The 72,089-nt window shown below is 47.2% G+C and overlaps 1 long non-coding RNA gene across 1 annotated transcript; it reads left to right on the top strand.

Annotated features, from left to right (window-relative positions):
* The first annotated feature begins 23,397 nt into the window (after positions 1-23,397).
* On the top strand, positions 23,398-37,294 carry LOC142470643 (uncharacterized). The gene is made up of 3 exons (XR_012789289.1): positions 23,398-23,545; positions 23,963-24,024; positions 36,877-37,294. It is a non-coding gene; the product is annotated as an uncharacterized LOC142470643 (long non-coding RNA).
* Positions 37,295-72,089: the final 34,795 nt, after the last annotated feature.

Here is a 72,089-nt window from a genome sequence, read left to right as displayed (position 1 = left end):
GACAGAGAGGAGGGACAGTGACAGAGAGGAGGGTCAGTGACAGGGAGGAGGGACAGAGACAGAGAGGAGGGACAGAGACAGAGAGGAGGGACAGTGACAGAGAGGAGGGACAGAGACAGAGAGGAGGGGCAGAGACAGAGAGGGACAGAGACAGAGAGGAGGGACAGAGACAGAGAGGAGGGACAGTGACAGAGAGGAGGGACAGTGAGAGAGAGGAGGGGTTGAGACAGAGACCAGGGACAGAGACAGAGAGGAGGGACTGTGACAGAGAGGAGGGACAGAGACAGGGAGGAGGGACAGTGACAGAGAGGAGGGACAGTGACAGAGAGGAGGGACAGAGACAGAGAGTAGGGACAGTGACAGAGAGGAGGGACAGAGACAGAGAGGAGGGACAGAGACAGAAAGGAGGGACAGAAACAGAGAGGAGGGACAGTGACAGAGAGGAGGGACAGAGACAGAGAGGAGGGACAGAGACAGAGAGGAGGGACAGTGACAGAGAGGAGGGACAGAGACAGAGAGGAGGGACAGAGACAGAGAGGAGGGACAGAGACAGAGAGGAGGGACAGTGACAGAGAGGAGGGACAGAGACAGAAAGTAGGGCCAGTGACAGAGAGGAGGGACAGAGACAGAGAGGAGGGACAGAGACAGAAAGGAGGGACAGAAACAGAGAGGAGGGACAGTGACAGAGAGGAGGGACAGAGACAGAGAGGAGGGACAGTGACAGCGAGGAGGGACAGAGACAGAGAGGAGGGACAGAGACAGAGAGGGACAGAGACAGAGAGGAGGGACAGAGACAGAGAGGAGGGACAGAGACAGAGAGGGGGGACAGAGACAGAGAGGAGGGACAGTGACAGAGAGGGACAGAGACAGAGAGTTGGAACAGAGACAGAGAGGAGGGACAGAGACAAAGAGGGACAGAGACAGAGAGGAGGTACAGAGAGGAGGGACAGTGACGAGAGGAGGGACATTGACAGAGAGGAGGGACAGTGACAGAGAGGAGGGTCAGTGACAGGGAGGAGGGACAGAGACAGAGAGGAGGGACAGAGACAGAGAGGAGGGACAGTGACAGAGAGGAGGGACAGAGACAGAGAAGAGGAACAGTGACATATAAGAGGGACAGTGACAGAGAGGAGGGACATTGACAGAGAGGAGGGACAGTGACAGAGAGGAGGGTTAGTGACAGGGAGGAGGGACAGAGACAGAGAGGAGGGGCAGAGACAGGGAGTTGGGGCAGAGACAGAGAGGAGGGACAGTGACAGAGAGGAGGGACAGTGACAGAGAGGAGGGACAGTGAGAGAGAGGAGGGGTTGAGACAGAGACCAGGGACAGAGACAGAGAGGAGGGACCGTGACAGAGAGGAGGGACAGAGACAGGGAGGAGGGACAGAGACAGGGAGGTGGGACAGTGACAGAGAGGAGGGACAGAGACAGAGAGGAGGGACAGAGACAGAGAGGAGGGACAGTGACAGAGAGGAGGGACAGAGACAGAGAGTAGGGACAGTGACAGAGAGGAGGGACAGTGACAGAGAGGAGGGACAGAGACAGAGAGGAGGGACAGAGACAGAGAGGATGGACAGAGACAGAGAGGATGGACAGAGACAGAGTGGAGGGACAGTGACAGAGAGGAGGGACAGTGAGAGAGAGGAGGGAGGGAGACAGAGACCATGGACAGAGACAGAGAGAGACAGTAACAGAGAGGAGGGACAGAGACAGAGAGGAGGGACAGTGACAGAGAGGAGGGACAGAGAGGAGGGACAGAGACAGAGAGGAAGGACAGTGACAGAGAGGAGGGACAGAGACAGAGAGGAGGGACAGAGAAAGAGAAGAGGGACAGACAGAGAGGGACAGAGACAGAGAGGAGGGACAGAGACAGAGAGGAGGGACAGAGACAGAGAGGAGGGACAGTGACAGAGAGGAGGGACAGAGACAGAGAGGAGGGACAGAGACAGAGGGTAGGGACAGTGACAGAGAGGAGGGACAGAGACAGAGAGGAGGGACAGAGACAGAGAGGAGGGACAGAGAGGAGGGACAGTGACAGAGAGGAGGGACAGACAGAGAGGGACAAAGACAGAGAGGAGGGACAGAGACAGAGAGGAGGGACAGTTACAGAGTGGAGGGACAGAGACAGAGAGGAGGGACAGTGACAGAGAAAAGGGACAGAGACAAAGAGGAGGGACAGAGACAGAGAGGAGGGACCGAGACAGAGAGGAGGGACAGAGACAGAGAGAAGGGACAGAGACAGAGAGAAGGGACAGAGACAGAGAGGAGGGACAGAGACAGAAAGGAGGGAAAGAAACAGAGAGGAGGGACAGAGACAGAGAGGAGGGACAGTGACAGAGAAAAGGGACAGAGACAAAGAGGAGGGACAGAGACAGAGAGGAGGGACCGAGACAGAGAGGAGGGACAGAGACAGAGAGAAGGGACAGAGACAGAGAGAAGGGACAGAGACAGAGAGGAGGGACAGAGACAGAAAGGAGGGAAAGAAACAGAGAGGAGGGACAGTGACAGAGAGGAGGGACAGTGACAGAGAGGAGGGACAGTGACAGCGAGGAGGGACAGAGACAGAGAGGAGGGACAGAGACAGAGAGGAGGGACAGTGACAGAGAGGAGGGTCAGTGACAGGGAGGAGGGACAGAGACAGAGAGGAGGGACAGAGACAGAGAGGAGGGACAGAGACAGAGAGTAGGGACAGTGACAGAGAGGAGGGACAGTGACAGAGAGGAGGGACAGAGACAGAGAGGAGGGACAGAGACAGAGAGGATGGACAGAGAAAGAGAGGATGGACAGAGACAGAGTGGAGGGACAGTGACAGAGAGGAGGGACAGAGACAGAGAGGAGGGACAGTGACAGAGAGGAGAGACAGAGAGGAGGGACAGAGACAGAGAGGAGGGACAGTGACAGAGAGGAGGGACAGAGACAGAGAGGAGGGACAGAGACAGAGGGTAGGGACAGTGACAGAGAGGAGGGACAGAGACAGAGAGGAGGGACAGAGACAGAGAGGAGGGACAGAGAGGAGGGACAGTGACAGAGAGGAGGGACAGACAGAGAGGGACAAAGACAGAGAGGAGGGACAGAGACAGAGAGGAGGGACAGTTACAGAGTGGAGGGACAGAGACAGAGAGTAGGGACAGAGACAGAGAGGAGGGACAGTGACAGAGAAAAGGGACAGAGACAAAGAGGAGGGACAGAGACAGAGAGGAGGGACCGAGACAGAGAGGAGGGACAGAGACAGAGAGAAGGGACAGAGACAGAGAGAAGGGACAGAGACAGAGAGGAGGGACAGAGACAGAAAGGAGGGAAAGAAACAGAGAGGAGGGACAGTGACAGAGAGGAGGGACAGTGACAGAGAGGAGGGACAGTGACAGCGAGGAGGGACAGAGACAGAGAGGAGGGACAGAGACAGAGAGGAGGGACAGTGACAGAGAGGAGGGTCAGTGACAGGGAGGAGGGACAGAGACAGAGAGGAGGGACAGAGACAGAGAGGAGGGACAGTGACAGAGAGGAGGGACAGAGACAGAGAGGAGGGGCAGAGACAGAGAGGGACAGAGACAGAGAGGAGGGACAGAGACAGAGAGGAGGGACAGTGACAGAGAGGAGGGACAGTGAGAGAGAGGAGGGGTTGAGACAGAGACCAGGGACAGAGACAGAGAGGAGGGACTGTGACAGAGAGGAGGGACAGAGACAGGGAGGAGGGACAGAGACAGGGAGGTGGGACAGTGACAGAGAGGAGGGACAGAGACAGAGAGGAGGGACAGTGACAGAGAGGAGGGACAGAGACAGAGAGTAGGGACAGTGACAGAGAGTAGGGACAGTGACAGAGAGGAGGGACAGAGACAGAGAGGAGGGACAGAGAGGAGGGACAGAGACAGAGAGGAGGGACAGAGACAGAGAGGAGGGACAGTGACAGAGAGGAGGGACAGAGACAGAGAGGAGGGGCAGAGACAGGGAGGTGGGGCAGAGACAGAGAGGAGGGACAGAGACAGAGAGGAGGGACAGAGACAGAGAGGAGGGACAGAGACAGAGAGGAGGGACAGAGAAAGAGAAGAGGGACAGACAGAGAGGGACAGAGACAGAGAGGAAGGACAGTGACAGAGAGGAGGGACAGAACAGAGAGGAGGGACAGAGAAAGAGAAGAGGGACAGACAGAGAGGGACAGAGACAGAGAGGGGGGACAGTGACAGAGAGGGGGGACAGTGACAGAGAGGAAGGACAGTGACAGAGAGGAGGGACAGAGACAGAGAGGAGGGACAGACAGAGAGGGACAGAGACAGAGAGGAGGGACAGAGACAGAGAGGAGGGACAGTGACAGAAAGGAGGGACAGAGACAGAGAGGAGGGACAGAGACAGAGAGGAGGGACAGAGACAGAGAGTAGGGACAGAGACAGAGAGGAGGGACAGTGACAGAGAGGAGGGACAGAGACAGAGAGGAGGGACCGAGACAGAGAGGAGGGACAGAGACAGAGAGAAGGGACAGAGACAGAGAGTAGGGACAGAGACAGAGAGGAGGGACCGAGACAGAGAGGAGGGACAGAGACAGAGAGTAGGGACAGAGACAGAGAGTAGGGACAGTGACAGAGAGGAGGGACCGAGACAGAGAGGAGGGACCGAGACAGAGAGGAGGGACAGAGACAGAGAGAAGGGACAGAGACAGAGAGGAGGGACAGAGACAGAGAGGAGGGACAGAGAAAGAGAAGAGGGACAGACAGAGAGGGACAGAGACAGAGAGGAAGGACAGTGACAGAGAGGAGGGACAGAACAGAGAGGAGGGACAGAGAAAGAGAAGAGGGACAGACAGAGAGGGACAGAGACAGAGAGGGGGGACAGTGACAGAGAGGGGGGACAGTGACAGAGAGGAAGGACAGTGACAGAGAGGAGGGACAGAGACAGAGAGGAGGGACAGACAGAGAGGGACAGAGACAGAGAGGAGGGACAGAGACAGAGAGGAGGGACAGTGACAGAGAGGAGGGACAGAGACAGAGAGGAGGGACAGAGACAGAGAGGAGGGACAGAGACAGAGAGTAGGGACAGAGACAGAGAGGAGGGACAGTGACAGAGAGGAGGGACAGAGACAGAGAGGAGGGACCGAGACAGAGAGGAGGGACAGAGACAGAGAGAAGGGACAGAGACAGAGAGTAGGGACAGAGACAGAGAGGAGGGACCGAGACAGAGAGGAGGGACAGAGACAGAGAGTAGGGACAGAGACAGAGAGTAGGGACAGTGACAGAGAGGAGGGACCGAGACAGAGAGGAGGGACCGAGACAGAGAGGAGGGACAGAGACAGAGAGAAGGGACAGAGACAGAGAGGAGGGACAGAGACAGAGAGGAGGGACAGAGAAAGAGAAGAGGGACAGACAGAGAGGGACAGAGACAGAGAGGAAGGACAGTGACAGAGAGGAGGGACAGTGACAGAGAGGAGGGACAGTGACAGAGAGGAGGGACAGAGACAGAGAGGGGGGACAGAGACAGAGAGGAGGGACAGAGACAAAGAGGGACAGAGACAGAGAGGAGGGACAGAGAGGAGGGACAGAGACAGAGAGGAGGGACAGAGACAGAGAGGAGGGACAGTGACAGAGAGGAGGGACAGTGACAGAGAGGAGGGACAGTGACAGAGAGGAGGGGCAGAGACAGGGAGGTGGGGCAGAGACAGAGAGGAGGGACAGAGACAGAGAGGAGGGACAGAGACAGAGAGGAGGGACAGAGACAGAGAGGAGGGACAGACAGAGAGGGACAGAGACAGAGAGGGGGGACAGTGACAGAGAGGGGGGACAGTGACAGAGAGGAAGGACAGTGACAGAGAGGAGGGACAGAGACAGAGAGGAGGGACAGACAGAGAGGGACAGAGACAGAGAGGAGGGACAGAGACAGAGAGGAGGGACAGTGACAGAGAGGAGGGACAGAGACAGAGAGGAGGGACAGAGACAGAGAGGAGGGACAGAGACAGAGAGTAGGGACAGAGACAGAGAGGAGGGACAGTGACAGAGAGGAGGGACAGAGACAGAGAGGAGGGACCGAGACAGAGAGGAGGGACAGAGACAGAGAGAAGGGACAGAGACAGAGAGTAGGGACAGAGACAGAGAGGAGGGACCGAGACAGAGAGGAGGGACAGAGACAGAGAGTAGGGACAGAGACAGAGAGTAGGGACAGTGACAGAGAGGAGGGACCGAGACAGAGAGGAGGGACCGAGACAGAGAGGAGGGACAGAGACAGAGAGAAGGGACAGAGACAGAGAGGAGGGACAGAGACAGAGAGGAGGGACAGAGAAAGAGAAGAGGGACAGACAGAGAGGGACAGAGACAGAGAGGAAGGACAGTGACAGAGAGGAGGGACAGTGACAGAGAGGAGGGACAGAGACAGAGAGGAGGGACAGAGACAGAGAGGAGGGACAGAGACAGAGAGGAGGGACAGTGACAGAGAGGAGGGACAGTGACAGAGAGGAGGGACAGTGACAGAGAGGAGGGGCAGAGACAGGGAGGTGGGGCAGAGACAGAGAGGAGGGACAGAGACAGAGAGGAGGGACAGAGACAGAGAGGAGGGACAGAGACAGAGAGGAGGGACAGAGAAAGAGAAGAGGGAAAGACAGAGAGGGACAGAGACAGAGAGGAAGGACAGTGACAGAGAGGAGGGACAGTGAGAGAGAGGAGGGAGGGAGACAGAGACCATGGACAGAGACAGAGAGAGACAGTAACAGAGAGGAGGGACAGAGACAGAGAGGAGGGACAGTGACAGAGAGGAGGGACAGAGAGGAGGGACAGAGACAGAGAGGAAGGACAGTGACAGAGAGGAGGGACAGAGACAGAGAGGAGGGACAGAGAAAGAGAAGAGGGACAGACAGAGAGGGACAGAGACAGAGAGGGGGGACAGTGACAGAGAGGAAGGACAGAGACAGAGAGGAGGGACAGACAGAGAGGGACAGAGACAGAGAGGAGGGACAGAGACAGAGAGGAGGGACAGAGACAGAGAGGAGGGACAGTGACAGAGAGGAGGGACAGAGACAGAGAGGAGGGACAGAGACAGAGGGTAGGGACAGTGACAGAGAGGAGGGACAGAGACAGAGAGGAGGGACAGAGACAGAGAGGAGGGACAGAGAGGAGGGACAGTGACAGAGAGGAGGGACAGACAGAGAGGGACAAAGACAGAGAGGAGGGACAGAGACAGAGAGGAGGGACAGTTACAGAGTGGAGGGACAGAGACAGAGAGTAGGGACAGAGACAGAGAGGAGGGACAGTGACAGAGAAAAGGGACAGAGACAAAGAGGAGGGACAGAGACAGAGAGGAGGGACCGAGACAGAGAGGAGGGACAGAGACAGAGAGAAGGGACAGAGACAGAGAGAAGGGACAGAGACAGAGAGGAGGGACAGAGACAGAAAGGAGGGAAAGAAACAGAGAGGAGGGACAGTGACAGAGAGGAGGGACAGTGACAGAGAGGAGGGACAGTGACAGCGAGGAGGGACAGAGACAGAGAGGAGGGACAGAGACAGAGAGGAGGGACAGTGACAGAGAGGAGGGTCAGTGACAGGGAGGAGGGACAGAGACAGAGAGGAGGGACAGAGACAGAGAGGAGGGACAGAGACAGAGAGTAGGGACAGTGACAGAGAGGAGGGACAGTGACAGAGAGGAGGGACAGAGACAGAGAGGAGGGACAGAGACAGAGAGGATGGACAGAGACAGAGAGGATGGACAGAGACAGAGTGGAGGGACAGTGACAGAGAGGAGGGACAGTGAGAGAGAGGAGGGAGGGAGACAGAGACCATGGACAGAGACAGAGAGAGACAGTAACAGAGAGGAGGGACAGTGACCGAGAGGAGGGACAGAGACAGAGAGGAGGGACAGTGACAGAGAGGAGGGAGGGAGACAGAGACCATGGACAGAGACAGAGAGAGACAGTAACAGAGAGGAGGGACAGAGACAGAGAGGAGGGACAGTGACAGAGAGGAGGGACAGAGAGGAGGGACAGAGACAGAGAGGAAGGACAGTGACAGAGAGGAGGGACAGAGACAGAGAGGAGGGACAGAGAAAGAGAAGAGGGACAGACAGAGAGGGACAGAGACAGAGAGGGGGGACAGTGACAGAGAGGAAGGACAGAGACAGAGAGGAGGGACAGACAGAGAGGGACAGAGACAGAGAGGAGGGACAGAGACAGAGAGGAGGGACAGAGACAGAGAGGAGGGACAGTGACAGAGAGGAGGGACAGAGACAGAGAGGAGGGACAGAGACAGAGGGTAGGGACAGTGACAGAGAGGAGGGACAGAGACAGAGAGGAGGGACAGAGACAGAGAGGAGGGACAGAGAGGAGGGACAGTGACAGAGAGGAGGGACAGACAGAGAGGGACAAAGACAGAGAGGAGGGACAGAGACAGAGAGGAGGGACAGTTACAGAGTGGAGGGACAGAGACAGAGAGTAGGGACAGAGACAGAGAGGAGGGACAGTGACAGAGAAAAGGGACAGAGACAAAGAGGAGGGACAGAGACAGAGAGGAGGGACCGAGACAGAGAGGAGGGACAGAGACAGAGAGAAGGGACAGAGACAGAGAGAAGGGACAGAGACAGAGAGGAGGGACAGAGACAGAAAGGAGGGAAAGAAACAGAGAGGAGGGACAGTGACAGAGAGGAGGGACAGTGACAGAGAGGAGGGACAGTGACAGCGAGGAGGGACAGAGACAGAGAGGAGGGACAGAGACAGAGAGGAGGGACAGTGACAGAGAGGAGGGTCAGTGACAGGGAGGAGGGACAGAGACAGAGAGGAGGGACAGAGACAGAGAGGAGGGACAGAGACAGAGAGTAGGGACAGTGACAGAGAGGAGGGACAGTGACAGAGAGGAGGGACAGAGACAGAGAGGAGGGACAGAGACAGAGAGGATGGACAGAGACAGAGAGGATGGACAGAGACAGAGTGGAGGGACAGTGACAGAGAGGAGGGACAGTGAGAGAGAGGAGGGAGGGAGACAGAGACCATGGACAGAGACAGAGAGAGACAGTAACAGAGAGGAGGGACAGTGACCGAGAGGAGGGACAGAGACAGAGAGGAGGGACAGTGACAGAGAGGAGGGACAGAGAGGAGGGACAGAGACAGAGAGGAAGGACAGTGACAGAGAGGAGGGACAGAGACAGAGAGGAGGGACAGAGAAAGAGAAGAGGGACAGACAGAGAGGGACAGAGACAGAGAGGGGGGACAGTGTCAGAGAGGAAGGACAGAGACAGAGAGGAGGGACAGACAGAGAGGGACAGAGACAGAGAGGAGGGACAGAGACAGAGGGTAGGGACAGTGACAGAGAGGAGGGACAGTGACAGAGAGGAGGGACAGAGACAGAGAGGAGGGACAGAGACAGAGAGGAGGGACAGAGAGGAGGGACAGTGACAGAGAGGAGGGACAGACAGAGAGGGACAAAGACAGAGAGGAGGGACAGAGACAGAGAGGAGGGACAGTTACAGAGTGGAGGGACAGAGACAGAGAGTAGGGACAGAGACAGAGAGGAGGGACAGTGACAGAGAAAAGGGACAGAGACAAAGAGGAGGGACAGAGACAGAGAGGAGGGACCGAGACAGAGAGGAGGGACAGAGACAGAGAGAAGGGACAGAGACAGAGAGAAGGGACAGAGACAGAGAGGAGGGACAGAGACAGAAAGGAGGGAAAGAAACAGAGAGGAGGGACAGTGACAGAGAGGAGGGACAGTGACAGAGAGGAGGGACAGTGACAGCGAGGAGGGACAGAGACAGAGAGGAGGGACAGAGACAGAGAGGAGGGACAGTGACAGAGAGGAGGGTCAGTGACAGGGAGGAGGGACAGAGACAGAGAGGAGGGACAGAGACAGAGAGGAGGGACAGTGACAGAGAGGAGGGACAGAGACAGAGAGGAGGGGCAGAGACAGAGAGGGACAGAGACAGAGAGGAGGGACAGAGACAGAGAGGAGGGACAGTGACAGAGAGGAGGGACAGTGAGAGAGAGGAGGGGTTGAGACAGAGACCAGGGACAGAGACAGAGAGGAGGGACTGTGACAGAGAGGAGGGACAGTGACAGAGAGGAGGGACAGAGACAGGGAGGAGGGACAGAGACAGGGAGGTGGGACAGTGACAGAGAGGAGGGACAGAGACAGAGAGGAGGGACAGTGACAGAGAGGAGGGACAGAGACAGAGAGTAGGGACAGTGACAGAGAGTAGGGACAGTGACAGAGAGGAGGGACAGTGACAGAGAGGAGGGACAGAGACAGAGAGGGGGGACAGAGACAGAGAGGAGGGACAGAGACAAAGAGGGACAGAGACAGAGAGGAGGGACAGAGAGGAGGGACAGAGACAGAGAGGAGGGACAGAGACAGAGAGGAGGGACAGTGACAGAGAGGAGGGACAGAGACAGAGAGGAGGGGCAGAGACAGGGAGGTGGGGCAGAGACAGAGAGGAGGGACAGAGACAGAGAGGAGGGACAGAGACAGAGAGGAGGGACAGAGACAGAGAGGAGGGACAGAGAAAGAGAAGAGGGACAGACAGAGAGGGACAGAGACAGAGAGGAAGGACAGTGACAGAGAGGAGGGACAGAACAGAGAGGAGGGACAGAGAAAGAGAAGAGGGACAGACAGAGAGGGACAGAGACAGAGAGGGGGGACAGTGACAGAGAGGGGGGACAGTGACAGAGAGGAAGGACAGTGACAGAGAGGAGGGACAGAGACAGAGAGGAGGGACAGACAGAGAGGGACAGAGACAGAGAGGAGGGACAGAGACAGAGAGGAGGGACAGAGACAGAGAGGAGGGACAGTGACAGAGAGGAGGGACAGAGACAGAGAGGAGGGACAGAGACAGAGAGGAGGGACAGAGACAGAGAGTAGGGACAGAGACAGAGAGGAGGGACAGTGACAGAGAGGAGGGACAGAGACAGAGAGGAGGGACCGAGACAGAGAGGAGGGACAGAGACAGAGAGAAGGGACAGAGACAGAGAGTAGGGACAGAGACAGAGAGGAGGGACCGAGACAGAGAGGAGGGACAGAGACAGAGAGTAGGGACAGAGACAGAGAGTAGGGACAGTGACAGAGAGGAGGGACCGAGACAGAGAGGAGGGACCGAGACAGAGAGGAGGGACAGAGACAGAGAGAAGGGACAGAGACAGAGAGGAGGGACAGAGACAGAGAGGAGGGACAGAGAAAGAGAAGAGGGACAGAGACAGAGAGGGGGGACAGAGACAGAGAGGAGTGACAGAGACAAAGAGGGACAGAGACAGAGAGGAGGGACAGAGAGGAGGGACAGAGACAGAGAGGAGGGACAGAGACAGAGAGGAGGGACAGTGACAGAGAGGAGGGACAGTGACAGAGAGGAGGGACAGTGACAGAGAGGAGGGGCAGAGACAGGGAGGTGGGGCAGAGACAGAGAGGAGGGACAGAGACAGAGAGGAGGGACAGAGACAGAGAGGAGGGACAGAGACAGAGAGGAGGGACAGACAGAGAGGGACAGAGACAGAGAGGGGGGACAGTGACAGAGAGGGGGGACAGTGACAGAGAGGAAGGACAGTGACAGAGAGGAGGGACAGAGACAGAGAGGAGGGACAGACAGAGAGGGACAGAGACAGAGAGGAGGGACAGAGACAGAGAGGAGTGACAGTGACAGAGAGGAGGGACAGAGACAGAGAGGAGGGACAGAGACAGAGAGGAGGGACAGAGACAGAGAGTAGGGACAGAGACAGAGAGGAGGGACAGTGACAGAGAGGAGGGACAGAGACAGAGAGGAGGGACCGAGACAGAGAGGAGGGACAGAGACAGAGAGAAGGGACAGAGACAGAGAGTAGGGACAGAGACAGAGAGGAGGGACCGAGACAGAGAGGAGGGACAGAGACAGAGAGTAGGGACAGAGACAGAGAGTAGGGACAGTGACAGAGAGGAGGGACCGAGACAGAGAGGAGGGACCGAGACAGAGAGGAGGGACAGAGACAGAGAGAAGGGACAGAGACAGAGAGGAGGGACAGAGACAGAGAGGAGGGACAGAGAAAGAGAAGAGGGACAGACAGAGAGGGACAGAGACAGAGAGGAAGGACAGTGACAGAGAGGAGGGACAGAGACAGAGAGGAAGGACAGTGACAGAGAGGAGGGACAGTGACAGAGAGGAGGGACAGAGACAGAGAGGAGGGACAGTGACAGAGAGGAGGGACAGAGACAGAGAGGAAGGACAGTGACAGAGAGGAGGGACAGTGACAGAGAGGAGGGACAGAGACAGAGAGGAGGGACAGAGACAGAGAGGAGGGACAGAGACAGAGAGGAGGGACAGTGACAGAGAGGAGGGACAGTGACAGAGAGGAGGGACAGTGACAGAGAGGAGGGGCAGAGACAGGGAGGTGGGGCAGAGACAGAGAGGAGGGACAGAGACAGAGAGGAGGGACAGAGACAGAGAGGAGGGACAGAGACAGAGAGGAGGGACAGAGAAAGAGAAGAGGGACAGACAGAGAGGGACAGAGACAGAGAGGAAGGACAGTGACAGAGAGGAGGGACAGAGACAGAGAGGAGGGACAGAGATAGAGAAGAGGGACAGACAGAGAGGGACAGAGACAGAGAGGGGGGACAGTGACAGAGAGGGGGGACAGTGACAGAGAGGAAGGACAGTGACAGAGAGGAGGGACAGAGACAGAGAGGAGGGACAGACAGAGAGGGACAGAGACAGAGAGGAGGGACAGAGACAGAGAGGAGGGACAGTGACAGAGAGGAGGGACAGAGACAGAGAGGAGGGACAGTGACAGAGAGGAGGGACAGAGACAGAGAGGAGGGACAGAGACAGAGAGGAGGAACAGTGACAGAGAGGAGGGACAGAGACAGAGAGGAGGGACCGAGACAGAGAGGAGGGACAGAGACAGAGAGAAGGGACAGAGACAGAGAGAAGGGACAGAGACAGAGAGGAGGGACATGCGCTGTATTTTATTACTCCATTTACACACTCATAAGCAACACTACTATATTTTTACTGTCTACAGTATTCACTAACAATTAACATATATATTTGTGTGTGTGTGTGTTTGTGTGTGTGTGTGAGTGTGTGTGTGTGTGCGTGTGTGTGTGTGTGTGTGTGTGTGTGTGTCTTGATCTGTCAGTCTGTGTATGTATGTCTATGTGTGTGTTTCTGTTTCTGTCAGTCAGTGTGTGTATGTGAGTGTCTGTGTGTCTGTTTCTTTCAGTACTGTATATGTGTCTGTCAGTGTATGTATGTGTGTGTCTGTGTATGTGTCAGTGTGTGTCTTTGTATATGTTGTCAGTATATGTGTCTGTCAGTGTATGTCTGTGTATGTGTGTATGTATATGTTAGTGTATGTGTGTGTCAGTGTATGTGTGTGTCTGTGTATCTATCTGTATATCTATTTTTAACAAACAGAAAATAAAACTTACATTGGGAACTGTCCCCTCACCATATGTCCTATCCCCTCTTATTATATATACCCAGACAGAAATATATATTACCTTTAGTTATTGGGATCAGCAGGTTCTCTGATGCAGCAGGAAAGGTGAGAGGTTTGCTGTGTCTGTAGGAACACAGGAGTATTTAAGGGAGAGAGGGAGGGAGAGAGAGGTGGGACAGTGACAGAGAGGTGGGACAGTGACAGAGTAATTTATTGCTTATCACACACTGAATGATTACACAGGAAAGTCATCAAGAGACTCTTCAAGGGGAGGTCCCAATAAGGCTTTATATACACATTTCTCATTTTCATAGTCTAACATTGTTTACCAAGCAGATTATAATGACGTGACGCGTACATTCGGTTAGCGCGTGGTCTAGTCCCTATACTAAGTTGATAATTTTAAAGGTCACTAAAATTAGTAAAAACTGCTATTAAAACCGCTACATACAACAACAAGTTACGTCAGGGTACATCTTATCAATACAATTCTGTACAACAACAGAATACATCTTATCACTATACTTCTGTACAACAACAGAATACATCTTATCACTATACTTCTGTACAACAACAGAATACATCTTATCACTGTACTTCTGGGCATTGAGCCAGAGGCACAGCCTTGAAAATCTACTGTCAGCGAAACTCATCCTTACAAACACATTCTCGCACCAAGAAATCAGTTTCAAGTGATTCCTCCCGCTGCCGCGCACGCCTGCGCGGTCTCTGGGCGCGATCAATGCCTTAAGGCAATGTGATCACGGCGCGCGCGGACGCCTCCGTGCGGGCTGCGGCAGCATGGACTTAGCCTAATGAGAGCAGCTGTAATTGAGGAAGGGAATATGCTGTTGAGAGAGCCATTGAGTGGTAGAAATATTGATGCATTACACATGCATAGGAGATCCCTTCATGTTTAAGGGCTGGCAGTGTTCGCAGCATCTGCATCGCCAAACCCACAGTCAGGCAGCTTAACCCTCCAGTTCCACTTCTGAATGTGCAACACAATTTGGTTGTAGTCCACATCAGTTATCATTGGTCCCTCATGGCACAGCATGAAGGTGCAGTAGATGTACATGGTGTAAGATATACTGTATATACCGCATTTCCTCGATTGTAAGATGCACCATCGATTTGGCCCTTACAATCGAGGAAAATTAAATTTTCAGTTACCATGAAGCGGGCGGCGGCAGGAGAGGTCCCACATCTGCAAATGGTTGAAGATGGACAGCGGGTGGGTGTGCGGCAGCAGGACAGGTCCAAAATCTGCAGGTGAATGAAGATATGAAGACAGCGGGCGTGCGGTGGGGTGCGGCTGCAGGAGATCCTAATTGTAGGAGAGCTGAGCAGGAGCAGAGCGGTATAGGGGAACGGCTTCGGAGGTGCACACTGTAACCGGAAGTCAGACACCGGTCAACTTCCGGTGTTACAGTGTGCACCTCCCAAGCCATTCCCCTACGCCGCTCTGCTCCTGCTATTATGATCTATTAGCCGCCTCTGCCACCGCACGCACGCTGTCTTCTTATCTTCATTCACCTGCAGACTTGTGACTTGTCCTGCTGCCGCCACCGCACTCCCGCCCATTGTCCATCTTCAACCATCTGCAGACGTGGGACCTCTCCTGCCGCCGCCGCCGCACACTTCGTCCTCCGCTGACATGGGACCTCTCCTGAAACATGTTAAGTGAAAAGAAGGGGTTAGTACTGTAGATATTCTTTTTAATACATCGATTCTAAGACGCACCCTGATTTCAGACATGTGAAAATCGAAAAAAAGGTGCGTCTTAGAATTGAGGAAATAGGGTATAAATATATATAAATATATATATATATATATATATATATATATATATATATATATATATATATATATATATCCTATTTCCTCAATTCTAAGACGCACATTTTTTTCCATTTTCACACACACATATATATATATATATATATATATATATATATATATATATATATATGACAAAAAGAAGAAAGCGCCCGATCCTAGTGTATTATATTAAGATACAAAATTTAATGTTCCATATATATATATATATATAAAGAATATCACTTGTGAGCACGTTCACATGTCTTAGACAGGTCTGCAACCCTGCCTTTCACCATTATCCCCCAGCATACAGTGCTCCCACTGCAGCAAGGGATTCTGGGAAATTAGATGCAAATGAGCACACAATGTGTCACCTTTTGCCTGGAATATCCATTCACATGGAGCCCATTTAAGCTGATGTATCGCCGTTCGCAACGCATGGGACTAGAAAAGCAAGTTTAAACCACTCCCAGACATGTTTCAACCTTGATGGGTATCATCAGTGTGAGGTTGGGTTTAACTTGCTTTGAAATATATCTAGGCTGGGTAGGTTTACCATATCCCATTTTAAGTTATGGCTGGGGGAAAAGGCGACAGAAAACCTCCACCATTAGCATATAGCCAATAAAGAATATCACTTGTGAGCACATTCACATGTCTAAGACTGAGGTAATCCACTCATGACTTTAGCCCAACCTGAAAAAGTTCCATGTATTACAACCCTCTGTTGTCTGTCCTTTAACCAGTTTACATTTCAGGTGCATATTTTATTACTGAGTCCAATTTTCTTTATTTTGTACACCAACCTCTTATGTGGAACTGTATCAAAAGCTTTTGCAAATCTAAGTAGACCACATCAATTGCATTACCCTGGTCTAAATTCCTACTTACCTCCTCAAAGAAACAAATAAGGTTAGTTTGGCATGATCTATCCTTCATAAATCCATGCTGACTATTACTAATAATTTTGTTTTCCATTAGGTATTCCTGAATATTAGTCTGTATTAAACCTTCAAGTAGTTTCCCCACTATTGATGTCAGGCTTACAGGTCTGTAATTCCCCGGTTGTGATCTAGCACCCTTTTTACGCCAATCTTGTGGTACTGAGCCTGTGGAAATGGAGTCCTTGAATATTAAATATAATGGTTTGTCTATTACTGAGCTTAACTCCTTGAGAACTCTTGGATGTATGCCATCGGGGACAGGTGCCTTATTTACTTTAATTTTTTCAAGTCGCTTATGAACTTCTTCCTCAGTTAACCAATTGTTCACTAATATGGAGGTTGTGGCTTCCACCTGCGGCACTACTATTGAACTTGATTCTTCCTTGGTAAACACAGAGGCAAAGAATTTGTTTAATACCACTGCTTTTTCCTTATCTCCAATAATCTGCCTAACCATCTCACACTGAAAGGGTCCTATATTTTCTTTTCTCATTTTTTTGTTATTAAGGTACTTAAAGAACTTTTTAGGGTTGACCTTACTTTCTATTGCAATCCTTTTTTCATTATCCATATTTGCTAATTTAATTGCCCTTTTGCAATTTTTGTTACATTCCTTATGATTCTGATACGATGTCTTCGTCCCTTCTGACTTAAAGAATCTAAACACCTTCCTCTTCTTGTCCATTTCCTCCCCTACCTGTTTATTTAGCCACATTGGTTTTGACTTATTTCTTTTATACTTATTACCCAAGGGTATACACTGATAAGTGTGCTTTTCTAACAATCTTTTAAAGACTGCCCATTTATCTTCTACAATTTTTTCCCTGCAAAAACCTCATCCCATTTTATTACTACTAGATTAGACCTCAGTTTATTAAAATCTGCCTTTCTAAAGTTTAAGGTCTTTGTTGAACCCAAGTAATCAGTTTTTTGATAGATTATTTCAAAAGATCATGTTATGATCACTGTTACCCAAATGTTCCAGGACTTGAATATTTGTTATTACTTCTACATTGTTTGATATGACCAAATCCAGTATTGCCCCTCTCCTGGTTGGTTCCTCAATAATTTGGGTCATATAGTTGTCTTTAAGCACCCCCAAAAACCTGTTTCCTCTAGTTGTAATGCTAATCTCATTGCCCCAGTCTATGTCTGGATTATTAAAATCCCCCATTATGCAAACATGACCCAGTTTTAATGCCTTCTCCATTTGCAAAAGTATTTTAGCTTCCTCAATCTCACAGATATTTGGTGGTTTATTGCATATCCCTACAAACATTTTCATTATACTTTTACCTCCACTGCTAATTTCTATGCACAAGGTCTCTACAATTTCATCATTCCCTTCATAAACATCATCCCTTATAAAAGGTTTTAGATCCGGTTTAACATATAAACACACTCCACCTCCCCTTCTATTTGTTTGATCCTTCCGAAAAAGGGAATGCTATATATACCTCCAACCAAGAACATATATAGTTGAATGCTATATATACCTCCAACCAAGAATAAAAAGACAAATGATGTCAATTAGTAATCGTGTAAGAAAAGCACAAATAAAACAAGAAAAGGGCACAAAAGAGACAACTAGAATAACAAAAAGGACAAACAAACAAGACAAATAAAAAAATGAGACCCATGCTATTACCATATTATGTCCATAAGTTACCAATTTTTATTATAATTAAGATAGATGTAAAGTATATCATTGCTGCATACCATCATGGCAATAGAAGAATAACCACTGATGGAAAGACATTGATATAAAAACTGGTGGTATGGGGGTGAAAACTAGGCACAAATAGGTGTAGAACACGTGCTTCAGAAGGCTTACCCTGACCAGGATATCCACCCGGGCTTCCTGGTCCTCTTTCCGGCTAGAAACTCTAGCCGTGACCGCTACATTCTAAAATGAGAACTTCATCCTTATGTCTGACTTAGCCTCTGCAGGGCAGACATTCCAAGCTCCCAAAATGAAGCCGGCTGCTCTGCTATTTGGAACAGAGAAACTTTGAAAAGCCCTCGCGTCATCGACTCAAGCCACAAGATTGTCTGGTTCTCTGACTCGGTTAACTCCTTACATACCCTCCGCTATTCTATTTTCAGCATGGAGGTAGGAGGAGCGACCAATCAGAGCATGGGAATTCCTTCCCATTGGCCAATAGAAACCGGGGCTCCTCTCCTGGCTAACGCCAGAGAAGGAGGCGTGCCACGCCGGCTCAAAAAGCCGGGTGAGCAGGAAATATGAATTAGCCAATGGAAATGCGCCTACGAGATGCATCTCCCCCCAGCTAACTCATTTCCACACGCTTGGCAGGCTCCGTCAGGTCTGGCAGACTGAAATGGTGTCTCCAAAAGGTGCTCTTTGTTCTCCGGAGCTGGCAACCCGCCATTCCTCGCCCACCAAATGAATTTGTCACCTTTGGACATCCTCCCTCCTTTGAACTCCGATGTCCATACAGACATCCTGGCACCTCTGTGGATGCCCGGGCTGACTGCACCGACATTTATAGAAAATGCACAAACCATAATAAAATATGTTTTAATTACACAATATGTCTTAGGGAGACCCATATCTGTGTGGGAAATGGATCTTGGATATCTGGGCTCGAAAACCAGGAGTCTGGATGACACTGTGCCGCCCGGTTTAATTTAACCAGTATACCGGCAAATCATGCCTGCCTACCATGGAGAATTAGGGGACTACGGTACCTTTGGCCCCCAAACTCCTGCAAACAAAATACTTGCATTTCTACCCAAATATCCCACCCAAGACATGCACTCCTGAAGTTTCAGGACGTTCGGACATAGGGAACATGAAAAGTGGAAAAGCAGGGTCACTTAAACTGGCTTATGGTACTATGTATCTGCCAGGGACCCATGGTTTTATGGGGTGACCAGATAGGCTTAACCTTTATTGTATAGCCTGGCTACCCCACTACCGTCATATAAACATTTAAAAAAAAAAAACTGAACTGAGTTATATATCTTTACACAAATAATGCAATTTGAACTTGAAGTCTGTAATTACTGTCAGTTCAATTGTAAAGTCAAAAGATGCATTGTATTGAAACCATGTCATAGAGTATATGCAACATACCGTAAGTGTCCTTGTAGATTATACCATATAGATACAAACATATTACATTTGTCTAAATAAATATAAATCCATAAACAAATCAGAATAGATGATTAATAAACCATATAAATCTGAGTGATACAGCTCAACCCCCTTATAACGCTGTGCTTGGGGTCCAAAGAATCACATGGCATTATAAGCGGATCGCGTTAACAATAATGTACAATTGTATGCATTGTACAATAAAGTATTTAAGACCCCAATAATCATGTTGTAAAGTATTCATAAATACGAAAATTATCGCATACATCGCGCTATAAGCAGATCCGCGCTGTAACGGATCACGTTATAACGGGGTTGAGCTGTATATAATTATACATGAACAGGATGTACAAATAGACATTCATGATGGTATAGTTGCCACTATCTCTAAATTGCCTAAAACAACTCTAAAGCATATGTATATAATTGGAAACAAAAACCCATTGAGAAGATACAAGTTGTACTTGGAATCTGATAGTATAATCAAGACCCTATATTGTAATAATCAAAAGGGCCTGATGAAAGAGACCACAATATTTGTCATATAAAAAGATAACAATGGTGAATTGACTGCATATAGGTGTAGAATAATGAATATATCAATAAATGTAAATATGAATTAAGTTCTAATCAAATCGAATATGTATTGTGTCCAATTCATACAGTGCACAGCATGTTGTACTCAGGTGTCCATGCATTGATCCATCTGCCCACTAGAACTACACGTTTACCATGAATTATTAAATGTTATAATTTAACCGATATTGATGTATAAACAGAGGGATAATTGTACAATGCATGAAATCGCCTGAATCAACCAACACTAATGTATAGGAACCACATGGAGCATCAAAGATAATACATCAACACAGAAAATGTTGGAGTTTCCAATCTATGTTTATCCTGGAAGGACTACGTGTAGCGAGAGAGAACATCCAAAACAGTTCCCTTTTGTTCCGGAGATTCCATCTGTCCCCTCCACGGATTGACATTTTAACACGTTCTACTCCCACAAATTGGAAATTCTTGAGTCCTCCCTTAGGACATTGCAAAATATGTCTCGATACAGAACGTTTTGTATCCTTATTTTTTATCAGGCGGCTGCGTTCTAACATACGTTGTTTCAAAGGTCTGATAGACCTTCCTACATAACCCTTATGTACAACCACACCACCATAGATAAGAAACAACAAACTACGTGTTGTAATTGATGAAAGATTTTATAATATAAGGAGACCTCATTTTCTTAACCTTTAAAGATTTGGTAGGGTATGCGTAGGATTGTAAAATCCTCTGAGGGTAAAATCTAGGGGTGATTCAGGTCCAAAATTGTGTAACAGATCTGCAGACTCCCGGCATCAATCCGATGCAGGAAAAATGCATTATTTATTTGTGTGAATCCTGCTCTCCGGCCCCTTCTCACCACCCTTGCGGTGGCAAGATGATATCTTTGATAAACTCGCTATTTCAGAGCTCTGATTATCTTATCGGAGCTACTAGAATAGAGTTAGTTTATCAAAATGGCGCTATTTCGCTTTTTTCAGCTCCCGCTGGATGTGTTTTAGCAGGCGCGAGGAAACTCGGGGAAAATTAAGTCCCCGTACCAGTTTGGCAACTCATCGGCTTTCTGAATAGCTACATAGCAAAATGGTGTGAGAACTGCTCAAAAACCTCAATGAATTGGTTATAAAACCTACCAGAATATGCCCCCTATGTCTCTAACAAGGTATAACATCTCCCACTTTGAAGTGATTTTGTAGCAATATATATACCCAATATGAGTGTATTTACTAAAGCAATAAACATTGATCTCAAAATCTACACTCCTCGATATAGGGAGTATCATATTTACCAATTACAAAAAAAACGTAAATACAGACCGGCGCCTTGGAAAATAAAGTCCAACAAATATCCAGATACACTGGCAAGAGCTACGCTCCTTGTGGGACAGTCCTGCTCATCTGGGTCAACCTCGTAACTTCGTGGAAGGCATCCAAGCTTGGTAGCCAACTTGTCTCTTGGAATCCATGACATGGAAACCCCACAGTTCATTCACAGGTTATCAGTACATATACCTATTAAATATAACCCTTTAATAAAATATACTGTGTCCTGTCTTCTGTGTGGTAAAGATGTATAAGTCCCTAATCTGGTGTCAGGGATTGAGGGAGTGTATATATTGCCTACACTCACTTTTGCAAGAGAAATAACTTATACAACTTTTTACACACAGGAAATTACTCTCAGCTTTATCCCATAGCTGGAGCACCCCCTGAACCCCTATACCAGGTCCAGGGTACCTGTGCATGTATCTGGGCACCTCTCCTTATACTAGGGATCCCTCTGTAGACTAGGGACCCCGTGTGTGACTGCAGGTATACATTGACCCCTTCATGCCCCGTTTACCTTGTCTGGAAGATGCTGCAGCAGGGATCCTGGTGGTGAGTCGGAAGAGCGTTTTCAGAGTCAGAGTTTGCCCTGAGCAATGTGCTTGGCTGCATCCGAGAATCTCACTCGATTCCCAGATCCAACTTTTGGGGTATCCCATAACTCTGGATCCCCGCTACATAGACACATTCTGTAAAGACTTTCTCCAGAAAACCTCCTCTGAAATTTACAGCCTAGAAATCTCCCGGTCCCAGCACTACAGGAAAGACAAAACACACATAAATCTTTAATGTCGCATAATTTGCACACAGTCTCAGTAATGCATTTAGGACATCTGGGTCCAAGAGCTGACACTATAGGACCCCAGCACACGGATCTGGGGTAACCAAGTGGGCTGAACCTGTATTAGTGAGCCTGGTTAACCCCTTCACTGTCACATACAGATAGATACACAGACCCACACACATACACTGACACACACATACACTGATACACACATACCCTGACAGATAAAATCAGACACACACATACACAGTGTTGAAATGGACTGGGGAGGATTCTGTAAAATAATTATTAGCAGTAGCCTAAATCCATTTTATCAGTCCTGTATTGTCTCAGTATCCATTTCTGTGTGAAAGAATGTGTTTGTTTGTATGGATGAGTTTCGCTGACAGTAGAATTTCAATGCCTTGCCTACGGCTCAATGCCCAGAATTATAGTGATAAGATGTATTATGTTGTTGTACAGAATTATAGTGATAAGATGTAACCCGACGTACCTTGTTGTTATACTTAGCTGTTTTAATAGCACTTTTTAATTTTAGTGACCTTTAAAATGATCAAATGAATATAGGACGTAGCCTGCGTGATAACCAAATGTACAGTATGCTTCACATCATTATAATCTGCTTAGTAAACAATGTTAGACTGTGTGATCATTCAGTATGTGATACGCAATAAATTACTCAATATAACTAACCTGTGTTTGCTCCTATCTGTATGAACGAGAGACGCCCTGACATATGGAAACAGACACATAAACATAGATAAACAGACACACACACACTGTCATTCAGAAACAGACACACATACACATACATACAGTACACAAACACACACATAACACACACATACACACACACACAAATATATATACTGTATACAGTGTGTGTGTGTCTGTTTATCTATGTTTATGTGTCTGTTTCCGTATGTCAGGGCGTCTCTCGTTCATACAGATAGGAGCAAACACAGGTTTGTTATATTGAGTAATTTATGGCGTATCACATACAGAATGATCACACACTTTAACATTGTTTACTAAGCAGATTATAATGACGTGAAGCATACTGTACATTTGGTTATCACGCAGGCTACTTCTTATATTAAGTCGATCATTTTAAAGGTCACTAAAATTCATAAAAAGTGCTATTAAAACAGCTAAGTAAAACAACAAGGTACGTCAGGGTACATCTTATCACTATAATTCTGTACAACAACATAACACATCTTATCACTATAATTCTGGGCGTTGAGCCATAGGCAAGGCATTGAAAATCTACTGTCAGCGAAACTCATCCTTACAAACAAACATATTCTTTCACACAGAAATGGATACTGAGACAATACAGGACAGATAAAATGGTTTCACATATATATATAGTTTAATTAATTAATAGTGTGTTAATTAATAGTGAATAGATAGTAAATAGATAGTAGTGGTACACCTGGCTGTGGAAATGGAGTAATATAATGCAGCACATACTGTATACCTCTTCTATGTGACTGTCCCTCCTCTCTGTCACTGTCCCACCTCTTCCTCCCTCTCTCCCATAAATACCCCATGTGTTCCTACAGACACAGCAACCCTCTCTCCTTTCCTGCTGCATCAGAGAACCTGCTGATCCCAATCACTAAAGGTAATATATATTACTGTCTGGGTATATATAATAAGAAGGGATAGGACATATGGTGAGGGGACAGTTCCCAATGTATGTTTATTTTATGTTTGTTATAGATACGTATAGATACAGACAAAGACACACATACACAGACACACATACAATCACACACACATACACTGACACACACACAGGCACCCATATATACAGACACACACACTCATACACACACATGCACAGACACTGACACACACATACACAGACACACAAATACACACCTGATTGTCACCTTCTATTTTCTCTGTCACGTGTCCTCCTTTCTGTCTCGGCCCCTGGTCGCTGTCTCTGTCCCTCCACTCTGTCTCTGTCCCTCCTCTCTGACTCTGTCCCACCTCTCCCTTCATCTCTCCCTTAAATATTCCTGTGTTCCTACAGAAACAGCAAACCTCTCTCCTTTCCTGCTGCATCAGAGAACCTGCTGCTCCCAATAACTAAAGGTAATATAAATTACTGTCTGGGTATATATAATAAGAGGGGACAGGACATATGGTGAGGGAACAGTTCCCAATGTCTGTTTTATTTTCTGTTTGTTAGAGATACATATACAGATAGATACACAGACACACACATACAAACATACACATACACTGACACACATACACTGACAGAAACAAACACACACATCCATACACATACAGTACATACACTGACAGAAACGGACACACACATACATACACATACACTAATACACACATACACTGACAGACAGACAAACAGACAGACAGACAGACAGACAGACAGACAGACAGACAGACAGACAGACAGACTGACAGACACACACATACATACACAGACACCCACCACACACACACACACCCCCCCCCACACACACACACATACACATACATACACAGACACATACACATACATACACAGACACATACACATACATACACAGATTGGCAGACAGACACACACACACACACAGATATATATGTTAACTAATAGTGAATAGATAGTAAATAGATAGTAGTGGTACTCCTGGGTTGTATAAATGGAGAAATATAATGCAGCACTTGCCCCTACTCTCTGTCTCTGTCCCCCCTCTTTGTCACTGTCCCTCCTCTCTGTCCCACCTCTCTGTCTCTGTTCCTCTTCTCTGTCACTTTCTCTCCACTCTGTCCCTCCTCTCTGTCACTTTCTCTCCTCTCTATACCTATTCTGTCTCTTTCAATCTTCTCTTTCTCTGTCTATAATCTCTATCACTGTCTCTCCTCCCTCTGTCCCTCCATTCTGTCTCTGTCCCTCTTCTCTGTCCCTGTTCTCTGGCCTGCTCCCTGTTCTCTGTCTCTGTTTCTTCTCTCTATATCTGCTCCTTCCTCCTTCTCTGTGGATCTGTCCATTCTCCCTACCTTTTCACTCTCTCACTGTCCCTCCTCCCTACCTCTTCTCTCTGTCACTGTTCCTCTTGCCCCATATAATTGCTCCCTACAACTCCTCCTATTACCCCATATATCCGCTCCCTAAAAATTCTTCCTATTGCTCCATACAACCGCTCCCTATAACTCTCCTATTATACCATATTACTGCTTCCTAAAATTCCTCCTACTATCCTATGTAACCGCTCCCTATAACTCCTCCTCTTGCCCTATATAACTACTCTCTATAACTCCTCTTATTTCCCAATATAACCTCTCCCTATAACTCCTCATATTGCTCCCTTTATCAACACAGTATAACTCCTCCTATTACTCCTTATAACGCACCCTATAACTCATCCTATTATTTAATTAAACTGCTCCCTATATTGACTCCTATTACTCCATATAACCACTCCCTATAACTCCTCCTATTACTTCATATAACTGCTTCCTATAACGCCTTGTAAGAGGACATGTGCAGAGGTATGCAATGGAGACTGTTTTAAGGTGAAATTAAATAAGGCTTTGATTGCGCCTGTTTCTTTAACACAAGAAAATCATCCAAACGTATGCAAATAAGGGGTCAAACAAAGCTTCTGTTCCACTTGGGAGTATTTCTAGTTAAACCTATGCAGTCAACAACTCCCTTTATATTAGCATGTCTCCCAGCCCCAAACATATATCTTGATATGTGCAGATATACAAAAAGTCTTAGCAAGGAAAGTCTTATCTGTCTCTTGTAGGGGAAGGCTTCTTTGTTCTCCAGGTTTAGAAGTCCTTTCCTCTGTGTCTTGCTGGCAGCGTGCAGTCTCTTCTGGCAGGCTCAAGACGTCTGTTTCCTTGTTCAGCTCACATGTGTGCTAAGGAGTCTAACTTCCTGTCTCAGAGGCAGGCTTTTTCTAACACCTCTAATCAGCCAGGTGCTGGTCTATTAACCAGCACACTACTGGATTAGAGGCAAATTTGCTGAACAGGGAAAGTCCCTTGTTACATGCCTCCTATTACTCTATGTAACCACTCCCTATAACTGCTCCTATTGCCCCACATAACTGCACCCTAGATCTCCTCCTATTACCCCATATAACCACTCCCTATAACTCCTCCAAAATGGGCTGCAGGTAAGTTCCTGCAGGGGAGGCAGGCAGGCGGGCGTTAGACCAAGGGGATGGTGACGGTGTGGTGGAGATGGAAGTAGGAGAGTCCTCAGGCTGCAGCAGTGGTGAGGGGCTTGGGGAGCATGAGTGCAACAAAATTGCCGCAAAAAGGCTGACTTGGGTGAAGAAAATATTAAATTAGAGAAATGTTGGAGTTCTGAGAAAGACGTGCCCAAGAAAGAAAATAAACTGTCTGCCTGACGATTTGGTACACAAAATAGACAGACAGAGCCCCTGATGGTAGCACTCTATTCCAAAATGATATGGTGATTCTTTAAAATAACTTTATTAATTGACAATAACGTTAAAATATTGGGGTCTAAAACAAAGATTAAATATTCCAAGTGTGTGCGTCTCTATTGGATAGATGTGTCCAGAAGAGTGTACATAATTGGGTTAATGTCCAGTGTTTGGGTAGTTCACTGGCCCTAGTGTTCCTCGTGTAGAGTGAATTGACTAGAGTACTTATGGATTGTCAGCAGTTTGGGCCACACATGTAGTGCCCCAGTATGAATGTACTAGTTGGTGCTCTTTAGTATGGGACCTATGCTGTGCTGTTGCGTTATGGCAGCTAAAGCATATTAAAGTTGTTGTATTGAACAAAACTTGGTCAAAGTGCACCTATTGTTATGTTCCCGTCACCTCCCTATACAATAGATGGTATGTTGAATAGGGTGTGTGGTGCTTGGTACATAAACATCTATAGCTGTTGATGTCTGGGGTGTGCTGTATACTAGTATTGATAAAACTTGTACTGGTGTATATAATGACACTGCTATAACTCTGTTCTAGATAGATACCAAGTTAATAGCTGAGTACTGTACCTTTTGGGGTGTTTATATCGGTCAATTGACAGACCTGTCCCCATTTGGCACAGTGGGGAATCTTCCGAAAACATTGGCATATCTTGGAGGCAGATGAGGACATTAAGGAAGTCATTCCTGCTCACCCATCAATGGTGAGCCGAAGAGCCAAAAACCTTAAAGACATCCTAGTCCACAGCCACTACACGGAAGTCCCCATGCAATCATGGCTACCATCTAAACCGAATGGCAGCTATTCATGCCATCACTGCAAAGCATGTCCCAACATTCAAACTACCAAAACATTCCAAAACTGGGACAACTCAAAAACGTTCCAGATTAGGAAATTTATCACTTGTCAAAGCTTCGGCGTGATATACCAAGGCCTCTGCAAATGTGGGAAGATCTACATAGGCAAAACAAAACGCAAATTCCAACAACGGGTATTGGAACACTTAGGCACAATACGGAATAATGTAGACACCCCACTGGCGAGGCATGTTAACTCTTGTCAACAAGGCAATCTTAAATCTATACAGTTTACAGGTATAGATCAATTCTCCCTAGGGCAGAGAAAAGGGGACATTGACACTGTGCTCCTACAGAAGGAAGCTCGATGGATTTATAATCTCCAAGCATTAACACCTAAGGGCCTCAATGAAGGTTTCGTTTATAGTCCCTTTATATAAAACTGCAAATAATAAAATTCACATACCTTTACAATCAGTTCTATTCAATATGAATAAGATCCAGTTACCTATGACTCAATTTGTACCATTTAAAGAATTTACAATTTATTAATTTAAGTCCATGAAACAATTTATCAAACAAGTGTATTATTATTCACAAACCAGGCAAACACAGATAATATTGAATTCATTTATTGATACAAAATATACATGGTGTCACAATAGTGCAAGCAATTATAAACACATTAACTGACATTCTGTTAAACCTCATAAGCAGGAAGCAATAAACCAGCATGCCTCAACATTTTCAAAGTCCCACATATTCAGTGAGACACGGAGCTGAATTCAATTTCAGACACATACCAGCCTCATTGAGAGCATTCGCGATCAGTCAATGGGGTTACTGTAGGTTAATCCAAGAGCTATAAATACCTTGCTCTGACATAGGAATCCCACTGACTATTCAGCCTTGAAAAAGCACTCGCGAAACGCGCGCGTCGGCAAGCACGTGACCACGTGCACGCGGAGGTGCTCGAGTTCACATACACTGACTCAGTGATATTGAGAGAGTCAGCGTGGCGCCTCCAGTGCACAGTAAAGGACTATTAGGGTCCCAATGGATTCATTAGTCACATACAAGTAAAGGCAACTATTAAATCTGGCACAACATTGTATTACCTAACTATGTAAGGAAGCCACAATGCTAATTCCCTGATACAGCGAGCAGCTCATAGGGTATAATACGATTTAGCAAAAGGCAAACCTAACCAGCAATTAACCTCTGGAGTGCCAGAATACAACCACACATGCTAAGCACTGTGCCAAATGGGGACAGGTCTGTCAATTGACTGATATAAACACCCCAAAAGGTACAGTACTCAGCTATTAACTTGGTATCTATCTAGAACAGAGTTATAGCAGTGTCATTATATACACCAGTACAAGTTTTATCAATACTAGTATACAGCACACCCCAGACATCAACAGCTATAGATGTTTATGTACCAAGCACCACACACCCTATTCAACATACCATCTATTGTATAGGGAGGTGATGGGAACATAACAATAGGTGCACTTTGACCAAGTTTTGTTCAATACAACAACTTTAATATGCTTTAGCTGCCATAACGCAACAGCACAGCATAGGTCCCATACTAAAGAGCACCAACTAGTACATTCATACTGGGGCACTGCATGTGTGGCCCAAACTGCTGACAATCCATAAGTACTCTAGTCAATTCACTCTACACGAGGAACACTAGGGCCAGTGAACTACCCAAACACTGGACATTAACCCAATTATGTACACTCTTCTGGACACATCTATCCAATAGAGACGCACACACTTGGAATATTTAATCTTTGTTTTAGACCCCAATATTTTAACGTTATTGTCAATTAATAAAGTTATTTTAAAGAATCACCATATCATTTTGGAATAGAGTGCTACCATCAGGGGCTCTGTCTGTCTATTTTGTGTACTAAGTTACATGCCCCTTGCAGCACCACTCCCTCTGTAATATATCCAAGCTGAAGCGGGGGTACACCATAAGTTTCTAACTGCCTGACGATTTGACCCGATTGGAAGGTGAGATTGCTAGTTATAAGAAGAATATTGTAGCAATGACGGTGGATTTAAACAAACAGAAACAATCCCTTTTGAAAACCAATGAAAAGCAAACCCACAGTGCTGAGCAGGGTGCTGAGCGGGGCACAGAGCAAGTTGCAGAGCGGGGCGCAGAGCAGAATGCTGAGCCGGGGTGCAGAGCGGGGGGCAGACTCGTTGTGGAACAAGCCAGCGCTCCTGTAGGAGCCACATTCAAAGCTCTCAAGAAAAGAGACGTTTGGAGACGACCTAAAAGAAGTGGGAGAGAAACTAGATCCCAGAACAAGTCTAAAGATAAAACAGGGGCTGAAACCGAGAACATAACCCATGAAAACTCTGACCCGGGTCATGTCATTTTAAATCAATCGACTGCCACGAGAAACCCCAAAGGGTCAAACTGCTAAAGAAAGGAAAGCAAACGTTTCTCAATGTTTCTACAGGACAAAGTATCAGCCCTGGGTCCAAAGGCTTCAGGAAAGGGGACTCACCTCGGGATGTGTCAAGGCTGTGAGCAAGGATCTGTGCAAGAGCTTCCAATGTCCCAGGATCCAGCTTTTCAATTGTCCTTTTGTTTTCCCCCCATACATCAGACCGCATTGGCAGGTGGGGAGATACATGATCCCTAGAGTCTTGCAGTTTGAGAAGGTGCCTGATGATGTATTTTTTTGTTCCCGTTTTGGTTCATGAAGTCTTTGGTGGTTTTGACATACTCACAGACTTTGCAGTTGTTGCTTCTGAAGCATCCTGTGGTATTTTTTGTTGAGCCATGTCTTGTTGGTTGGTAATGAGAAATGGCTGTAAACCAGAACATCTTTTCAAGGTCTTAGCTCTTCTCCATACAATGTTTGGATTTACAGTAGTGGTAGAACTTCCTTTAGATCCTCACCGTTGAGTAGGATGTCCCGGTGCCTCTTCATGCAGTCTCGTATTTGTTCCCATTGTTTATTGTAGGTGTTGATGCATCTTACAGGAGAAGAAACGGCAGTGCACTGCCAAGAAAACCAGGAGGAGGCTCACGGCAGCAAAAGCAAAAATTAATTTATGCCATAAAAAGATTGGACAAAGGTCCCCCCTAGCCCCAACAAGTAACCACCTACGCGTTTCGGGCTCTATGCCCGTTCTCAAGGTGTACTCTACTCTAAAGAAAGCCGATATTTAAACTATTGCACCGATTGCGCTCTCGAGTGACGTCACAGCCGGATTGACCAATCGGCTCGCATCTCCTGCTATACGGATCCGCATTGGATAACAGGATCGCATCATTTTCAGCAAACTTTATTAAGAAGAGACAAGTCCTTCTATCTACTCAATGAGTCTGAGGAGAAGCCCTCCGATTGGTCCCTAGGTTTATCAATAAATGTAACTTTATTAAAACTGGCAGAGCATCTTATAACCGTGTCATCTGTGACGTCAGTCATTCGGCTTCCTCACCCTGTGCAAACAAAACTTTATCAAAAAAAAAAAAAAAATTTTTTACAAAAATGAAAAAAATAATAATAAACATAAAAAACAATATATATATCTAATGTTTAAAGAGTAAATGATAAAGAATAACTAAATCATACAGTAAATATAAACAATGGGAACAGGCCTGAGACAGACTGATGAGACCCATTAAGGTCGAAACGGCTGTCTGTGCGTGGGTTTACTGGCTGTGCATCTTAACCAAGGCTGTGCTCAAAAGCTGTGCCCATGCAGCAAGCTTAAGCCTATAGGGAACTATGTTAAAAATAGTTTTGAAGCAAAAGGTGGCACTGTGTGCTCATTTGCATGTCATTTCCCAGAATCCCTTGCTGCAGTAAAAGTGCTGTATGCTGGGTGATAATGGTGAAAGGCGGGGGTTGCAGACCTGTCTAAGACATGCAAATGAGCATACAGGAATATTTCCATTTGCTATATGCTTTGCTGTGGAGGGTTTTTGTCACTTTTTTTACCCACCATAACTTAACCAAGTATATATATATATATATATATATATATATATATATATATAGTGCAGATTAAATGAGTTCTTCAGTATTAGGTGATACCTTTTTTATTGGACTAACAATTTATGTCATAGGACAAGCTTTCAAGAGTTCTCCTCTCTTCTTCAGGTCAAGCAATAGTATTATTACTATCGCAACTGGACTAACACAGCTATTTCCTGATATATATATATATATATATATATATATATATATATATATATATATATATACATATACATATACATATACAAGTCTGAATTTTTCTGCGTCAGACTTACATTCTCCTTCCTTACAGTCTCTAAATCCCTCAGGGCATTCTCATGGGTTTCCTTCAACATACCCAGCTCTGTGTTTAGACTGTGGCCCTCCTGGCGTGAGAGCTCCAGCTCTGTTTTGAGCGTGTTTTGCTAGCTTCTTGGTGAGAAACTTCTAAGTCTTTGATGAAGTTTTGCACATCTCTCTGGGACATCTGATAGCACAGTCTCCAGTCAGGGCTTGTTCTCTCTGATTCCATGTTAGCAATTGCGGTGTTGGCTTTATCCAAACTTGTCATCAGCTCCTCCAACTCACTCCGTAAGAGACGCTCTGTTTTCTTTAATGCCGCATACTCTTGTATAGCTGGGAGTATACACCTCTGTACCTCGGCGTTCGCTTCTCGCTCCCTATTCAATTGCTCCTGCAAGACATCATAATCACGCTGGGCAGTTTGGAGTGCAGAAATTAAGGCCTCTTTTCCCTGGACCAAGGATTCTGCTTCCCTTTGCTCCTCCTTTTCCTTTGCCACCGTTCCTGTGACAATTCTGCCCATCACTCCGGTCTGCAGCACATCTCCGTGGCTTGCTGACGCCTGTTGTCCTGATATCGCAGGCTCAAGTGGTTCGGTCACTTCCTCTGTGACTTGAAAAATATTTTTATTTTTCTTCTTTCTCTTTGTTTTATTAGTTCCAGAGACATCAGTGGTACTGGGCACACGCACACTGGACACTTTTGCAGCTTTCGTCTGCGGGTACGTCTCTCTTCTCGGGGCCACATATGCGTCGTCATCATAATTATCATATGGCCTGAAGGGACACTGTTTTGTATGGTTATGTACATTGCAAGACTGACACTTGACGGTGGCCATTTTAAAACCCCGGTTTTTTTTCCACACCCCACGAGGCAGACTTTGCACAACACACGTAAGTTGTACGAGCTTTACAATCTTTGAACCTTCTGGGTTCTTCTTAGGGCAACATCTTTGCCAAAGTTCATTTTCACTTTCTTTTTTACCAGACAGGGCAAACTTTGCTCACAGCACTTGCTAGCTGCAAATTCACTCGCTTCAGCAAAAGGCATTAGCCTTACACAGCAATCCATTCATACCCGACGGGGCAAAATTTACACTCAGTGCTTGCTAGTTGTAACTTCAATGCTTCAGCAAAAATCATTTTTTTTTTCCGCTTGAGTTCAGTGTCTCAACACATCTTCATCTACTGACCCCCAGAGGCGTAGCATCCCACTTCTGACACCACCTGTGGCAGGACGGCCTCGCGGCGGGGTCAGTAAGACGCTAGACACGATCGGAAACTTTAAACACTAGTGGTTTATTAGCCACAACCAAAATAAGTACGGGTGCCCTGTCCCTTTAAGAAACTACTTTCTTGAAAATTAAAGCCTACTCCCGATAGGGACACTAACTCACTTCTTGAGCCCTTACTAACAGGACAGCCAGCTAATCTGGTCATGCCCAAAACATGCTACACAAAGGATAACTGATACGTATAAGAATAAAGTCTTATCTGTTTTGCCGCTCCAGTAGCAAACAGGAACACGGTTCCGGGGAGCAGGCTGTGTTCAGCCTCGCAGCGATCTTGATCTTTATCCTGGGTTGGGGTCCCAGCTGGTCCCAGCAGCCTAGCTCCTCGCAGGACTGGGGGACCAGAGCAACAGCAACGGCTTCCAAGCCGGGAGAGTTCTCACTACCCTCCTGTGGAAAAAACAAGCTCTCTGTGTGTGTGTCACTTCCTGCTTTTAAACCTGCAGTCTCTCAGGCCTCCTGCTTAATTAGGCTGCAGGTGTGCTTCTTTCTGTCTGAGGAGATTAACAATCTGTGAATTGGCTGCAGCGTCTCCCCATTCACTATTCCAGCCTACTGAGTCAGTGACTTTGTCACAATATATATATATATATATATATATATATATATATATTAGAAAAAGAAAAGAGAAAAAGCGCCCGATCCTTGTGTAAAATCAGATGAACATTTTAATAAATCATGGACAAGACAATTGCACACTTACAATTTGTCTGATTAAAATAAGCATTTTATGGGACCTGCCCATGCACCAAACGAAGACTCCGCAGTAACCTCCGTTCTGTAATCTTACGATCAATTCGAGACCCAGCAATTGAGTACGCCGTTTTCTCCAAGGTGTATATATAACAAACATCCGTCAGGAGCTTCTCAGCAGCGTGCGTCCGCCATTACTCCCACACATGTGGTGCTGGATACCGGAAGGACTTTCCTTGTATTTCCTTGGTCCCTCTCTGGTGCCGAAGGCAGGTCAGCCACCATAGTTGCAATGCAAACCGTCCCTACGCGTTTCTTCCGCCTTTGCGGATTTCATCAGGGGACAGGGTGACAATCCACCTGCATTCATGTTGCAGGAGTGCTCTTTCAATATCTCCTCCACGTATCCCCAAGGAGACACGTTCTATTGCAAATGTTGACAAGAAAGGATTTTTTAAATGCGGTGGCTGCTCTGCTTGCACATTTGCCAAACAAACCTCTACTTTTCAGGATTATAAGGGACAGCATGAGTTTAAGATTAAACAATTTTTGATCTGTCGCTCTAAGGGAGTGATCTATTGCTTGTTGTGTCGCTGCAACAAAATGTATGTAGGGATGACAACTAGAGAAGTTCGTTTCAGAATATTGGAACACAGTCGGAACATCAAATCAGCATCAACATTTTTTACAGGAACACAATGCTGACAATTCAGTTCTCTCCACGTTTGCAATAGAACGTGTCTCCTTGGGGATACGTGGAGGAGATATTGAAAGAGCACTCCTGCAACATGAATGCAGGTGGATTGTCACCCTATGATCCATGCTACCCAATGGTCTTAATGACTATTTGGGATTTGCAATGTTCCTGTAAATGCCACTTGCTATCTCTTTCCCAATTTTTGGTCTCTTTTCTACCCGCTCCCCCTGTTTTCCATCAATTCCATGTATATGCATAACAATAATGTGTTTCGGGGGTGTTTTATTATAGGGGGGTTTGGTTGTAGGGGTTTAGGTGTACGACTGTTTTTTATGATTAATTTATTAACAGTTTTTTACAGTTATCCACACACCATCCCCGCTTTTTTATTTATCATTATTATTCCCCTTCTATATTCTGTCTCCCTTATTTGGAGATTGATTTTCGATTTAATCAAAGATTTTTTCCTTTACAGATTATGGTTTGTGTTTAAATATGGCATTTTAATTATTTCTCTTTTTCCTCCACCACTTTAGATCATTATCATTATTTACATGCAAGTTATTCTTGTTCCTTCTATGAAGATCCTAAATTACCCTATTGTGGTTCTGACTTCCCTACATCATAGGGGATACTATTATCATTGGCACTGATGGTGTTAAACCTCTCAGATGGACACTTTCAATATTGATGTATTTGCTTATATGGTCCGTGGACTGTGGATGGATTTCTAACAAGGAGTCTCATATATCTACTCTGTATGGGACCACGAATGGCTCTGACATGGGCTGGTGCAAATATTGTGTATCTTTTATTTCTCACGAGCAGCGCATGTATCATCAAACAGCCAATATCACTGTGGGGCTGTTGGAAGCCGTAACACACACTGCGCATGAGCGAGGAATTGATTCCGCCGATCGCGCATTTGAGCAGTTGCTCTGTGTAAGGGCAAAGTCATAACCTCATCAATGATGGCCGACACTATCGGCAGGCATCACTGCGCATGAGTGGGATGTGGTCCGCTGTTCTCGCGGGATTTCGTGATGTCATACAGCATCACATCTATGAGTATTGAGAATATAGCAGGCACCATGAGAATAACAAGCGCCAACTAGCTGGAACCAAGCTCCATCAACACAATAAACGGACACTGTAATCATGATGTTTATGATGTGCACCTTTGTAAGGGTTTTTTTTGGCGCGAAATACGTCATAACATATAGCCCTATTTAAATGTTCTTGCTCCATGGCCCTAGTACCACTTGTGAAGAAGCCTTAGTGGGCGAAACGCGTTGTGGGAATTTTTTAATTGTTGCTGCTGCTGACCCTGCCTGCTTACACTCTATTGGGACAATTATTTTTGTTTTATCCATGGAAATCATTTTTTTGTGGGCTGCGCTTACCTGAGACTGCAGTACTGTCGCGAGAAACTCCTGTGGCGGGTAGGATCTCGGTGGCCGGAAACAGCACGAGCGTAGTAGGGGTCAAAAGCAGGGGTCCGAGGCAGGCAGCAGGTAGCGAAGTCAGGTACAAGCAGGGGTCCGAGGCAGGCGGCAGGTAGCGACGTCAGGTAACAAGCAGAGGTCGGCAATGAGGAAACTGGAACAGGACAGGCGGGGCAGGACAGGGACTGAGAACAGGGAGCAGGGACTTAGACCGGGGAGCAGGAACAAACAGGGACAAGCCAGATTACTAGCAAGGGCTTTTACTGTGAACAGACTTCAATACAGGTACAGGTACAGAAAACAGGTCAGGATCAGAAGCATGTGCATAAGGAGTCTGACTTCCAAGCAAAGGCAAAACCAACAGACAGGTAGCAAGCTATAAGGACAGAGACAGGAGCAACAAGAATACAGACAGACAGAGGAACCCAGAGCCAACAGAAGACAGCAGCACACCCAGTGGACAAGGAAGCTATGGCTAGGCAGGAGGTCTAGGCGATCCTGACAAGTACCATGCCACCAAGGAGCTGAGTATCTTCCTAATTTTTCCCATTATTATGACATATGTATTTGGGTCACTGAAGTACTTAACATATATGTTTCCTTATTAATATGTACTGTGTGCTTGGCATTAGGCTTATAGGTTTTTGTCATCTAATCTCCTGTATACTGGTATAGCATATCTGTTATCTATTTTGCAATATTGTATATGTTTCCTTTAAGGTCTGATATCCAATTACCTTTAGCTTAGTATCATTCATTATGACCGTCCGGTCTTTTTCACTGTGGGAACTATGTTCCCATAAGTGATTTATCATTCTTTGATACTGTATTATTCATGCTGGGTTTACAATATTGTACTTTTGTTATTTTGGGTGTATTTATATGATTTTTTGTCTTATTTAGTCAGGCAGTCTCTCCAGTCAGCATGTTTGTTTTTTCATTATTTTTTGATTGAATAAATTACCATTACTATTTTGCATATATTTGTCTGAGTGCTTTTTAGAGGTTTTCTTTTTTGTGTTTATATATTTACTTTTTCATCTAGCACTGCCTTGCAGTTAACGTGTTTGCTGTGATTTCTTTTTCAGATATATTTTTTCTGGTCAAGTTAGGCTTAGACATTGCACATATTTATTGGTAGTTGGTGCGGTATTCACTTTCTGTGTATGATATATATATATATATATATATATATATATATATATATATATATATACATATATATTACCTCCTTCAACTGGCTATATAAGCGCTCTCTATAGCTCTTTCTATTGATTATTGATCTTTTTCAGAAATTCACCATGGGGGCTGGACACAGCACATACGTTTCCAACGGTTACGGAAAAGATGTCTTGGTGGTCGGCTCTCACTCCAACGGGCGTAACGATCAGACGATACTCAAGCATGGCGAGGTGAAGGGTGTGATGACAGACCTTGGAACGGTCACCATCAGCATCTATGATCCTGAACACTTTGACCTTATGGAACCCCTAGCCCGGAGAACCATCCCTTCCAATGTCTCCGTCACCATAGCAAAAGACTTTTTTTCTAAGCCAAAAATTGTCAGAGTCTTATTTGGGTCTTTCTGGGACCCAGACCCGGACAATAATTAAAGAATACAGATCCGCCATCTAAATGTGCTGTTAAAATAGCTGTGTGTGGGTGATACGCTGTGCACAATGATATATTACATGGTGTGATGGCTTACTGCATGGAACCCAGTCTCATTCATTGGTGGTCTTACTCATTGGAAGGATGTCTCAATCATTGGAAGGCAGTCTCATTTATTGGAAGGCAGTCTCATTTATTGGTGGTTTTACTCATTAGAAGGATGTCTCATTCATTGGACAGCAGCCTCATTTATTGGTTGTCGTACTCATTAGAACTGTGTCTCATTCAGGAGGGAGTCTCATTCATTGCAAGGCAGTCTCATTTATGGGTGGTCTTACTAATTAGAACGATGTCTCATTCAGGAGGGAGTCTCATTCATTGGAAGGCAGTCTCATTCATTGGTGGTCTTACTGTCACGGGAGACCAGGAAATTACACCTTTATACCAGGATCCTATCACTGAGCAAAACCAAGAAGTAAATCAAATTGCGATTTATTCCTTTCAAACAGACGTACACACAACAAATTGCAATGTACAGGAGAAAAACACACTTACTGGGGGTCTGGGCTACAAAACTAGCCTTTCCTAGTTGAAATACTGTAGCACAGAAAACAAAGTCTTTAGGTTGACCGGGAGTTACCCGCAAAAGTCCTAGAACTCAATTCGTCATGAGTTATCAGATGCCACTGCTGTATCTGCTCCGGAGCTGCCAAAATCCCTTGACCGGGAGATAGTACCAAACGTCCTGGTACTCTTTTCGGCTTGTAGATCCAGCCGCGACCACTACATTCTATTCTGAGAACTTGGCCCCGAAAAGTGGGACGTAGAAAATGTTCTGCCTTGAGATCTCTGAAGGCGGCTGTCACGTGAGACCTGGTTTCTTAACACCTTTTTATAACCGGGTCATTTGATTGAGCAAAACAAGATGGTAAAATAAATTGTAATTTATTTCACGAAAAGACATGCACACAATGGAACACAATTCACAAGTTAAACACACTTACTGGGAAGGGGGCTAACGAATAAATCCGTTTCTGGAACGAAATTCCCCCAAGGTGACCTTTTTAGAGCACTTTCCAATGACTGGTAGTTACTCACAAAAGTCCTGGAACTGGTCTCGGCATGCAATGCCAGGCGCGACCGCTACCTTCTAAAAACGGGACTTAGAAACTTTTCTGACTCTTAATCTTTGAAGCCGGGTCACGTCTATTCAGTCCACAGCATCTTTGAATTTGCCGCTGTTGGTTTGGCCTTTGGAATCTGCCCTCCCGATTGGCTGCAAGCTCTCTTAAGGCTTTCAGGCTCTCATCCACTAACCTGTACAGCCTATAAGATCGTGGGAATTATCCTGGAAGTGATAGGGGGAATGGTATGTATTCCTATCACTTGTATTAGTTTGAGTCTTCATCAGGGTTTTCTCCTACAAGTTACTGTGAATACAGTAGATTTCAACGATGGTACAATATTCCCGATTTTTGGCACTGTTAAGTATAATTTGTGGATAGCTAGGCACCAGGTTTCAATGAAAAATGTGTATATTTCTGAGGATTAAGATATTCAGGACATTGTGAAAGCGGTTCGAAGAGTTAAGGAAAATGAGAAATAGCTTTTTAGAGGAAAAAGTTTGGATCAAATGCTGGGCTAATATTTGTATAATGTATATCCGTACTTATTGTGCAGTTTTTGTTTGTAAATTGATCTATGAAATGTATTGCTGGAAAAAAATGTAAATTAAAGAGTTCCTCCAATTACCACATAAAACCGCTCCCTATAACTCCTCCTATTGCCCCATATAACTCCTCCCTATAACTCCTCCTATTGCTCCATATAACTCCTCCCTATAACTCCTCCTATTGCCCCATATAACCCCTCCTTATAACTCCTCCTTTTCTCCATATAACTGCTCCCTATAACTTCTCCTATTGCTCAAAATAACCGCTCCCTATACCTCCTCCTTTTGCACCATATTATCGCTCCCTATAACTTCTCCTATTACCCCATATAACCTCTCCCTATAACTCCTCCTTTTGTCCCATATAACCCTCCCTATACCTCCTGCTATTAGTCCATATATCCCCTCCATATAACTCCTTCTATCATCACATTTTACCACTCCTTAAAACTCCTCCTATTACCCCATATAACTGCTCCCTGTAACTCCTCCTATTACCCAATATGACTGCTCCCTTTAACTCCTCCTATTGCTCCATATAATCCCTCCTTATAACTCATCCTATTACCCTATATAACCGCTCCCTATAACTCCTCCTATTACCCCATATAACTGCTCCCTATAACTCCTCCTATTACCCCATATAACCGCTCCCTATAACTCCTCCTATTACCCCATATAACTGCTCCCTATAACTCCTCCTATTACCCCATATAACCGCTCCCTATAACTCCTCCTATTACCCCATATAACCGCTCCCTATAACTCCTCCTATTGCTTAAAATAACTGCTTCCTCTACGTCCTCCATATGCACCATATTATCGCTCATTATAACTCCTCCCATTACCCCATATAACCTCTCCCTATAACTCCTCCTGTTGTCTCATATAACCTCTCCCTATATCTCCTGCTATTACCCCATATACCCCCTCCCTACAATGCCTCCTATCATCCCTTTTAACTGCTCCCTATAACTCCTCCTATTGCCCCTTTAACTGCTCACTTCACCTCCTCTTATTGCCCCATATAACCAATCCCTATAACTCCTCCTATTGCCCCATATAACCGCTCCCTATAACTCCTCCTAATATATATATATATATATATATATATATATATATATATATATATATATATATATATATATAGAAAAACAACATTACCATTCTCTCGTCCGGTAAAGAAAGACTGCACTCGGTTCAGTAATCATGAAAAACTGTATTGGGCATCTGAATAAAAAAGATAAGTCACCCAATCCGACGTTTCGGTCCTGGAATAGGACCTTTCTCAAGGGACCGAAACGTCGGATTGGGTGACTTATCTTTTTTATTCAGATGCCCAATACAGTTTTTCATGATTACTGAACCGAGTGCAGTCTTTCTTTACCGGACGAGAGAATGGTAATGTTGTTTTTCTATTATTTGAGACTAGCACCTGTCTATATGAACCAGTACATTGAGTGCAAGCTGTGATGTTTGTTTTTATATATATATATATATATATATATATATATATATATATATATATATATATATATTTATTACCTCCTTCAACTGGCTATATTAGTGCTCCATATATCTCCTCCTATTGATTATTGATCTTTTTCAGAAATTCACCATGGGGCATGGGCACAGCACCCACGTTTCCAACGGTTACGGAAAAGATATTGTGGTGGTCGGCACTCACTCCGACGGGCGTATCATGCAGGCGTTACTCAAGCATGGGGAGGTGAAGACGGTGACAACAGACCCTGGAATGGTCTACATCCACATCTATCACCCTGAACACTTCAACATTATGAATCATGTAGAACGGAAAGGCATCCCCTCCAATGTCGGCGTCACCATAACAAAGAACTTTGATTTTAAGCCAAAAATTGTCCGAGTCTCATTTGGGTCTTTCTGGGAACCAGACCCGTACAATAATTAAAGAATACAGATCCCCCATCTAAATGTGCTGGTAAAATAGCTGTGTGTGGGTGATACGCTGTGCACTATGGTATATTAAATGGTATGATGGCTTACTGCATGGAACCCAGTCTCATTCATTGGTGGTCTTACTCATTAGAAGGATGTCTCATTCATTGGAAGGTTGTCTCATTTATTGATGGTCTTACTCATTGGAAGGATGTCTCATTCATTGGAAGGCAGTCTCATTCATTGGTGGTCTTACTCCTTAGAAGGATGTCTCATTCAGGAGGGAGTCTCATTCATTGGAAGGCAGTCTCATTCATTGGTGGTCTTACTCATTGTAAGGATGTCTCATTCATTGGAAGGCAGTCTCATTTATTGGTGGTCTTACTCATTAGAAGGATGTCTCATTCAGGAGGGAGTCTCATTCATTGGAAGGCAGTCTCATTTATGGGTGGTCTTACTCATTAGAACGATGTCTCATTCAGGAGGGAGTCTCATTCATTGGAAGGCAGTCTCATTCATTGGTGGTCTTACTGTCACGGGAGACCAGGAAATTACACCTTTATACCAGGATCCTATCACTGAGCAAAACCACGAAGTAAATCAAATTGCGATTTATTCCTTTCAAACAGACGTACACACAACAAATTGCAATGTACAGGAGAAAAACATACTTACTGGGGGTCTGGGCTACAAAACTAGCCTTTCCTAGTTGAAATACTGTAACACAGAAAACAAAGGGCCTTATTCGGAAAGCCTCGATAACGGCCTGTATCGACACAAAATGTTATCACCAACAGAAATTCACTAATTGAGCGGCGATCAGCCGCTTATCGACCATTTTCTGAAGGATCATAAACTTGCGCGATTCAGATACCCGTGAGTCGGCTGTCGCGGCCTATCGCAGCCCATCGCAGCCCTAAAAGGCGTTCTCCCCAAATCCAATTCACCTCAAACTTTTAGGTAAATTGGTGGGGAGATGGCCTCGATGAGCTGCGAAGTGTCGGGACTTAGAAAAAATCAGGCCCTTTTCCTGCCTCGGATTGATGCCGGGGGTCTCCGAAGCTGATAGCCATTAATAGCAGCTCCAGACCCCCCGGCATGCATCCGAGGCAGGAAAAATGCATGTACAGCAACTTAATTACCTTAGCGACTAACCGCTAAGGTAATGAAGAGGTTAAACACCCGTGCCAGGCTTACTGTAAAGACATACAATACAATACAATACTGTGGCTAGCGAGGGTGGGTGAAGGGTGAATTTGGCCCTTAGTGGCTGTTTAGGCCTTGCAAGGTCTAGACAACCATCCTTAGGGCTAATACCCCCTTCACCCCTCCGTGAGGCCTAAGCACCCACCCCTGACTGACTATACCCACCTTATACCTTATACCCAGTATAGTGGTACATCATACCCATATAATAATAATATGGGCATGATAAGCCTCTATAGCACTCAATGGGCACCCTAATGACAATACAGTAATACACAAGACACACAATAATAAAACCTAACTAAACTCCCAAAAAACACACTTCACTAAATAAAAACAGTAGCCAGTTAATCCAATGAATACAATCAATAGCAACATCAACAATGAATTAATTAAACCATTAACCAATGAAACCAATTAATTCCTAAACCAACTCAAAACGAATAGTAACACTAACCAATCCAAACAATGAATTACTACAACATTAAAGAATTTAAACAGTAAAATAGAAAGAAAGAAATTTTATCAATATCTGAACTAACCATAAAACACATTAGCTAACATAATATAACATTAAGTACAAGCGAACACCAATCATAAACCTTTTATTACATTAAGCATGAACAAACAAACAATGACATCCACATAATAAACTGAAATGAAAAAAAGCAACAGCAATAGAAAGCCAGAAATGCCCCCCAAATATTGCCATAATAATGTATTAATCTGTACCCTAAAGTGGTACAGATTAATATATTATCAGTCAATGTGCCTCCCCCAAAAAATCAAAAAACACATCCAAATAAAAAACTGTAAAAAGAGACATTTACAAACATTGAATATTTTACTTACCATTAGAAGCGGTGGCCCTCTGACTCCCGGGGTAACAGGAAGCTCACGTACCTTGAAGCCCTCCAACAGCATCCGATGCCATCCGCCATGAAGATCCGGATCAGGTACCCCAGTCTTCTTTTTTATTTCTTTAATCACCGTCTTCTATCTACATCTGTAACCATTTCTTGATCTTCATTATCTTCTTTCTTCATCTGTCAATCCAAAATACCCCATATTAAATCCCAACCGATGTTGTCTCGCCGCCTTCTTGGGCTCAAATGAGGCGTCACGACCTTAAATAGGGCTTGTGACGTCACTTTTAGCCTCCAAATGGTTAACAGCCACCTGATTGGCTGTTAAAACCATGTTCCGACTTAAAAAAATTTTTTTGACATTACGTCACTTAAAGGGAATGATGGTCACATGGTATTCCAGCCAATCAGATCGTGGGAACCAATTCCACACTCTGGCTGAAATACCTTGTGACACAGCGGCCATCTTGGATTTAGTGACGTCATGTGAAAGGCAAATTAAACACAATCATTCTGATTGGCTGGCATCATTCCCTGTAACATGACGTCACTAAATCCAAGATGGCCGCTGTGTCACAAGGTAATTCAGCCAATCAGAGTGTGGAATTGGTTCCCATGATCTGATTGGCTGAAATACCATGTGACACCGGCTTCGTGACGCCATCTTAAAGGCAAATGAAGCACAGCCATTCTGATTGGCTGGCATCATTCCCTTTAAGTGACGTCATGTCAAAAAAATTAAGTCGGAACATGGTTTTAACAGCCAATCAGGTGGCTGTTAACCATTTGGAGGCTAAATGTGACGTCACAAGCCCTATTTAAGGCCGTGACACCTCATTTGAGCCCAAGAAGGTGACGAGACAACATCGGTTGGGATTTAACATGGGGTATTTTGGATTGACAGATGAAGGAAGAAGATAAAGAAGATCAAATCTGATTTTGCTAAAAAAAACTTGCTAAAAAATTGTTATAAAACCTGCTAAAAAAAAAACGCCATAAAACTTGCCTAAAAACTTGCTAAAAATATATTATTTTTTGCTATACATTCTTCATGGTGCTCATTCATTGATTTTTTCTAAGTAAACAATGTTACTTGATAGACTATTAGTAATTGAAACTATCATATTTCTATATTCAATAATTGGTTTAATTTCTTTTATCAATTTTTTTGATCATAGCTTTCTGTAATTGATATATATTAAATTACTTTTCAGATCTTTTGTATTATATTCAATTGTTTTTTGTTGTTTATATCTAAAAACTGATCTAATATCTTTTTTTTCCTTCGGACAACTTGGGTTCACACATAACCATTATTAATTATATATTTAGGGGAGTTTTCCCCTTTTTCTAACTTTAGGGTTAATTTGTGGTTAATGTGCTTAGTAGTTTTGAAGGAAAAAGGGAAAAAGTCAAAAGTAAAAAATTAAGAGTCATGTAAAAACTTGCTTTGTGCCCTCCTGGTCTTGTAAATGTTCCATTGTGCAAACGTGCTATTTTTGAATTGTTATGCTTCTTAGAGTATAGTAAAACCTTTACTTTGGGAGTTAATATATTATTTCTTTCATAATCATTTGATTAAGCAGCACTTTTTTCAAATTTAATTTTTAATCTTTAGCTTTAATTGCTGTTTTCCTTTTTTTTAAATTTTATTTATTGTTACTATTATTATTAGTGGGAACAAACAAACAATGGGGGAGCATGGGATTAGAAAGACATAAACAATAATAATGGTGATGAATATTGACAGTAGTTCCAAAGGTGGGGGGCGGGTTGTAAATATAATAATACTTACACGGCCATGTGTAAGCAACCACAATTAGTGATCACCTCCTTGAGGGCGAGCTGTGCCTCTCCCAGCTAGATATAGCTGTATGTTGATAGGGTTAGGGGAAATGATATATAATCTATAAGGCTATACTCACACGGCCCTGTGTGAGCTGGTGTAGAAATTGGTTACTTTGGGGTTAAATTTAACCCATCCAAATCTATTCGTCACGTAATGGGAGTTTTCTCCAGTATCCAGGGCAGCACGAAAATCAGTGCTATCTCCCAGGCGTCAGCCAGGCTCTCCCCCCAGGTGTTATGATGCGTGGGGGGGGGGAGGGGTTGGGTGATGAGAAAAACGAGTGAGGCACGGTTCCAGTTAAATATTCACAAGAAATCGCATTTATTAATTAAAACAGCAAAGGGACTCACATACATATAGAATGGACCCCTGGCCTCCTCAAGCAGTCCAGGATCGAGTTTGAGCAGCTTTGTGCGCCCTTCCCGCGTCCGGGATGCAGGAAGAAAAACTATCCTGCTGGGCTGCAAACACTGCTCCACGGTCTGACTGCGGAAGCCTCCTTAGGTCGAAATCTTCTGGTGGTTTAGAGCAACGCGTTTCGTCGACACATCGACTTCCTCAGGCTCAAATAACACTATTCAAATCACATTATTTGAGCCTGAGGAAGTCGATGTGTCGACGAAACGCGTTGCTCTAAACCACCAGAAGATTTTGTTCCCATGTTTCTATAAGGGTTCTGGATTATCCCTTTTCTGGGGTTGAAGCTGAAGGGATCCTACTGTTTGCTCCAAGTATTTGTAAGAGAGCTATTGTCGAATTGACCGCTTTACTGTAAGCACACTTTTGTTTCTAATCTGAGGTAAGCGCCTGTTTTTTTGCACACTACTATTATTATTAGTGTTAGTCCTTTCGTAAAACGTTTATTTTGTCTCATTTTCCCTTTTTTTTTCTTTTTCGCGCTAGGGTTGGGAAGACTTTTTTGTCGTCACAGACGTTTTAAACTGTAAAATGTTAGTTTAATAAAGCTGTATTTGTTCCCAAGTTCAGTGCACCAATCAGAGAGCACCATCCTTTAGCCCATATCCCTTGCATTGTATTCGAGGATATGTGAGGCTTAATAAAGTTTGTTGTAATGACGCGATCCCAATATCCAATCGGGACACGTCTGATAGGAGATGCCATCTGATTGGTTGCACCGTCCGTGACGTCACGCGATAGCGCGATCGGCGCTGTAGTATAAATTTGAGCTTCTATGGTTGTTGTGTACACCTTGATAAAGGGCATACTGCCCGAAACGCGTTGGTGGACCCCTGTTGTGGCTTAGGGGGGACCTTTTTATCCACATTTTTTATGTAATAAATTAACTTTTTTTGCTACAAACCGTGAGCCTCCTTCTGTTCCCTCTGGCAGTGCACTGCCTTATTTTCCTACCTGTTCCTGCTGCTTACCTGGGAGATTGCACGCCTATGAAAATTCTGATGTTGGATACTCCAGGAGAAACTGAGTGAGTGCACTTTATGGGTCGCTGCACCCTTTCTTTCTCCTTTGATTAATGGGACTTTGGTCTGTACTATTTATTTATGGTGTCGCTGGCATTAGGTACCAGTCCCCTAACCCTATTAGGGCTTCGTTATGCTATATGCTTACATGGAAGGAGTTTATCCCAACTGCAGTTTATTATTCCAAACAGGACTTGTTTTTTCTGATGCACTGGCTTTCTACAAAATCCCGGCTCCACAGAGTCTGGGTTCTGGCAAATGGTGGCCGGATCGCCCTGTGTAGCCCAGGATGCGGGTACTCAGCAGAACTGCAGTACCCCGCCTGTTCTAACACCTTGGCATCCCTGAGTCTTTCAAGTCAGCACCGACACAGAGGCACCAAGACCTAGTCCTTCCTATAAGAAGTTTACTAGAAAGCGGCTTCAAATAACGCTTAGGTTAAGTTTCAGAGTTGATTCAATTGTACCGAAGCTGGACTGATACCCGGGATACACAAATCCCTATGCCTCCTTTTACCTTTCTGGCCTGTGCTGAAGCAGGGACTCCTGGCAGTGAGCAGAAAGAACGTTTTCAGGGTAGGATTTTGACCGGAGCGCTGTGCTTCAAGGTATCTGAGAATCTGAACTGATTCCCGGCTACCTTTTTGGGGTATCCAGTAACTCTGGAAGCCCTGCTACATAGCCACAATCTGAAAAGACTTTATCCGCAAAACCCACCCTCAAACTCACAGCCCCGCAATCTCTGCTCGCTGGCACTCCTGGAAAGGCAAAAACACAAATAATTCTGTATTGTCGCATATTTTCATACAATGCATAGCAGTATACACACAACTGCCAGGTCCAAGAGCTGACACTCTAGGACCCCAAAACGACTCAAGGGCAACAAAGTGGGCTTGACCTTTATTAGTGGGCCTGGTTACCCCCTCGCCGTCACAGCCGGCCATATAGATAGGGCTACAGTTTCTCCAGTGCCCAAACTATGGCAAATCACTCCTTCTCAATCGTGGCATAGACCACTTTGCGGTGTAAAAGTTTATTGCTGGGATAAACCACAGGATGCTCTCCTCCCTCCTCCCCCACTTGGCTGAGTACAGCCCCGATACCATAGTCCGAGACATCGGTCTGTACTAAAAACTTGTACAAGTAGTCTGGTGCAGCCAGATTCGGAGCACTAGCCAGTGCTGTCTTTAATGCCTGAAAAGCTCTTTCACAGGCAGGAGACCGGGCTACCAGATCTGGGAGTCGCTTCTGTATTAAGTCAGTCAGGGGTTTGGCAATGGCACTATACTGAGGGGACAAACTTCCTATAGTAGCCTGCGGTGCATAAATAAGCCATGACCTGCTTTTTGGTCCCAGGTACCGGCCACTGCACTATAGCTTCCACCTTAGCTGGTTCTGGCTTAAGGTGCCACCCCCCCCCCCCCCCCCTCCACTCTGTGCCCTAGGTACAACACTTCTGCCATACCCATCAGATACTTTGCAGGCTTCGGTGTCAGCCCTGCTTCCCTGAGTCCCACCAAGTACTGAACACAGCAATATAATCCAGGTATGTCCTTGCAAAACTCTGCATCCCTCCCAGTAAGCTATTGACCAGGCGTTTGAAGGTAGCCGGGGCATTCTTCATCCCGAATGGCATCACCAAAAATTCATAGAGGCCGCTTGGAGTGATGAAGGCTGACTTCTCCCCAGCCTCCTGGGTCAGAGGGATTTGCCAATACCCTTTGGACAAGTCCATGGTGGTCAGATACTTTGCCCCCGCGAGCTCATCTAACAGCTCGTCCATGCAGGGCATGGGATAAGCATCTGATACCGTCAGCTCTTACAGGCGATCTCCCTGCACAGAGAGAAGATGCAACTCCCTGCACAGCTCTTACAGGAGATCTCCCTGCACAGAGAGAAGCTGCAACTCCCTGCACAGCTCTTACAGGCGATCTCTCTGCACAGAGAGAAGCTGCAACTCCCTGCACAGCTCTTACAGGAGATCTCCCTGCACAGAGAGAGCTGCAACTCCCTGCACAGCTCTAAAAGGCGATCTCTCTGCACAGAGCGAGCTGCAACTCCCTGCACAGCTCTTACAGGAGATCTCCCTGCACAGATCTTACAGGCGTACGCCCTGCACAAACAGCTGAATCTCTCTGCATAGAGAGAAGCTGCATCTCCCTGCACAGCTCTTACAGGCGATCTCCCTGCACAGAGAGAACTGCATCTCCCTGCACAGCTCTTACAGGCGATCTCCCTGCACAGAGAGAGATGCATCTCCCTGCGCAGCCCTTACAGGCAATCTCCCTGCACAGAGAGAGCTGTATCTTCCTGCGCAGCCCTTACAGGCAATCTCCCTGCACAGAGAGAACTGCATCTCCCTGCACAGCTCTTACAGGCAATCTCCCTGCACAGAGAGAACTGCATCTCCCTGCACAGCTCTTACAGGCGATCTCCCTGCACAGCCCTTACAGGCGATCTCCCTGCACAGCCCTTACAGTCGATCTCCCTGCACAGCCCTTACAGGCGATCTCCCTGCACAGCTCTTACAGGCGATCTCCCTGCACAGGTCTTACAGGCGATCTCCCTGCACAGCTCTTACCGGCGATCTCCCTGCACAGCTCTTACAGGCGATCTCCCTGCATAGAAAGAGTTACATCTCCCTGCACAGCCCTTACAGGCGATCTCCCTGCACAGCCCTTACAGGAGATCTCCCTGTACAGCCCTTACAGGCGACCTCCCTGCACAGCTCTTACCGGCGATCTCCCTGCACAGCTCTTACAGGCGATCTCCCTGCACAGCCCTTACAGGCGATCTCCCTGCACAGCCCTTAGAGGCGATCTCCCTGCACAGCTCTTACAGGCGATCTCCCTGCACAGCTCTTACAGGCGATCTCCCTGCACAGCTTTTACAGGCGATCTCCCTGCACAGCTCTTAGAGGCGATCTCCCTGCACAGATCTTACAGGAGATCTCCCTGCACAGCCCTTACAGGCGACCTCCCTGCACAGCTCTTACAGGCGGTCTCCCTGCATAGCCCTTACAGGCGATCTCCCTGCACAGGTCTTACAGGCGACCTCCCTGCACAGCTCTTACAGGCGATCTCCCTGCATAGCCCTTACAGGCGATCTCCCTGCACAGCTCTTACAGGCGATCTCCCTGCACAGCCCTTACAGGCGATCTCCCTGCACAGCTCTTACATGCGATCTCCCTGCACAGCTCTTACAGGCGATCTCCCTGCACAGCCCTTACAGGCGATCTCCCTGCACAGCTCTTACAGGCAATCTCCCTGCACAGAGAGAACTGCATCTCCCTGCACAGCTCTTACAGGCGATCTCCCTGCACAGCCCTTACAGGCGATCTCCCTGCACAGCCCTTACAGTCGATCTCCCTGCACAGCCCTTACAGGCGATCTCCCTGCACAGCTCTTACAGGCGATCTCCCTGCACAGGTCTTACAGGCGATCTCCCTGCACAGCTCTTACCGGCGATCTCCCTGCGCAGCCCTTACAGGCGATCTCCCTGCACAGAGAGAACTGCATCTCCCTGCACAGCTCTTACAGGCGATCTCCCTGCATAGAAAGAGTTACATCTCCCTGCACAGCCCTTACAGGCGATCTCCCTGCACAGCCCTTACAGGAGATCTCCCTGTACAGCCCTTACAGGCGACCTCCCTGCACAGCTCTTACCGGCGATCTCCCTGCACAGCTCTTACAGGCGATCTCCCTGCACAGCCCTTACAGGCGATCTCCCTGCACAGCCCTTAGAGGCGATCTCCCTGCACAGCTCTTACAGGCGATCTCCCTGCACAGCTCTTACAGGCGATCTCCCTGCACAGCTTTTACAGGCGATCTCCCTGCACAGCTCTTAGAGGCGATCTCCCTGCACAGATCTTACAGGAGATCTCCCTGCACAGCCCTTACAGGCGACCTCCCTGCACAGCTCTTACAGGCGGTCTCCCTGCATAGCCCTTACAGGCGATCTCCCTGCACAGGTCTTACAGGCGACCTCCCTGCACAGCTCTTACAGGAGATCTCCCTGCACAGCCCTTACAGGCGACCTCCCTGCACAGCTCTTACAGGCGATCTCCCTGCACAGCTCTTACAGGCGATCTCCCTGCACAGCTCTTACAGGCGATCTCCCTGCACAGCTTTTACAGGAGATCTCCCTGCACAGCCCTTACAGGCGACCTCCCTGCACAGCTCTTACAGGCGATCTCCCTGCACAGCTCTTACAGGCGATCTCCCTGCACAGCTCTTACCGGCGATCTCCCTGCACAGCTCTTACAGGCGATCTCCCTGCACAGCTCTTACAGGCGATCTCCCTGCACAGCTCTTACAGGCGATCTCCCTGCACAGCTCTTACAGGCGATCTCCCTGCACAGCTCTTACAGGCGATCTCCCTGCACAGCTCTTACAGGCGATCTCCCTGCACAGCTCTTACAGGCGATCTCCCTGCACAGCTCTTACAGGCGATCTCCCTGCACAGCTCTTACAGGCGATCTCCCTGCACAGCTCTTACAGGCGATCTCCCTGCACAGCTCTTACAGGTGATCTCCCTGCACAGCTCTTACAGGTGATCTCCCTGCACAGAGAGCGCTACATCTCCCTGCACAGCTCTTACAGGCAATCTCCCTGCACAGCTCTTACAGGCGATCTCCCTGCACAGCTCTTACAGGCAATCTCCCTGCACAGCTCTTACAGTTGATCTCCCTGCACAGCTCTTACAGGTGATCTCCCTGCACAGCTCTTACAGGTGATCTCCCTGCACAGCTCTTACAGGCGATCTCCCTGACCTTGATGAGACTGAGCTTACACAAGGCTGTGTAAGTTATATATTACAATTTTTTACCTTCTCACCCACATATACACATCTATGTATATTCGCCCTTTCAATTGGTCATCTGCCACCTGAGCTATTACGTTGGCTCAGGGTATAACCGCTCTATTTTTATATTACTAGACCCATTACACTGCCTGTTTCCCATAACTGTGCTCCCCCATCCTTTCTGTATTCATTGCTTACAAGGGTCCTGGATAGATCCTGCTGGGGTTCCGAGTCACAGGAGGACATCACTTGAAAATCACACTCAGGCAGTATCATACTCCGCTTTTTTATATTTCAGCTTATCTGACCTAGCTCTACAGAGATAGCGCCCGGGTACCTCCTCTAACACTTACAGGGGATCTCCCTGCACAGCTCTTACAGGCGATCTCCCTGCACAGCTCTTACAGGTGATCTCCCTGCACAGCTCTTACAGGCGATCTCCCTGCACAGCTCTTACGTGCGATCTCCCTGCACAGATCTTACAGGCGATCTCCCTGCACAGCTCTTACAGGCGATCTCCCTGCACAGCTCTTACAGGGGATCTCCCTGCATAGCTCTTACAGGCGATCTCCCTGCACAGCTCTTACAGGCGATCTCCCTGCACAGCTCTTACAGGTGATCTCCCTGCACAGCTCTTACAGGCGATCACTCTGCATAGAAAGAGTTACATCTCCCTGCACAGAGAGAGAAGCATCTCCCTGCACAGCTCTTACAGGCGATCTCCCTGCACAGAGCGAGCTGCATCTCCCTGCACAGAGAGAGAAGCATCTCCCTGCACAGCTTTTACAGGCGATCTCCCTGCACAGAGCGAGCTGCATCTCCCTGCACAGCTCTTACAGGCGATCTCCCTTTTTTATTTACATTTTAGTAACACAGTATTGTAGCAGGGGGGTCTCCAGAGCTGGTAGTAACATGGTAACACAACGCCCACCATAAATTTACAGAAGTAAGAAATTCTCGATGCACGGGGGAATACAATACCAAAGAACACTCGAATAATGACCACTAGGGGTCACTGTAGCCCCAAAGAATTGCACTCAAAGTATATGTCTAGGGAACAGCATACAGTATGGGGAACATATGCATATGACCCCAAATTGGACCAATTTATGGTCACATGTGTCACGGGAGACCGGGAACTTTTAATACCTTCAATATGTGTACCCGGATCATGCATTAGGCAAAACAAGGTAGTAGAAACAAAATGTAGTTTATTTTGCTAAAACCGCTTACAACAAGAAGAATGACACAATATACAGATAAAAAGCACACTTACTGGGGATCTGGGGGAGGAAATCTAGGCTTTCCGAGGTGCAGGGCGCCCGCTTGGATGAGCTTACCCTGACCGGGAGATACACACGGTTCTTTTCGGCTTCAATTCCTAGCTCTTTCCATTGGTAGAACTTGGCCGGAAAAGACGGGGCTTAGTCTCTGCCGGACAGACTTTCCCAGCTTCAAAACGGAGCCGGTTGCTCTGCTATTTGCAACAGAGCAACTTTGAAAAGCCGCCCGCGCTTCATCAGCACAAGTCACCGGATGGTCTGGTCCTCTGACTGGGGCTTCTCCTTACATACCCTCCGCTAAGCTATCCTTAGCATGGAGATAGAAGGAGCGACCCATCAGAGCGTGGGAACCATATCCCACCAGCCAATAGAAACAGGGGCTCGTCTCTTGGCTGACGTCAGATGAGGGGGTGTGCCAAGCCGGCTCGGGACACCCCGTGGGCGGGACATATCAATCGACCAATGGGGAAACACGCCGACATTCCGCTGCTTCCCCCAGTCAACCCATTGCCACCTGCTGGGCAGGCTTCGGGGAGTCTGGCAGACCAGAGGGTCCTCCCCGCAGGGGGTCTCTGTTCTCCGGGCACAGTACTCCACCCCGGCCGCTTAACACCTCGACACCTCTCAACATCCCTGAACTACGGACTCTATGCAGACCGGGAGTCTGGGGGACACTGGGCAGCCCCGGTGTAAATTCCACCCGCACACCGGCAAATCATACCTGCTCGCTGGGCAGAACTAATGGGCTACCGGTAGCTCTGGTCCCCGAACTCCAGCAAACAAAATACATCACCCAAATATATCACCAAAAACTTACACACAGAAAGTTTCAGGAGTGTGGGACAAAGTGAATATTATAAATGGAAAATCAGGGGTCCCTTTAACTTTTGCATGTAATGATACCTGGCCCCTGGCTTATAGTACTGGTAGCTGCCAGGAACCCGCGGGGCTCAAGGGTAACCAGATAGGCTTAACCTTTATTATATAGCCTGGTTACTCTTGCCCGACACAATATGCATATTTTCTACATATGCTGTTTCCTAGACATATACTGTACTTTGGGGCTACAGTGTGTTACGGGAGAGTCCTCTGGCGGGTAGGATCTCGGTGGCCGGTACAGCAGGAGCGTAGTAGGGGTCACAGGCAGAGATCAGAGGCAGGCGGCAGATAGCGAAGTCAGGTAACAAGCAGGGGTCCGAGGCAGGCGGCAGGTAGCGAAGTCAGGTAACAAGCAGAGGTCGGCAACGAGGAGACTGGAACAGGACAGACGAGCAGGGACAGGTCTGGGAGCAGGGACTGAGAACGAGAACAACCAAGGACAAGCCAAATTACCAGCAAGGGCCTTTACTGCGAACAGACTCAAATACAGGTACAGGAACAGATCAGGATCAGAGGCATGTGCATAGGAGTCTGACTTGAAACAGAGGCAAGGGAGGAACAGGAAAGGGAGGTTTATATATGCAGGCTGAGAGGGAGCACAGGTGCAGAGGTGTCAGGTATCAGAGTCTGGCATGTTCCTTAGTTTAGCAGCAGCAATCCCGGTGGACAAGTATAGGTACTGCAGGCTAGAACAAGACATTGAGAGTGGCAGCAGTCCCGGTGGCCAATCATGGGTACAGCAGGCTAGAGAATATGACACAGTGACCCCTTTGTTGTCATTATTCTGGTGTTCTTTGATCTCCACAGCTGAACTGCATTAATTTCAGGTCCAGGGACCCCCTGCTTCCTGAGTTACAGGGCCCGGTATGGGGTGCCGTTATCTCCCGTGCATTTAAATCACCTGAATTCAAGAATGTAAACGCCTGCCTCTTCTTTTCCATTTCCTCCCCTACCTTTTTATTTAGCCACATTGCTTTAGACTGGTTTCTGTTATTGTTATTACCCAACGGTATACACTGATAATTTTGCCTTTCTAACAATGTTTAAAAGACTGCCCATTTATCTTCCACATTTATTCCTGCAAAAAATCTGTCCCCAGGACAAGTAACATCCGAAGCGTCGTATGACGCAAAACGCGTAGAGGTGACGTCACACGCAGCAGGGAGTAAGCGTTACTGCGTTTCCTCCTGGCAGCTGTGGATATACCTCTTTGTGGGCTGCTTTTACATAAGGTTTAAGCGTTATGTTCTGAGCCGAAGAACTGCTTTTATTAGTATTAACCGGACGATTAGGCATTTTGGATCTTGCCATTGCTTCGGTTTATATGCTTGACTACATCCCTCCTTCCAAGCTTCCACTAAGATGTTTGGATTTACTTTGATTACTGTTTTTAATGTGTAATTTTATCTCATGCATACTATAAATATTAATTACTCTTAATCTTTTACTGATAGTGTGTTTTTTTCTCTTTTTGCGCCCTGCTATATGTGTTGGTACCCCGAATTGTGGAAAATCAAGACCAACTCAGAGCTGAGAGTTCCCGCAAGAAATCTCAGCACTGAGCCTAGTGATCCCACCGCTGCCACCAGAAAAAAAGGCTGTCACAGGAGATCAGTACTTTTAACACCGGGATCATAATAACTAGACAGGACAAAGTGGTTTAATAAATGGGGATTATTCTGGCAAGCCAGCAGACATTTAAAATACACAATTACAGCAAATACACACCAACTGGAGGCTGGGGGGAAGACTCTAGCCTCGACAAGGTGCGCGTCCCGGTTCCTCAAAGTGCTATTCTCGCAATAGCAACTTTGAAACTTCCGCCAGTCAAGTCGCGGTCAAACTCCAAAGTTGTCCTGGTACTCTGATCGGCAGCGCTCCTTACGCAGGCCTCGGTGTCTATCTATTCTATGGAGAAGGGAACGACGGCCAGAGTATGGATCAAGGTGGTGCAACCCAATCCCCAGCTGGGGGCTTGTCCGGCAGCACCAATTAGAGGAGGGGGCAGGCTTAGGCACTCCAGGACCGTCCCGTGATGCCGGAGGTGCTAGCGAGCAGGAAATTTGAACTGGCCACTGGAAATTGCAGCTGAAGGCTCCGTCCCGGCAATGGCTTCTAGTGGCCAGCCCTAAACCTCCCGCTGGGTTGGCGCTACAGTGTCTGTGGGGAACAAACGCTCTGGCCCATTGAGAGCCCGTCCCTGTACCTGATCCTCCGCCCTTTCCTGCTCACCAGATGTCCCGACACCTAGCCGCTCCCAACCTTTGCTTGTTTTCCTTCCCTGTTCCCCCCACCATATACACAGATTTCCCCCTTCCAGATCACACGGTGATTATGCTCTTTCCTGGAAGGGGTTACGCCACACCGAATGTACCGGCCATATGAGTCCACAGAGGCGGCCATTTAAACACGGTTTTAGGGGCGGACAGCTGGGCTTCATCCTTATTATGTGAGGCCAGCTACCCCCTACCATCACACTCCTATTACCCCATATAAACTCTCCCCTATAACTCATCCTATTACCCCATATAAACTCTCCCCTATAACTCCTCCCACTACCCCATATAAACTCTCCCCTTTAACTCCTCCTATTACCCCATATAACTGCGCCCTATAACTCCACCTCTTGCTCCACATTACAGCAGCGTGTAACTCATCTTATTACTGCATATCACCCCTCTTTGTCACTCTTCCTATCACTCCATATAACCCCTCCCTAAAGCTCCTCCTATTACCCCATATAACTTCTCCTTATAACATCCCCTATCGCTGAATAACTTCTCCCTGCAGCTGGCTGTATGCCCCCAGCACTAACGGTACTTTCATCTCCCCTTCAGCAGGATCCGTGCAGACACCTCCGTGACCCTATTAACTCTATTAACCGTGCACCAGCAAATAGAGGAGAATTGAAAAGTCTTTGTACAATCATGCAGATGATTCATGTGTGAATGAAGTCATCTTATTGCCGGTATTGCTGCTACACTGGGCTTGCTATGATACAATGTTATATCTGCTAAGATTCTGCTAGCACAAGCAAACTGAACCTGTGTGTGTGAGTGTGAGTGTGTGTGTGTGTGTGTGTGTGTGTGTGTGTGTGTGTGTGTGTGTGTGTGTGTGTGTGTGTGTGTGTGTGTGTGTGTGTGTGTGTGTGTGTGTGTGTGTGTGTGTGTGTGTGTGTGTGTGTGTGTGTGAAAGTGTGAAAGTGTGTGGGTGTGTGATTGTGAGTGTGAGTGTGAGTGTGTGTGTGTGTGTGTGTGTGTGTGTGTGTGTGTGTGTGTGTGTGTGTGTGTGTGTGCGTGTGCGTGTGCGTGTGCGTGTGCGTGTGCGTGTGCGTGTGCGTGTGCGTGTGTGTGTTTTCAAGGATTGCAAAACAAAAAAAAATATTTATTAAACTTTTTTTTTTTCTTTAAAAAATCTTATTTAGGACGTATTTTCACTCACACAACCCATGCACACACATATACTCACACATACATACACATACACACACATATACACACATACTCACACATACCTACACATACACACACATACACACACATATACACACATATACTCACACATACATACACATACACACACACATACACACACATACACACACATATACTCACACATACATACACATACACACACATACACACACACATACACACATATACTCACACATACATACACACACATATACACACATACTCACACATACATACACATACACACACATACACACACATATACACACATATACTCACACATACATACACATACACACACATACACACACACATACACACACACACATACACACACATACACACACATATACACACATATACTCACACATACATACACATACACACACATATACACACATATACATTACCTGCAGCTCCCGGCTCTATAAACAGGATAAGCATGCAGCACGTGCACGCGCGATCGCATAGGAACGCGCGACCGCACAGCCGCATGCTTTATATAACAGCCCTTAGGCTGCACACATACACACACATATACACACATATACACACATATACATTACCTGCAGCTCCCGGCTCTATAAACAGGAAAAGCATGCGGCACGTTCACGTGCACGCGCGATCGCATAGGAACGTGCGTCCGCACAGCCGCATGCTGTATATAACAGCCCTTAGGCTGCACTACACACACGGCGGGCACACTCTAGAAACCATTGATCTAATTTTACTGTGCTATTAAGCAGGTTTATTATGATCTAATATCAATGTGGATTCTAGTTAGTAATTAATTGTTTGGTGTCCGATCAAGATTGCTAGGGGATTAAAATGCCTGAGTATATTTATCTTGCACTTGTCATTAACCCCTATCTTGATACTATCAGTCTCGCCACTGGGGATTTTAGATGTATTTGTTGCTTCACTGTATATATATATATATATTTTTTTTTGAGCGCTTAGAAGAGTTAATGTATAATAAAATGTTATTATTTTAACTGTGATTACCCTAACCCTGTGTGATGTGTCACTATATTCAGTAATTATTTTCCAGTTAAGATATTACATCCTTATTATCATTCATCTGTGGTTGAGTGCAATAGGGGTTCTTTATTGCTGATCAGTCTTGTTCAGTTTTTGTGTTTTTGTGTGTATACTATATGTTCCCCATGCACCCCATTTTTTCTATACAAATACTATTTTTTGAGTATTAAAAGTTGAGCGGTTGTCACTTTCTCTTTCTGTATGTTGTTACACTGCTTTCTATGGAGTCAGACTGCCTGGTGAATGAGATGTCTGTGACGGTGAGGGGGGTAACCCGGCTCAACAATAAAGGTTTCAGCCCGTTCGGTCACCTCTGCTCCATGTATTGGGGTTCACGAGTGTCAGCTCTTGAGCCCAGTGATTGTACAGGCATGTAGTAAAATGATGCGACAATAAAGAATGTGTGTGTTTTTGCCTTTGCAGGAGTGCCAGCGAGCAGAGATCGCGGGGCTGTGAGTTTCAAGGGGAGGGTTGCGGAGAAAGTCTTGTCAGAATGTGTCTAGGGAGTCGGGGTCCAGAGTTGCTGGATACCCCAAAAATGTACCCGGAATAAGGCCGGATAACCGGATACACATAGGCACGTCACTCTGGCAAAATCTCCCCTTGTAAACGCTTGCGCGACTCACCACTAGGATTCCGTTTCAGCACAGACCAGAAAGGTAAATGGAGCATAGGGATGTGATGTGTCCCTGGATCGGTCAAGGGGGATACTCAGTTAATGCCCAGGTCACCCAGAACCTGTATAGGGTTTCTGCGGGTGCTCCAACTATAGATAAGGTTGTGAGGAATTCTAAGTTTAGTTTATAGTGTGTGGGGAATATGGCTAGTAAGGAATAAAGTGCCGCTTCTTATTCTTTTCCCCATAACCAGAAGACTTAGGGAAGTTAAAAGTATATATTTTATGAAACAGAGTGTTTAAAGTACATAGATGCTTGTGCACGGTATTATGAGCTGGGTCTTTCTGGACCAATGTTCTGGGTAAGTCACTGGGCTAAAAGAGGAATAAAAACACAATATTAGTGCATCATATCCACATGTGTGGGGGCTGTGGGGAGGGGGTGGAGGGGAGGGGGGGGATGGGTGTGAAAGGAGGATACGCTGGAAGGGTTAATGATGATTTTCCACTATCTAATCAAAGAATACATAAATATATGGATTCAGTGACTCACACGGCCTTGTGTGGTGATTCTCCCTCAACGCAGACTGAAGTGGGTTAATGCAGACTCAAATGCTGGAGTCTTAATACACATAAAACTCACACGGCCTAATGTGAGTTCTTGCCCTCAGTGGGTGGTGTCCTGTAAGGATGGTGTCTGGTCGTCTCAGCCAAATGTCCCCCAATAGGTGTGGTGTGTGAGTGTCTCCTCTCCCCGTTTCCCAGAAGACCAAAAAGAATGTGTGCAAACCAGGGTTAACAATTGAACAGGTCTTTATTGGGTTAACAGTTAAGACATGAGCATAAAACATGCATACTGTACATGTTGTGAAACATAAACATAAACATAAAAGATATAAAACAGTATATGACACAATGAACTAGACAAAACACAAAGTACACTCACACTTTAATGTAACTTCTGATGCCCAGCATCAGCCGCTTGGTACAATCCTACACGGTCTCCTCCTCCGTTGTTGTTCACACTGGCGCGTCCGGCAGTGGAACCGGACGCGCCACACCTATTGGGGGACATTTGGCTGAGACGACCAGACACCATCCTTACAGGACACCACCCTCTGAGGGCAAGAACTCACATTAGGCCGTGTGAGTTTTATATGTATTAAGACTCCAGCATTTGAGTCTGCATTAACCCACTTCAGTCTGCGTTGAGGGAGAATCACCACACAAGGCCGTGTGAGTCACTGAATCCATATATTTATGTATTCTTTGATTAGATAGTGGAAAATCATCATTAACCCTTCCAGCGTATCCTCCTTTCACACCCATCCCCCCCCTCCCCTCCACCCCCTCCCCACATCCCCCACACATGTGGATATGATGCACTAATATTGTGTTTTTATTCCTCTTTTAATCAATGGTATCCAGTTCCATCAAATATCGTGAGGTCCATGAGGTTTGCGCTGACCATCTTTACACTACCACTGCCACGCTAAGAAGGATACGGGGTTCCCTTCTTCAAGGTCAAGCGGCAACCACAAATCCAACAAAAGGGCCAGTATACATTTTATATACTCTTTTACACCACGAACACTACTTCACACTCATATAATTTTATTATTTTTAATATAGTTAAGGCGTTGTAATATTTTTAAGCCAAACTATTTAGGGAGCGCCCCAGTTCAAACATCGTCTAAGTCACTGGGCTACCAGCTTGGTGCCAGCGTGTCTACCCAGACATCGGACATGAAAGCCACAGAGGATGCCAGAGGTGTGAAGAGCATTTGGGCAGAAGGTTTGGGCTGAGCACCCACGTCCTGGGATGAATGGAAAGTCCCCGGACTACCATTTGCCTTCCCAGACTGTGAGGAGCCTAAACCAGCGGGTGGCTTCTACATACCAAGTGGCAGAGGTGGCACGCATGCGCATGCCCAAGGTTGATTCAGAAGATCCGCTTGCCCGGCTTCAGAAGACTGGCATCGCTCTGATTGGCTAGTAGGAAATTTTCCACGCTGGGATTGGCTGTAGTATTTCATGAATGAACTCAGAAATACTATAAGGATCCCTCAGCCAATCCGTAGATCAGATTCTAAGCGCCAGAACAGCAGCGGCAAATTTGAAATCACCAAAAGATGCTCTCGGAGAAATAGCAGCGAGCCAGGTTCAGAAATTTCAATTAAAAATGTTCCAGCTTTTTGGGATCACGTTCTCAAACAGGAACTTAGCGGTCGCGACTAGGATTACAAGCCGAATTCAGTTCCAGGACAGTTGGAGATAACTCCCGGTGAAGTGATTTCAGCACCTCCGGAGGAAAGACAGCGGTGGTGTCAGGAACTTCATGCCGATATAAGGACATTTCGGGCTAAGTGCCGGTTAACTAAAGACTTTGGTTTTTCGTTCATTTCAGCTAGGAAAGTCTAGTTGTGTAGCCCAGACCCCCAGTAAGTGTCTCTGTCTTATGCATGTTGTGTTCCACTGTGTGTATGTCTATTTTAAGTGAATAAACCACAATTTATTTCATTATCTGGTTTTGCTCAGTGAATGATCCTGGTAAAGAGGTGTAAACTGCCTGGTCTCCCCTTCTAATGAGTAAGACCACCAATGAATGAGATTGGACTCCAAGCAGTAAGCCATCACACCATTTAATATATCATTGTGCACAACTTATCACCCACACACAGCTATTGTGACAGCACATTTAGACGGTGGATCTGTCTTCACTGATTGTCGTACGGGTCTGCTTCCCAGAGAGACCCGTACTTGACTCTGACAATTTTTGGCTTCCCAGAAGAGGACTTTACTATCATGACGCTGTAATCAGAGTCGATGCTCCTCTGTTCTATGGGGCTCAGATTGTCAGGTGTATCAGGGTTAAAGACGCTGACGGTGACAATTCCGTGCTCTGTCGCCACATTGCGCACTTCCCCTTGCTGGACTAAGATCTGATCGTTACGCCCATTGGGGTGAGTGACGACCACCGTGACCTCTTTTCCGTAATTGTTGGCGACGTGGGTGTTGTGTTGGTTCGGCATGGTTAAATTCTGAAAAACAATCAATAATCAATAGGAGGAGTTATAGGGAGCCAAAAAAAAAATATATATCTATATATATATATATGAGAAGGTATAGAGAAGGGTTAGAATTTATAGAGAGAGGTTATATAGGGTAATAGGAGGAGTTATAGGGAGCAATTATGTGGGGCAATAGGAGGAGTTATAGAGAGAGGTTATATAGGGTAATAGGAGGAGTTATAGGGAGCAATTATATAGGGCAATAGGAGGAGTTAAAGGGCGCTGTTATATAGAGTAATAGTAGAAGTTATAAGGAGCGGTCATATGCCGAAAAAAGAGGAGTTGCAGGAAGCTATTATATCCAGTAATAGTAGGAGTTATAGGGAGGGGTTATATGGGGTAATAGGAGGAGTTATAGGGAGCGGTTATATGGGGTAAAAGGAGGAGTTATAGGGAGCGGTTATATGGGGTAAAAGGAGGAGTTATAGGGAGGGGTTATATGGGGTAAAAGGAGGAGTTATAGGGAGGGGTTATATGGGGTAATAGGAGGAGTTATAGGGAGCGGTTATATGGGGTAAAAGGAGGAGTTATAGGGAGGGGTTATATGGGGTAAAAGGAGGAGTTATAGGGAGGGGTTATATGGGGTAATAGGAGGAGTTATAGGAAGCGGTTATATGGGGTAAAAGGAGTTATAGGGAGCGGTTATATGGGGTAATAGGAGGAGTTTTAGGGAGGGGTTATATGGGGTAAAATGAGGAGTTACAGGAGCAGGTATATGTGAAAGAGTGGAGGGACAGAGACAGAGAGGAGGGACAGACAGAGAGGAGAGACAGTGACAGAGAGGGACAGGGACAGAGTGGAGGGACAGAGGCAGAGAGGAGGGACAGAGACAGAGAGTAGGGACAGTGACAGAGAGGAGGGACAGTGACAGAGAGGAGGGACAGTGACAGAGAGGTGGGACAGAGACAGAGAGGAGGGACAGTGACAGAGAGGAGGGACAGTGACAGAGAGGAGGGACAGAGACAGAGAGGAGGGACAGTGACAGAGAGGAGGGGCAGAGACAGAGAGGAGGGACAGAGACAGAGAGGAGGGACAGTGACAGAGAGGAGGGACAGTGACAGAGAGGAGGGACAGCGACAGAGAGGAGGGACAGTGACAGAGAGGGGTGACAGAGATGGACAGTGACAGAGAGGAGGGACAGAGACAGAGAGGAGGGACAGAGAGAGAGGAAGGACAGAGACAGAGGAGGGACAGAGACAGAGAGGAGGGACAGTGACAGAGAGGAGGGACAGAGACAGAGAGGAGGGACAGAGACAGAGAGGAGGGACAGAGACAGAGAGGAGGGACAGAGACAGAGAGTAGGGACAGAGACAGAGAGGAGAGACATTGACAGAGAGGAGGGACAATGACAGAGAGGAGGGACAGTGACAGAGAGGAGGGACAGTGACAGAGAGGAGGGACAGAGACAGAGAGGAGGGACAGTTACAGAAAGGAGGGACAGAGACAGAGAGGAGGGATAGAGACAGAGAGGAGGGACAGTGACAGAGAGGAGGGACAGTGACAGAGAGGAGTGACAGACAGAGAGGAGTGACAGACAGAGAGGAGGGACAGAGACAGAGAGTAGGGACAGAGAGGGGGGACAGTGACAGAGAGGAGAGACATTGACAGAGAGGAGGGACAGAGACAGAGAGGAGGGACAGTGACAGAGAGGTGGGACAGAGACAGAGAGGAGGGACAGAGACAGAGAGGAGGGATAGAGACAGAGAGGAGGGACAGTGACAGAGAGGAGGGACAGTGACAGAGAGGAGGGACAGTGACAGAGAGGAGGGACAGTGACAAAGAGGAGGGACAGTGACAGAGAGGAGGGACAGTCAAAGGGAGGAGGGACAGAGACAGAGAGGAGGGACAGTGACAGAGAGGAGGGACAGTGACATAGAGGAGGGACAGAAACAGAGAGGAGGGACAGGTACAGAGAGGAGAGATAGTGACAGAGAGGAGGGACAGAGACAGAGAGGAGGGACAGAGACAGAGAGGAGGGACAGGGACAGAGAGGAGAGACAGACAGAGAGGAGGGGCAGTGACAGAGAGGAGGGACAATGACAGAGAGGGGGACAGAGAGGAGAGATAGTGACAGAGAGGAGGGACAGAGACAGAGAGGGACAGTGACAGAGAGGGACAGTGACAGAGAGGGGGGACAGAGACAGAGAGGAGGGACAGTGACAGAGAGGAGGGACAGTGACAGAGAGGAGGGACAGTAACAGAGAGGAGGGACAGAGACAGAGAGGAGGGACAGAGACAGAGAGGAGGGACAGGGACAGAGAGGAGGGAGGGAGACAGAAAGGAGGGACACAGACAGAGAGGAGGGACACAGACAAAGAGGAGAGACAGTGACAAAGAGGAGGGACAGAGACAGAGAGGAGGGACAGAGACAGAGAGGAGGGACAGAGACAGAGAGGAGGGACAGAGACAGAGGAGAGATAGAGACAGAGAGGAGGGACAGTGTCAGAGAGGAGAGACAGAGAGGAGGGACAGAGACAGAGAAGAGGGACAGTGACAGAGAGGAGAGTCAGAGAGGAGGGACAGTGACAGAGAGGGGGGCAGAGACAGAGAGGAGGGACAGAGACAGAGAGGAGGGACAGAGACAGAGAGGAGGGACAGAGACAGAGGAGGGACAGAGACAGAGAGGAGGGACAGAGACAGAGAGGAGGGACAGTGACAGAGAGGAGGGACAGAGACAGAGAGGAGGGACAGAGACAGAGAGGAGGGACAGAGACAGAGAGGAGGGACAGAGACAGAGAGGAGGGGCAGTGACAGAGAGGAGGGACAGGGACAGTGACAGAGAGGAGAGACAGAGACAGAGAGGAGGGACAGAGACAGAGAGGAGAGACAGAGAGGAGGGACAGTGACAGAGAGTAGGGACAGTGACAGAGAGGGGGGACAGAGACAGAGAGGAGGGACAGGGACAGAGAGGCGGGACAGTGACAGAGAGGGACAGTGACAGAGAGGACGGACAGAGACAGAGAGGAGGGACAGAGACAGAGAGGGACAGTGACAGAGAGGGGGACAGAGACAGAGAGGAGGGACAGGGACAGAAAGGCGGGACAGTGACAGAGAGGAGGGACAGAGACAGAGAGGAGAGACAGAGAGGAGGGACAGTGACAGAGAGGAGGGACAGTGACAGAGAGGGGGGACAGAGACAGAGAGGAGGGACAGTGACAGAGAGGGGGGACAGAGACAGAGAGGAGGGACAGAGACAGAGAGGGACAGTGACAGAGAGGGGGGACAGTGACAGAGAGGAGGGACAGAGACAGAGAGGAGGGACAGAGACAGAGAGGAGGGACAGTTACAGAAAGGAGGGACAGAGACAGAGAAGAGGGACAGTGACAGAGAGGAGTGACAGACAGAGAGGAGTGACAGACAGAGAGGAGGGACAGAGACAGAGAGTAGGGACAGAGAGGGGGGACAGTGACAGAGAGGAGAGACATTGACAGAGAGGAGGGACAGTGGCAGAGAGGAGGGACAGAGACAGAGAGGAGGGATAGAGACAGAGAGGAGGGACAGTGACAGAGAGGAGGGACAGTGACAGAGAAGAGGGACAGTGACAGAGAGGAGTGACAGACAGAGAGGAGTGACAGACAGAGAGGAGGGACAGTGACAGAGAGTAGGAACAGAGAGGGGGGACAGTGACAGAGAGGAGAGACATTGACAGAGAGGAGGGACAGAGACAGAGAGGAGGGACAGGGACAGTGACAGAGAGGAGAGACAGAGACAGAGAGGAGGGACAGAGACAGAGAGGAGAGACAGAGAGGGGGGACAGAGACAGAGAGGAGGGACAGGGACAGAGAGGCGGGACAGTGACATAGAGGGACAGTGACAGAGAGGACGGACAGAGACAGAGAGGAGGGACAGAGACAGAGAGGGACAGTGACAGAGAGGGGGACAGAGACAGAGAGGAGGGACAGGGACAGAAAGGCGGGACAGTGACAGAGAGGAGGGACAGAGACAGAGAGGAGAGACAGAGAGGAGGGACAGTGACAGAGAGGAGGGACAGTGACAGAGAGGGGGGACAGAGACAGAGAGGAGGGACAGTGACAGAGAGGGGGGACAGAGACAGAGAGGAGGGACAGAGACAGAGAGGGACAGTGACAGAGAGGGGGGACAGTGACAGAGAGGAGGGACAGAGACAGAGAGGAGGGACAGAGACAGAGAGGAGGGACAGTTACAGAGAGGAGGGACAGAGACAGAGAAGAGGGACAGTGACAGAGAGGAGTGACAGACAGAGAGGAGTGACAGACAGAGAGGAGGGACAGAGACAGAGAGTAGGGACAGAGAGGGGGGACAGTGACAGAGAGGAGAGACATTGACAGAGAGGAGGGACAGTGGCAGAGAGGAGGGACAGAGACAGAGAGGAGGGATAGAGACAGAGAGGAGGGACAGTGACAGAGAGGAGGGACAGTGACAGAGAAGAGGGACAGTGACAGAGAGGAGTGACAGACAGAGAGGAGTGACAGACAGAGAGGAGGGACAGTGACAGAGAGTAGGGACAGAGAGGGGGGACAGTGACAGAGAGGAGAGACATTGACAGAGAGGAGGGACAGAGACAGAGAGGAGGGACAGTGACAGAGAGGAGGGACAGAGACAGAGAGGAGGGATAGAGACAGAGAGTAGGGACAGAGACAGAGAGGAGGGACAGTGACAGAGAGGAGGGACAGTGACAGAGAGGAGGGACAGTGACAGAGAGGAGGGACAGTGACAGAGAGGAGGGACAGTGACAGAGAGGAGGGACAGTCAAAGGGAGGAGGGACAGAGACAGAGAGGAGGGACAGTGACAGAGAGGAGGGACAGTGACATAGAGGAGGGACAGAGACAGAGAGGAGGGACAGGGACAGAGAGTAGAGATAGTGACAGAGAGGAGGGACAGAGACAGAGAGGAGGGACAGAGACAGAGAGGAGGGACAGGGACAGAGAGGAGAGACAGACAGAGAGGAGGGGCAGTGACAGAGAGGAGGGACAATGACAGAGAGGAGGGACAGTGACAGAGAGGAGGGACAGAGAGGAGAGATAGTGACAGAGAGGAGGGACAGAGACAGAGAGTAGGGACAGTGACAGAGAGGGGGGACAGAGACAGAGAGGAGGGACAGGGACAGAGAGGCGGGACAGTGACAGAGAGGGACAGTGACAGAGAGGACGGACAGAGACAGAGAGGAGGGACAGAGACAGAGAGGGACAGTGACAGAGAGGGGGACAGAGACAGAGAGGAGGGACAGGGACAGAAAGGCGGGACAGTGACAGAGAGGAGGGACAGAGACAGAGAGGAGAGACAGAGAGGAGGGACAGTGACAGAGAGGAGGGACAGTGACAGAGAGGGGGGACAGAGACAGAGAGGAGGGACAGTGACAGAGAGGGGGGACAGAGACAGAGAGGAGGGACAGAGACAGAGAGGGACAGTGACAGAGAGGGGGGACAGTGACAGAGAGGAGGGACAGAGACAGAGAGGAGGGACAGAGACAGAGAGGAGGGACAGAGACAGAGAGGAGGGACAATGACAGAGAGGAGGGACAGAGACAGAGAGGAGGGACAGTTACAGAGAGGAGGGACAGAGACAGAGAAGAGGGACAGTGACAGAGAGGAGTGACAGACAGAGAGGAGTGACAGACAGAGAGGAGGGACAGGGACAGAGAGTAGGGACAGAGAGGGGGGACAGTGACAGAGAGGAGAGACATTGACAGAGAGGAGGGACAGAGACAGAGAGGAGGGACAGTGACAGAGAGGAGGGACAGAGACAGAGAGGAGGGACAGTGGCAGAGAGGAGGGACAGTGACAGAGAAGTGGGACAGTGACAGAGAGGAGTGACAGACAGAGAGGAGTGACAGACAGAGAGGAGGGACAGAGACAGAGAGTAGGGACAGAGAGGGGGGACAGTGACAGAGAGGAGAGACATTGACAGAGAGGAGGGACAGAGACAGAGAGGAGGGACAGTGACAGAGAGGAGGGACAGAGACAGATAGGAGGGACAGAGACAGAGAGGAGGGACAGTGACAGAGAGGAGGGACAGTGACAGAGAGGAGGGACAGTGACAGAGAGGAGGGACAGTGACAGAGAGGAGGGACAGTGACAGAGAGGAGGGACAGTCAAAGGGAGGAGGGACAGAGACAGAGAGGAGGGACAGTGACAGAGAGGAGGGACAGTGACATAGAGGAGGGACAGAGACAGAGAGGAGGGACAGGGACAGAGAGGAGAGATAGTGACAGAGAGGAGGGACAGAGACAGAGAGGAGGGACAGAGACAGAGAGGAGGGACAGGGACAGAGAGGAGAGACAGACAGAGAGGAGGGGCAGTGACAGAGAGGAGGGACAATGACAGAGAGGGGGGACAGAGAGGAGAGATAGTGACAGAGAGGAGGGACAGAGACAGAGAGGGACAGTGACAGAGAGGGACAGTGACAGAGAGGGGGGACAGAGACAGAGAGGAGGGACAGTGACAGAGAGGAGGGACAGTGACAGAGAGGAGGGACAGTGACAGAGAGGAGGGACAGAGACGGAGAGGAGGGACAGAGACAGAGAGGAGGGACAGGGACAGAGAGGAGGGAGGGAGACAGAAAGGAGGGACACAGACAGAGAGGAGGGACACAGACAAAGAGGAGAGACAGTGACAGAGAGGAGGGACAGAGACAGAGAGGAGGGACAGAGACAGAGAGGAGGGACAGAGACAGAGAGGAGGGACAGAGACAGAGGAGAGATAGAGACAGAGAGGAGGGACAGTGTCAGAGAGGAGAGACAGAGAGGAGGGACAGAGACAGAGAAGAGGGACAGTGACAGAGAGGAGAGTCAGAGAGGAGGGACAGTGACAGAGAGGGGGGCAGAGACAGAGAGGAGGGACAGAGACAGAGAGGAGGGACAGAGACAGAGAGGAGGGACAGAGACAGAGGAGGGACAGAGACAGAGAGGAGGGACAGAGACAGAGAGGAGGGACAGTGACAGAGAGGAGGGACAGAGACAGAGAGGAGGGACAGAGACAGAGAGGAGGGACAGAGACAGAGAGGAGGGACAGAGACAGAGAGGAGGGGCAGTGACAGAGAGGAGGGACAGGGACAGTGACAGAGAGGAGAGACAGAGACAGAGAGGAGGGACAGAGACAGAGAGGAGAGACAGAGAGGAGGGACAGTGACAGAAAGGGGGGACAGTGACAGAGAGGAGGGACAGGGACAGAGAGGCGGGACAGTGACAGAGAGGGACAGTGACAGAGAGGACGGACAGAGACAGAGAGGAGGGACAGAGACAGAGAGGGACAGTGACAGAGAGGGGGACAGAGACAGAGAGGAGGGACAGGGACAGAAAGGCGGGACAGTGACAGAGAGGAGGGACAGAGACAGAGAGGAGAGACAGAGAGGAGGGACAGTGACAGAGAGGAGGGACAGTGACAGAGAGGGGGGACAGAGACAGAGAGGAGGGACAGTGACAGAGAGGGGGGACAGAGACAGAGAGGAGGGACAGAGACAGAGAGGGACAGTGACAGAGAGGGGGGACAGTGACAGAGAGGAGGGACAGAGACAGAGAGGAGGGACAGAGACAGAGAGGGACAGTGACAGAGAGGGGGGACAGAGACAGAGAGGAGGGACAGGGACAGAGAGGAGGGACAGTGACAGAGAGGGGGGACAGTGACAGAGAGGAGGGACAGTGACAGAGAGGAGGGACAGAGACAGAGAGGAGGGACAGTGACAGAGAGGAGGGAAAGAGACAGAGAGGAGGGACAGAGACAGAGAGGAGGGACAGAGACAGAGAGGAGGGACAGAGACAGAGAGGAGGGACAGAGACAGAGAGGGGGGACAGAGACAGAGAGGAGGGACAGGGACAGAGAGGAGGGACAGTGACAGAGAGGAGGGACAGTGACAGAGAGGGGGGACAGTGACAGAGAGGAGGGACAGTGACAGAGAGGGGGGACAGTGACAGAGAGGAGGGACAGTGACAGAGAGGGGGGACAGTGACAGAGAGGAGGGACAGAGACAGAGAGGGACAGTGAGAGAGAGGAGGGACAGTGACAGAGAGGAGGGACAGTGAGAGAGACGAGGGAGGGAGACAGAGAGGAGGGACAGAGACAGAGAAGTGTGCATGTGTGTATGTGTGTCCGGTGTATTTGTGTCTGTGTATGTGTGTGCCAGTGTCTGTGTGAGTCTGTTTTGTGTGTATGTGTGTGGGGGTGTGTGGGTGTATGTGTATGTTAGTGTATGTGTGTGTCTGTGTCAGTGTGTGTGTCTTTGTATATGTTGTCAGTATATGTGTCTGTCAGTGTATGTCTGTGTATGTGTGTGTATGTATATGTTAGTGTATGTTGTGTGTCTGTGTATGTTAGTGTTTGTGTGTGTCTGTGTATGTTAGTGTGTGTCAGTGTATGTGTGTGTCTGTGTATGTTAGTGTGTTTCTGTGTGTCTGTGTATCTATCTGTATCTATAACAAACAGAAAATAAAACTTACATTGGGAACTGTCCCCTCCCCGTATGCCCTATCCCCTCTTATTATATACACCCAGACAGTAATATATATTACCTTTAGTTATTGGGAGCAGCAGGTTCTCTGATGCAGGTGTATTTGTATTTGTAAAACATACAGAACACCTACAAGCTCAAATTGAACCCCCAAAATACCCACAACATATATATAAGCATATAAGTTTCACAGAGGAGTGCTACTGAGCATGGCAATATGTATTTAAAACCAGAGACATAACATAAAACACAGACAAAGCTCAGTGCACATCCAGAAAAACTTATATACGGTACAGTGCCTAAATATACATGTATAAATAACTAATAAATAAAATGGTCTTTTAGTTTAACATTTTGGCCAAATTGTTGTAAGCCCTTGAGCCAAACTTCACGGCAGACCACGTTTCAAGGGTCCCTACACTAATATAAATTCTTAATAACCTGTGCATTGCCAGGAAGAATGATTTATAATAAATCTGTCAATATAAGTTGCAAAAGTTCTAAGTCTGATTGAAGCTTTTATTAACCTGTACATTACCAGGAAAAGCACTCTGTAATAGATTTGTCACAATCACACTGCATGCAGGCAAGTTCCCCTGATAGTTGGAGATGCCATGGAGTGAGCTTTTAACCATTTAAATGTGGGATGGAGTGAGCTTCAATTGGATAGGAGGTTGGCTGTTTTGGAGGGTGGCAACCTCCTATCCAATTGAAGCTCACTCCCTCCCACATTTAAATGGTTAAAAGCTCACTCCATGGCATCTCCAACTATCAGGGGAACTTGCCTGCATGCAGTGTGATTGTGACAAATCTATTACAGAGTGCTTTTCCTGGTAATGTACAGGTTAATAAAAGCTTCAATCAGACTTAGAACTTTTGCAACTTATATTGACAGATTTATTATAAATCATTCTTCCTGGCAATGCATAGGTTATTAAGAATTTATATTAGTGTAGGGACCCTTGAACGTGGTCTGCCGTGAAGTTTGGCTCAAGGGCTTACAACAATTTGGCCAAAATGTTAAACTAAAAGACCATTTTATTTATTAGTTATTTATACATGTATATTTAGGCACTGTACCGTATATAAGTTTTTCTGGATGTGCACTGAGCTTTGTCTGTGTTTTATGTTATGTCTCTGGTTTTAAGTATTTGTATTTGTGTATGTGTGTCTGTGTGTCTGTTTGTGTGTGTGTGTGTGTGTGTGTGTGTGTGTGTGTGTGTGTGTGTGTGTGTGTGTGTGTCTGTGTGTGTGTATATGTGTATGTTAGCGTGTGTGTGTGTGTGTGTGTGTGTCTGTGTGTTGTCAGTGTATGTGTCTGTCAGTGTATGTCTGTGTATGTGTGTCTTTGTGTTTATGAGTGTGTGTCTGTATATGGGTGCCTGTGTTTGTGTGTCTGTGTATGTCTGCATTTGTATGTGTATGTGTGTGTCTGTGTATGTGTGTATGTGTGTATGTGTGTATGTGTATGTGTGTCTTTGTCTGTATCTATATGTATCTATAATAAACATAAAATAAAACTTACATTGGGAACTGTCTCCTCACCATATGTCCTATCCCCTCTTATTATACATACCCAGACAGTAATATATATTACCTTTAGTTATTGGGATCAGCAGGTTCTCTGATGCAGCAGGAAAGGAGAGAGGTTTGCTGTGTCTGCAGGTATACAGGGGTATTTAAGGGAGAGAGGGAGGTGGGACAGATACTGAGTGAAGGGACAGTGACAGAGAGGAGGGACAGATACTGAGAGGATGGACAGTGGCAGTGAGGAGGGACAGAGACAGTGAGGAGGGACAGAGACAGAGAGGAGGGACAGAGACAGAGTGAAGGGTAGATACAGAAAGAAGGAACAGAGACAGACAGGAGGGACAGAGACCAGGGACCGAGACAGAAAGGAGGACAAGTGACAGAGAAAAGGGACAGTGACAGTCAGAGGTGTGTGTGTGTGTGTGTGTGTGTGTGTGTGTGTGTGTGTGTGTGTGTGTGTGTGTGTGTGTGTGTGTGTGTGTGTCTTTGTGTGTGTGTGTCTTTGTGTGTGTGTGTCTTTGTGTGTGTGTGTCTTTGTGTGTGTGTGTCTTTGTGTGTGTGTGTGTCTTTGTGTGTGTGTGTCTTTGTGTGTATGAGTGTGGGTCTGTATATGTGGGTGCCTGTGTGTACAGTATGTGTCTCAGTGTATGTGTGTGTGTATGTGTGTCTGTGTATGTGTTTCTTTGTATGTGTGTGTCTGTGTATTTGTGTTTCATTGTCTCTATCTATATGTATCTATAACAAACAGAACAGAAAATAAAACATACATTGGGAACTGTCCCCTCACCATATGTCCTATCCCCTCTTATTATACCAGACAGTTATATG

Source organism: Ascaphus truei, chromosome 20 (genome assembly GCF_040206685.1).
Source record: "Ascaphus truei isolate aAscTru1 chromosome 20, aAscTru1.hap1, whole genome shotgun sequence".
NCBI lineage: Eukaryota > Metazoa > Chordata > Amphibia > Anura > Ascaphidae > Ascaphus > Ascaphus truei.
Note: the sequence above shows the minus strand (reverse complement) of the source record. Positions and strands in the feature narration are given on the sequence as shown.